The 72,089-nt window shown below is 38.3% G+C and overlaps 1 long non-coding RNA gene and 1 pseudogene across 1 annotated transcript; one reads left to right on the top strand and one right to left on the bottom strand.

The window, feature by feature from the left end:
- Positions 1-33,359: 33,359 nt before the first annotated feature.
- LOC122902681 lies at positions 33,360-56,378 on the top strand. The gene is made up of 4 exons (XR_006383845.1): positions 33,360-33,410; positions 35,004-35,076; positions 55,878-56,033; positions 56,339-56,378. It is a non-coding gene; the product is annotated as an uncharacterized LOC122902681 (long non-coding RNA).
- LOC122902679 lies at positions 35,281-35,520 on the bottom strand (annotated as a pseudogene).
- Positions 56,379-72,089: the final 15,711 nt, after the last annotated feature.

The raw sequence follows: 72,089 nt of genomic DNA, 5'->3' as shown, positions 1-72,089 counted from the left end.
TGGAAAGAATGGATATTAATAAGGCATTATCATTAGGAGAAGAGTTTTAATCAGCAAAATCTTAGAGGAGCTGGATATTAAACTAGGGTTTGAAACTGATGAAAAGTGAAAAACATGCCAGCAATCTAGAATAATGTGATTCAAATAGGACACTAGAACATAAGGAAAGCTGATAAAAGTCCATTTTTCATGTGTCCAAGGACTACTGAGGGACAAATTTGGTTAAGTGAGTCTCTACCTTTCACACCTACAAGAAAGGGACTAATATTCCTCCCAAACATTTCCATTTGTTATGACTTACCATCTACTCATCCGTTCAAGTGAAAAAAAAAAAAAAAGGCAGTTATTTTTTTTAAATCCCTTTTCTTGTTTTTACTCTCAAATATATCTTGAATCTGCCCTTCTTGGATCCTTCCTTAGCCTTTGCGAGGTTTGGAAGTCTCAGTCTGAGTCACTTGCTTGTCTGATATCCTCCAAAGGCTATCTGTTGCATTTAGAACACATTCCAAGCTCCAAGTCCTTCAGATTTCCAGGATTACTTTATTTTGCTTTTCATTATACTTCAGGCTTCTTGCTTCCTTTCTGTTCCTTGGAATCACCAAGCTCGTTCTCACTCTAGGGCATTTTACTCTTTTTTTCTGTTTTTCTTTTTCTTTTTGTTTTTTGACCAGCTCTTCTAACAGAATATCAGCTCAAATATCTTAGTCTTTGAGAGCCCTTCTCTGGACAACCAACCTGAAATGTTATAACCATGACTATTTTCTTCCCTCACTTGTTATGAAGGTCACTATTTTCAAATTAGTCTGTGTGTCTCCATCCAATTTTATTTTCTTTGTAGTTCTTATAACTTCCCAAAGTTATTTAAGACAATCTCTATCTTTGTCTGTTTCTCTCCAGGAGAATTTTGGCTTCAGAGAACGGGACTGGCTTTGTCTTCTCCAGTGCTACAAACTCAGTGCCTAGCAAAGTGCTTTGAATGTAGTAGGTGCTCAATAAATACTTGTTAAATAGATGAAGAATGAATGAAAAGAATGGGAATGAGGATGGCTTGAGTAATAGGGAGAAGTTTAGGTTTTATCCAGTAAGTGAGGTAGATTGTGGACTAAATTATGCGGCTGTATTTTCTAATTATGTTCCATTTCAACAATTGACCAAATTGCTTTCTTCTTTGCATACCAGCTAACCGAGGGTGGTTAGGTAGACGAAAAGCACTTTGTGTTGTGCGGTGGGGGAGTGAGGGGGACAAACCTGAGATTTAAAAGGAGAAGAAAGTGGTGTTAGTTAATCCACAGGGTGGGTGAGAGCTCATCTGGAATGCTCTTTGGAATCCAGGCAATTCAGTGACAGTAACGCTCTCATACAAGTGTTAGGGAGGTCAGAAGAGATGAGTTTGTGACATGTGCAATCACTCTTGATGGGTTTGATTTTTCAACAGTATTTCATGGTGACATTTAAATTGGAATGGGAAATGATCTCCTTGTTCCCAATTCCTTTTCTAGTCAGTTTGGGATTGCTCCTACAACAAATATTGGTATGTTTTGTCCAGTAGAGTTCTCCAGTATCTTAACAGATGGGGTTTACAGGTTTATTTTCTAGTAGAAATAGTGACTTCAAGACAAGAAGGAGGTTGTAGGAACTATTTATTTTTACTTTTTAAAAGGAATACCTTCCTGGCAAATAAGCGAGTATGTAAGCAAGCAGACTCAACAGCTTTCTTGGAAGGAGTCAGCCGCTGCAGGTATGGGAGAATTCCTTTGGCCAGCCTTTGCCTCCCTGTGCATTTCTCACACTTGTGTTGGCCCCTTTGGTGGAGTTTATTATTAGCGGTGTGTCCTACAAGCTATTCATTCATGGAATATGGCCCCAGGAGAGGAATCTTTGTGTGAAATAAAAGCGTCATCATTTTTTTTTTTTTTCCATTGGCTTAGGGGGCATCTCGCATAATGGAAGAACATCCTTAAATAGAAAGATCTCGATTCAGGAAAATTAAAAAAAAAAAAAAGAAAGAAAGAAAAGAAAAGAAAGAAAGAAAAGGTGAGAGGCGAGAGATGTTCTCAGTGGAGTCAGCTTGGAACTGAAAAATTAAGATTTTGTTTTGTGCAATGCTGGTTGCCTTGCCAGTCTCAAGCTGGCACTGTGGGCTTGCGGTAGCTGCGGAGTCTGAGCTGAGCAGAAGAGACAGTCTGCTTCGGTTTCGTTGCTCAGCCTCACCATGCGTCTCAATAGGTTTTTGATTTCGTATTTTAAAAATAAGGTGAATGATCTCAAAAGGAAATCATAGCAGGCGATTTTATTCTTTGCTTTTTCTAATGGACAATTAAAAAGCAATCCTGGTCCTATTCCAGGGATTTTCTCATTTCTTAGTACAACTGTAATTTAGGCACGTATAATAGCGCAATGGTATTATTAGATATTATCATGTTTATTTTATTCATGAAAATGTGTGACACACCTTATTTGTATTCTTTTTGAGGAAATGTCCTGGAATGGGTTTTTGTCCCAGCTCCTTTTTGTGCCTGTAAGAAGGTGTGTGTTGGAATTTCTGTTCCTAGGAATAAGAATAGTATTTCTTTTGGTGGGGGGGAAGCATAATGATTTTGAGCTTTGAGGAGTTTCAATGGGTTATTGTTGCTTGTTTTTTTCTTTTCTTTTCTTTTCTTTTTTTTAACAAGACTCCAGACCACCAAGTCCTACCATGACACACACTTCCTATCTGCAATGGCAGATATTTATATTTCAAATGAAATAAAAATTATAATTAATTTTCTTCTGAAAGTTTTTTTTGAATTTGGTTTTTTTTAAGATCTATGAGACAATTGGAGATACTCCAGGCTATCACAAAACTAGGGCTGGGAATCACTGCTTTAGTGATTAGCACTTTGTAAGCCTTCAAAAAATATTAAAACCAGGATAGATTGTCTAATTTCTTGTGGGTGGATTCACTTTAGTATAAAGTAATGTGTTAACAAATGCTCAGAGAGGAGGTTGTGGATCCAGAAAGATGGCTTTTGTAGAAGGCTTTTATCCAAATTAATTCAAAGAATAACAGGAACAGTTGTGTATTGGGGCAGAAGGAATAAGGTGACTCAATTAAATGATAGAGAAATCTCCAGGAAAAAAATTGTCTTATGTCAACCCAATACTAACAATAAAATTCTCATTACTGAAATCGATAATCCTGTAATAAATGCATAATAACTTCAAAAAGGATTCTTTTATTAAGTATTTTTTGTATGATTGGCTATGCACCAAATATTGAAATCAAATACTGCTTTGCTTTACTTTAAGAATGATAAAATTCCCTACCATGTCTCTAAAGAGAATCTTAAATGAGAAGCTTCAAAAGCGTAATTTGCAAATAAATTCACCTGCTGAATTTGCGCCCGAAACTCCTATATTTACCTAATTCATTTTTGGCTTTTGCTTAGCTCTAGCCATGGTGACACTGTGAGAAATGAATGTCAAGTTCTCCTGGGTTGTTGGAATGTTTGTACAAGGCAGTAGTGAAGAAGTAAGGGCAGTGCAAGCCCCAAGGTTTGGGTCCCACTTGGCTGGGGGTCTTGGGGGTGTTGGTCTTCTGCAAAGCTTGAAGAACCAGTGTGTGGTCTGGCTAATGGGTACTGCTAGCCTGTTTCCACTTTGTGGATCAGTTCTTCTCCACATTCGGAGCTGGGCATAGAGCACTCAGTAGCTCTGGATTGGCAGAGCTCAGGATCTGTGTACTTGATACCAAAACCGAGCTCAGCTGTGTAGTCTTCTGAGCTAGATTAAGGACATTTTCATAGTGTTCACCGATACACAACTGTATCTGCAGTTTGAGAAGAAATTTGAGTAACTTAGGAAACATTCTGGGAGAGAATATGCTGCCCTGAGAACACTTCTGTTTTTTTGGCAGTGGCGTCTGTTTTGAGCTTCCTGAACTTTTTTTTGCCTGGTGCTCTGCAGGGAATTTTGTATTCCAGAAGATAGGCCAGGCTGCCTTCTGGGGTCTGAAACCTCTAGAAGGTGCTCGGATAGAATAGAGACTTCCCCAGCCTGTTTTCAGGAGATAATTTCCCCTCACCTGGTGGTGGGTGTGTGTCTGGTTGACATTACAGTTGTTCTGCATATATTTTCCCTAGAACGTCTCCTGTGCAATCAGGGTCGTTACTTCCTTTAAAAGAGGATATCCATCCTATCTCAATAAACCTAAAAAGAGTGAGAGTGCAGGAGAGGGGTGACTGATATTATTTGGAAAAGGATCGCTCTCATTTTTACCTTTCTTTATGTCTACCGGCTTGACCTATAACACTAAGACAAGGGGGGAGACTCCGCATGCCCATGAGATGCTGTGGTCCTGAAGGTGCCGGCCTTGGTACGCTTTCCCTTCGCTCATTTTTTTCTTACTGTGGATAAATTTTTATTCATGTAGTTTACCTCTCAGCTCCCTTACTTTTGCCTTTATACTGCATATGTTACGGTTTGCTTGGAATGTAAAATATGCTTCAAACTTGAGAGAGAGCGATGCTAGGTAAGTTCATGAACTATAATGCCTTCTTTCCTCTTCCAGAATTATGTAGAAGGGAGTGATGGGGCTTTTTGGATTGGGCCCGTTCTGCTTTGGGCTACTGTGGCTTTCAGTGTGCAGTTCAGTTCATTGGCACCAGATGCGGAAGAAACTAAGGTCAAGGGTGTGAGCCTCACTTGGGCCAGGAGGCTGCGTACTTTTCCAACAGGTTGTGTGGCGATTCAGTCTGATCACGGTAGAAATGCTGGCCTGAAAGGGGGCTGGTGAACATGTGAGTGATTGGGTGAAAAGCCAGCCCCATTCCCGGAAAAGCAAAGCCGGAGCCCTACTGTCATTTTTCCAACTGGAGAGAATGTACCACTTAAAATGTGAGCTTGTTACTCAACCTCCCTGTGTCTCTGTGTCCTCATCTGGAGAATGGAGATAAGATTTGCTCCCTTTCTACCTCACCAGGATCTGAGAAGATTAGATAATGGCTGTAAAGTCCTTCTACAAAGGTATGAGCATTATCATAAACAAGGAGATTAGTCAACAAATAAAGAAAAAATTTTCTTAAAGGACCTCCCAAAGTGTATTGCCTAATCATTTTTGATTCAGTATCAGTAGTTTGCAGTCTCCCCACCCCCCTTTCGAGTTTGGTTTAGCTGCAAAAAGTTAGGTGTGAATGTTTGACCTTTCTAGTTGTTTAGAAGGTGAAAACATTGTTTGAGAGCAAAAATTTCTATTAATCAAAACAAAGTGGGCTTTGAATCCGACACAGGTTTTATTTGAAAAAGGAGGTGAGGGCAAACGTCTCTAGGAACATATGTGCCACTGAGGAATATTTGCATGCATTTGATCTGCAAGTGCGCTTCAGTGATTTTCACAGTCTACCTTGGAGTTTAAGTTGTAGCCATCGCTCAGCGGCACGGTGCTCTCTCTCCAGCTTTATTATGGCACACAACGACAACTTCATTTTTAGCATTAAAAAAAAATCCTCTTCACTTAATTCAGACAGTGACCTGCAGGCCTCATTCTGACTGAAGGAGCCATTCAGAATACTTGCAGACAAAAGCAGGGCTTTTTCCTAGCAACCAGATCAAAGCCAAATCTCCCAGAATAGCTCCCTCCCAGGTTTTCTTTGGCGCATAGGTTCACAAGGCTCGTGGTATCCAGTTCAAACTACTCTTTCAAACTGAAATGGAAAGGAAAACTCCTGAGGAATTTTCGCAGACTCTGAAAACTGGCGAGCGTTGCGAGGGCACTTAATCTTGGGAGAACACGGTGGTCATTTGGAGCATCCCTAACTTTGTTATCGCCGCATCTGCATGAACATTCTGTCGGACTTCCACAGAATGAGGTCTCTGTTTCCTTTCTGCCAGTACCTAATATCAGCTATGCCCAGGAGCCGGCTGATGAAGACTTCCTGTTTGTTTTGAGTCACTGTTAGAGTGATAAATATACTTTAGCTTTCTGCTTCGGGAGGAAAGAAACCAGCTGCCCTGAACTACAGAGAAAAATGCAGAAATTCCACTGAATGGCCCTGTTATCATGGAGCTTCAAGGGCAGCATCAAAATGAAAACTATAAGCCAGGGCAAAGTAAATAATTTCCATATTAAAGCATCGTGCTGCATGCTTGGACCTAAGTTGTTTGTCTTTAATCATTTAGGCGAGCGTTGCATTTTTCACTCTTCTAAGGCCAACTCAGCGATGTTTAGAGATTTTTGAAAATGTAAACTTACGCTACAGAATAATGGCGAGCTATATAAATAAACAATTATAGTTGTGGTTTTTTGATCTGACCACAAGCTTTTAATGCCATTTTTGCATGAGCATATAATGCTTCTGGATAAATGATAATGTTTATATTGTCAGTGGCATCCACTGTTGTACTGAGTCATTTACATATGTGATTATTTGGATATAGAGTAATGCAAGAACAAAAGAACACTATAAAATGATTGAAAACAAGACCAACAGGAAATCCTTTATAGCTTAAATAGCACTTCTTAAATAAAGCCATGGAGTTTTTGTGTTTTGATTTTGTTTTTGTCCTTTTATTTTGAACAGGTTTTGGATTTAATGACTCGAATGTCCTTTGAGTGGAGTTTCTTAACTCTGGTCTGAAGGGTGGTGAATTTAGGAAGCCTTATTGATCTGAGTGTCTTAACTGCTGCTTTCTGGCTTTTGTCTGTCTGTCTGTTTTTTAAGCTCAGTATAGACTTGACTTCCAGAAGGCATTAACTGGAAAAGACGGCAACAACTTGATGTGCTTAGAGTGAGAATGAATTGCTTATTTCCTCCCAATAGCTATGGTCTCTCCCAACAATTTCTAATGGTAGAGGAAGAATACACAGTCATGTACAAGAAGTCTTTTTGTCCAGGATAAAGGAAATGGTTAATAAGCAAGATGAAGTTAGGCTGACAATGGCCTTTTAGGCCGTCGGATTTGTCATGTGGATGTGGAGGCAGCGTGGTGTGCACTGGCCTTAGGACAATGTTTCTGATCATATATGTAAACTGAGACTTGAAAGTGCACATGAATTGTTGATTATAAAGAAGGTGCCCAACACACTGAAAGTCAGTGATCGGAACATCAATCCAGTGGCTTCCTGGGTGAGAGAATTATGGTGCTAACGGCTTTATGGAGATTGGGTCCTTATCTCATAAAAACTCATGTTAAAGAAATTCATGTGTCATTTGGCAAATCATAAAGGAGGACATGCGTTTAGGAAAATTCAGCACATTGGTTAAAACAAAGCCAAATACTCTAAATATTGTTTTTGCTTTACAAATATGTGGTGCATAGTATACGTCTCTTTTATATTCTCATCTTACTGCCACAGAAAGAAAAGAAGAAAGTGTCTTTAAATATGATCAAGGAGAGGATGGAAAGATTAAAGTACTAAATAATATATTTTCTCTTCCACTGGAGACCTGCATGCACATAAACCTAGAATAGCATCAGAAAATGGCTGGTATTAGGAGGAGAGGGAACAAATAGTGGAGCCAGCAATTTCTGTGGGTAAGAAAGAAGGGTATAAAACAAATTTATGAGATAAAATGTACTTGCAAAGGTAAGTATGCCAGGGGATAATTTTCATGGGTATATCAGCCTCTGTACTTTAAAGAAGAGGTTAAAATTAAATAGAAATATAGACCTCGGTGAGGTTTTCGGTAAAATCTATTATTTAAAATAAATTGGAACCCTAGCTGGGTGGAACCTATCACTTACCAAATATAAAAAGGCGTGAAAAAACCACCCATTACCTTTTTCAGGCTTTAAATGCCAAGTATCTGGTGCTGAAGTGAAACTATTATGGTCAGATTGATGCTGTACATGTCAAGCCACCATTCTCAGCAATGGCAATTGCTTAGATTGTTAAAACTAGCTTTGGTTGTGATAGCACACTTATGATCCAGCCTTAAGGAATTCCACCCACTGACAGCCAACATCCACTTCTTCATGATTCAACAACAACACAAAAGTCACATCTTCTATTGCACATTACATTGCTGTTTATAAAATGCTTTCGTTTGCAACATCTTCCATGATCCTTGGTTGTATCTGGTTCTGGTTGTAAACGGGAACAGTTACAGTTTGTCATCTGTCCTGGGCCATGGTGGTAGCTTCAGCAACCTGGTCTCTTTCAAGGGGGCAGAAATATTCCTCATGCTTCCTCATAACATTTCAGGAGCATCTTCTTTATGAAACAGATGCTGCAAATCAGTATTTTTTAGTCCCTTGAAGTAACGTGAAATGAAAGTGCGTTCCAGAGCAATTAACCCTCTTTCTCCCTGAACTTATCATGATGCCACATTTTGGATCTTAGGAGCTTTAGACATTCTGTTGGAGATGGGGAAGCGTAGGCCTGGGGAATAAGGACGGTGGGATATTTACAATCATTTTGTCCTGGTAAAGGTTTGTAAAAAAAATAAAGCGTTTATTAGAAGAAATGGTGGTGGGGAAGGGGCAATGTTTTTCACACCTGTTTTCACACTTCTGAAGTGATAAGTCCAGCCCTCACAAAATAAAATGCAGGTTTCACACTGAACCCACCCAGGCATATTCCTATAGTGTCCTAGGCCATTTATTCTTTAAGAAGAAAGAGGCAGGGCGCCTGGCTGGCTCAGTCAGAAGAGCATGCAACTTTTGATTTTGGGGTCATGAGATCAAGCTCCACGTTGGGTGGTTGGGTATAGAGATGATTTAAATAAATAGAAACTTAAAAAAAAGAAAGAGGAAACAAGGTCTCTTGTACAAATCAGCAGCTGGAAAGGTCTCCACCATCTTTGCTTTGTACTCTTGTCTTCCAGATGTGTGAACCATCTACTATATGTCATGTATGGATCTCCAAGGCAATCTTCTAGGTTTCCAAAGACTTTGGCTCTAGATAAACAATCTTTTTCTTTGTCTTTTTTTGATCTAAATACTCAGTGAATCAGGCACCCGAGTTCATGATTTTACCAACGAGATTCCCACGTCTTTTATATGTCTTAGCTTCTCTTGGCCACCGTTTCTATCCTTCCCCAGTCACTCAGTGACATGGATATAACTTATTTCTCACCATCTTTCATCTCTCAAAAGGGCTTATTTGATCATAACCTAAAGTCACAGATGTTGTAAGAGGAATTAACCTCAGAAATCATGTAGGGCAGTATCTAACAACCAACTCACAGAACTCTTGATTTACCAATGCTTCAAACTCGATCTTTACCATTTTTCTCCAGCTCAGTAATTGCCAACCTCATCTGTGCTGGTGCTGGAAAGAAAAACTAGGACTCATCTTCGATTCGTGTTGTCTTTACCACCCTGGGTCCAATCTGTCAGTAAATCTTATCTGTTTGCTATCCTGAACATGTCTAGTACTATTCCAAGAGCCACTGTGATCTCTTGCCTTGATAGAGTAAGAGCGTAGAATTCGTCTCCTTGCAGCTTAATGTCTCACCTCTCCCTGTGTTATTTTCTGTAGACTACTTTTTGAGACTTTGTCTATTGATTTTCTCCCTTTACAATTTTCTGGCTCTGCTCCCCTTACTAGGATGTAAGTTCCAGGAGACTGGTAGTGTTGGGTATAGAGTACACTATTTAACACATGTAATTTTGCCTGGGACATTGTTGGCTTTCAAGGAATAGTTGTTGGATAAATTAATCTCCTCCTTCACAGACTGGAAATATGGGTCACAAAGAAGTTACATAAATTTCCTAGGCTCACCAGATTAGTTTGAAAGTTTACAACTAGAGCATGGGTCTCTTGACCTAAAGAAAAGTGAGAAGTAAGCAGTCTTCTCAGCCCTGCCAGGAAACCTTGTCATAGATTGGGTAGATCTGCCTAAGGAAAGAGACCTCATCCAAGCACCAGGAGGAACTCTGATTAGCTGATTCAGGGAAACAATAAGTAAAAATAACATTAGGTTTTCTTTCTTTTTTTCCTTCTTCCTTTCTCCCTCCTTTCCTTCCTTCCTTTCTCTCTCTCTCTTTCTTTCTTCCTTTCTTTCTCTCTCTCTCTCTTTTTCTTTCTCTTCCTTTCTTCCTTTCTCTCTTTCCCTCCCTCCCTCCCTCCCTCTTTTTCTTCAAGGAGCAAAGTTACCAGAGTTCTTGCAAGTGTAGAGTCCAAGCACCTGCTGTGAGTCTCAAAATCAGAGGTATAAAAAGTTTCTAGAAATTCACCTGGATACTCAGTACCATGAATGTCTCTAGAAGAAGGGAGGCTACTCAGTAATGGAACTCAAGCAGATCCTAGGCTGTGCTCCAACCTACTGCCTTACCACCAGATGTTCACTGCTGTACCTACTCAAGCACAAACCTCCAGCTCCATGTTAACTCAACTCATACTTAGTGAATAACATACCTATAATGGCTTTCTCCTTACAACTACGAATATTTTTGAAAAAAGAGTTTCAATGTTTTATATTAATCAGAATGCTACCAACAGCTAGTTATTGAAAATTAAATTGGATCAATCTTAGCCTAGATTATATATGAAGGTCTTATATGACCTTATATGGTCTTATATGAAGTACCATTGACGTTTTGAGGCCTCTGAGGTAACTTGGTATGTGGTCCCTCAGGGTTTCACTTGCAACTAGAATGAGTTTGCTTGAATAGAGACTCTATCTCCTTTCATTGTTTTGTATTGTATTTATCATCTTATCTTCACTATGTGCCAAACAGTTTTCCATGGAATGATTTATCCTAATAATTAAAAGAAGGCAATATTCTTTTGGTGGATGACTGTTTTGTTAGAGTTATAAAATATAATTTGCTTTTTTCTTTGTACCATTGTTCCAGAAGAGATTCATCTTTAATTAGTTTGAGGTGTACTGTGGCTTACCTTTGTCTCCAAGTAAAAGGTTTTTCTTTTTCAAAATCAGATGAATTCTGAGTTGACAAGGTAAAAAATCTGCAGTAAGATTAAAAATGCTAGGATTTTCCATTAAGAAGCTGCTTCTAGAAGTTGTTATAATTTAGCACTTCAGGTACTGAACACCTATTAAAGAAATGCTTGTTTGCATTATGCTAGATATAAATTAGGTGACTCACTTTCTCCATCTCTTTCTCTATATTTATTTTTAATCCTGTTCTAAAGCAGGAACTAGGACCAAATGAAATTAAAGCATTCTTTTGGTTTGATTGGTCTAATATTCTTCAACAAGCTGAGTATGACTCACAGCCTATCCCCCTTTTATTAGTAATTAAACTGAGACACTGAAACATTATGTAAACTCATAATAGCAGATTAAATATCAAGGCTGTAGCCCACTGAACAGCACAGCTATGTTTAAACTGATACCTTCAATCCTCAGAAAATTTTAATATTTCACCTTATAGGATTGCTACAGAAAAATAGAGTGATTAAAAACAATTATTGTATTTTATTTTCATTTTTGTTGGACAGGGGTTTTCACTTTGAATGGTAAAGAATGTGAGATAAATAATGTGTCTCTAACATTTTGTTCTGTTTTGTTTTTGCTGTACTGACAAATGCTTCTGTAGTGTGGTGGTGGCCATTTCTTCTTATTAAAAAAAAAGTCTTTTTCTCTTAACCAAAATAATTACTATCCAGTACAGGAAATTTAGCAAGTATAAGCATATAAAAGTAAGAAAGTAAGGAACAACTCATAATCCCACAATGAAAAAGTAACCATTGCTAGTATTTTGGTTTACATGCTTCTAAACATTTCATCTATGCATGTTAGATTATGCACACTTTAAAGATGTAACTCCACTGTAAATTAAAAAAAAATCCCTTTTCATGTAAGAACATATATTGAATATATTTCAGTATCATTAAGTAGGCTTTCTATTCTGCTGTTTATCTTGCTGTACCATTTTTTATTTAATCAGTCCCCTGTTGTTGAGTATTAGGTTGTTTCCAGTCTTTTTCAAGATTATAAATACCATTGGCATAAATGTTCCATGTAGCCAAATATTTGCCCATATTCTTGACTGCTCTTTTAGAATAGATTTCTAGAAGTGGATTGTTGAGTCAGTATGTATGGCCTGTAGGCTTTTAGTTCATATTAGCATCCTTTTCCTCAGAAATGTTACACTAATTCATATGCTAATTTGATTATGGCTTATTATTTTGGTATTTTCATGCAGCTATTCCTTTTATGGCAACCAAACATACTGGCTGTGAGGTGCTCTAAACTGCTCATGTAAGAGGGTTGAAAAATAATTGACAAAATTCTACAATGCCTTGATTATTTCAGTTATATTAATTTGGCATAGTTCTTCTTTTGGTCTGCTTTTGGCTAGTTGTATCTGGATCCATCATATGTTTTACTATCCTTCTGTAAGAGGCCTCCAATAAATTGAAAAAGGGAGCCTGTCAGTTGCAGTCTAATATGGTATATTAACACGCAATCCAAATTCAGGCAAATGTCATCTGTTAATCGTAGGCCAATATAAGAAGCAAGAGTTGTGAGGATATTAACCAGGAAAATGTTCCAGGATAACTCTGAAGCAGAACCTGTAACCTATTCACCCAAGAGGATATCATACAAATTAATGTGCTCACCGTTAAAACAGGCGAAGCTTCCAAAGCTCAGCTAGATTACCTGCTCAGATGGCATCTGTAGGAAGAAGGCTCAGACATAATTTCATCTCTTAATTTTATTTCTTGTCTCTCCTAAGCTTACTTCCCTTTTTTTTTTTTTAAATCTTAAGTGGGCTATGATAGAGATTAGGCATCACTGACACTTTTTAGATTCCAAATTATGAAAACAAACAAACAAACATTGATACTGGTATTTTCATGAGTATCTCTTAACCTCTGTATAAGTTATAAAGTCTGTTCATGAGTCATGCACCAGCAGATACAAACAATTAAAATATCAAATCTTTCCCCGCTTCCAGCCCTAAAAATGTTTCTAGGCTCAAAAAGGAACTAGGTTCTCGGCAATTTTAACCTAAAATGCTTCTTCAGCTTTTCTTAGACTCTGGCCATCTCAAAATGCAACTGAAGACAAAATTGTCCCATAAGTTTAATTTTTGGTGATTGAACTTACATCTTAAAAACTAAGCTGTTTCACTTCCTTAGGAAAAGCAGATTTCTTGAAGATCGGTTTCCATTCCATGTTTGTGATTCCTAAAGCACCTAATCTTTGGTGTCTATTTGTGTGGAATAAATGAGAATGTTCTGTGGCCTCACAGAAGCAGGATAGAACAATTACCAGCAGCATGCGTGGTGGGGAGCACACCTAGGTATATGCAGGGGTCCGAATACCCAGCTTCTCGTTCCTGTTGTGCCAGCTGACTCGCAGGGTCACTTTTGACAGTTAATCAATCTCTTTGCACTTAAGTTTTCGTAGTTATAAAGTGATGACACAAGTTTTCTTCCTTGAGAACAGATTGTTTTGAACATCAAGGGAAATGAAATAGAATATTGTGTAAGGTGATTAGTACATTTCAAATGAAAATTATTATTATTTTGCAAACATGTGTTTTCTTTATTGGAGTTCTTTATTCTTATTTTCCAGTGTTGGGGGTGGAATGATAACTTAAGTCAACAGTCTCTGTATATAGTCTTATTTTATCTTAAATTTTGTAAGTAGAGGTTTTTACTAAATATATATATATATGAATATAGTGATTTAATTATCTTTCTCTTCCTTTCCTTCCTTTTTTAATTGAAAGATAACACACTTCTATAAAAATACCCAATTCATAGATGAAGAAGCCCATGTAAACAGCATTGTAATCTAGGGATAGCACTCTGGAAGGTCGCCTCACACTTTTTCCAACCTGCTACCTAATTCTCCTCACCTCCAGGGGGCCAGGATCCAACTCTATTAACTTATTTCCCTGTGATGTCATGCTAAAATGGAGTGGAATCAGGGTGCCCACTAAGCTGTGTGACAAAGCAAGTTGCTCATGGTTTCTTGGCACCAATTCTCATCTTTAAAAATAAGGAGGTTGAACTTTTAAGGCACCCACCCCCATCTCAACATTTAAAGATTCTTCCGAAGGGCACAGTTTATGTAAGTTCAACACGTTCTGTGATTTTGTTAACTTAGGTGGAGCTTCTCAGAATCCACGTTTTAAATGAGAGGTAGTAAATTAACTTTATCCTCTCCCATAAATTCAAACAAACCATGAACCCTACGGACTGTGTGATAAACGTGGTCCCAGGAGGAGTGGGTGAGTGAGGACTAATGCGTGGAGGAGCTGTCCCCTACAGCACTGGAGGATTGCCTCAGAGGATTCTCCTCTGTGTGATGAACTGGTCAACATCACAGCAGCAGCAGAAAATCCTTTGTATTTTGACTGTCTTCGATCCCTCATTCAGGTTTGGGATGGATATGGACTCCTGCCATTTAGCAACTAAAATACTGTCTGACAAGCAAAATGGAATACTTAAGTAATAAGATTAAGATTTCCCTTTGCCTCAGTGATACACTATCAAGAAGGAACCTATAGTTCTATGATTTCTGTCCTCAGAATCTGAATGAGATGAGGAAGAACAAATGAGGATAACTTCCTCCAAGAGTCAAAACAGTAAGCATTGCCACCTTCCTCCACAGTCTTGTGACACGTGCTCTGAGTCGAGTTTCCTATGGTTTTAAGAGCCTCTTCGCATGAGGGATTTATTTAGATACTTTTATTTTGTTATCTCTCTTGAATGGTTTCTTCAAAGAGAAAGATTTGTATTTAATACCAAGCAAACAGATGAGTGAATGACAACCTACTTTTCAATAGGACTAGAAACTGGATACTATACCCCTGAGGGAAAGTGTACAAATCTCCAGGATGCAGGGGGCAGGTTACCCACGTACTTCCTGTTCTAGGCTTGAAGGAAGACATACACCTTTCTCTGTGACCCGAAGTGAGGTTTTCCCCAAGAAGCTCATGTAAGTGAGGTAAGAAGTCAACTCTCTATTCCTTGAGAAACACTGGATAGAACCACATGGCCCCAAAAGAGAATAAGAAAATGATTGTTCCCAATCGTGGTGGCTCCAAGTACATTTTTCAGATCATGGTTTTGGCTGCCCAGGATAAGGGCATGGTGAGCCGCAAGTTCACAATATGGTATTGTCACATCTTGATCCAACTTTAGCAGAGATAGGAGACACAGTTTCTTCTCTGGACTCTTGTGGAATGTGACTTTCAGCTCCTCCTACATGGAAAACCCATATTCAACTGGCTATGGGCGTTGTCTCTCTGAAGCCTTGTTGCATGAGGAGAACACTTTCTGCTTACCTTTGAGAAAATTGCTTAAATACAATTGCACTCCCAACCAGCATTTCCCCCAGCTCCTCTGATGTCAAACAAAAAACCCAAACCCCAAATCTAAACACCAGACAAGTAGCTTGAAAAATGAAAAATAAATTTTCAAATCCAAAAGCCGTGTGCTTCTGTGATTGAAAATCTTTTTCTTAGCGAGTGGGAGTTGCTTTCATCATTGCTGGTCATATGTTTTTGTTTTTCATTTCTGGTGGAGAAGTTTTCTAGGGTATTTTTCAAACTTTCCAGCTTAGCAAAGCATTGGCTAAAATTGAAAAGAGAACTAGGCGTTGGGTCGGAGGCAGCATTAGGTTTGTTCTGGTGGGGGGTGGGGGGGCAGGTTGCTGACACAGCGAAAATAAGACAAAACATTTGAAACTTCTGGCTTTGTACTTCTCAAATGCCTCTTTTAGAAATCGCTTAAGTCGTTATTAACATCCACCACCCACCTTCCCTTTTTGGTCCTGACATTGGGTAATAATAGATAATGTTGACATATGTTCCCTGCTGGTCAGAAATACTATACTTCTGTGAAAGGTAACATTTTCAAGCTATGACAAAATGTATTTTACTTGGACAGAACATTCGTTATTGGACTAATCTCAGAATGTGGGCTGTGGGGTAAAAGTTTTAACATTTTAGTTGTGGGAGAAAGTTTGTTGGAAGAATAAAAGCATCAGTATGGGGTGTGTTTAGCTTTCACCATTTCTAGAGGTATTGGCTCGATGTCAAACTCTTATGTCCTTAGGAATGTAAAGGAAACATTCCCAGTATGTATGAAGAACAGCTGTCCATGGACACAGCAACTTTTAAAAATGATTATACCCAACTTTACTGCAGTATGGATTATGGAATCAAAAAATATTTTTCACTGTGTACCAAAGAATTCTGTTTTACGGGCCAGTTTTAAAGCTTTTAACTGCATGAGACATATGCTGCAGTTCTGTTGTTTGTTCTCCATGTGATGTACTCTGAAATATGTAAAAGAGAGAGAAAGAGAGAGAGAGAGGAGAAAAGCATGCAAATTCTTCTGATCAAATGTGGTCCTCAAAACTACTTTTGAAACTAATTTAGGGGATGAGTAAGGAAATGCCCCAGCTGGCTTCCATGCTACTGAAGTCTGAACAGCACTTTGCAAAACTGGAAAAATTGATTTTGTTTTGAAGGCTCACACAGACTTTTGTGTTGTGGAAATTGGACAGAGTTTTTATTGAATCTGGTCCTTTGTGTTTTATGACAGTCTGAATGGGTGTTAAGATTCCACGAATAAATCTCTTGCCGTTTCTGAGATTTCTGATATAAACATGGGCTCTGTCAATTTGTTCTCTGCACAAATGTCTTTTTGAATGTTAACAAACATGGCGCATTGACGGGTGGGCTGGCCAATGGGAGAGCAGTCTGCTGTACTTGGTAGGACATATTGTTGATTTTTCTTTTGTTTCTTGAAGTTGTGGCCATTGAGAAGTAGTGGTTGCTGGGGGGGTATGGTGGTGGTAGAAGAGAATGAGGACTCCATGACAAAAAAGAGGTTAGGCTGTTGGGGAAGTGGTGTTAATGGCCTTTAATTGAAAGTCTGGCCAAGATACCACAATAAGGGGATTGTGGGCTGGCCTTCAGGAAATGAATTAGTTATCTTCCTCAGGGCCTCAGGTGAGTCACCGAGAGGAACATAGATGGGGACGGCGAGAATGCGTTTTAAAAATATAGTCTTCCTACATTCTGCATCAGTTTGTAATTTTTGAGTGTCCTTTAAACTCGAATGTCAAATGGATAATACCCTAAAATTAGTTTCCAAGTAAATACTGTAATTTAAAGCAGGCAAGAAAGCCAAAAAAAAAAAAAAAAAGGTCTCCATTTTTATAATAAAAATTAGGTCATGCTCTATGTAAACACTTTTGAAAAAGAATCACGATTGAGTTTCAGGACATGTTGTGTTCCACAATTAATGGTAGTGAAAAATTACATATTGTATAATTTTGAAGTTTTCTAATGTATAACTATCATTATAGTTATCTCTCTGAAGCTAGTATTGGGTTTTCATTTTGAAACACAAGTCCAAGTCTCAGTGGCCTAAATCTTATTCTTCAGATATTTAATGCCCAGACTAGAGATGTGATGGCTCCTTTTTCTTGCATCAATAAGAATTTATTATGTGGTTAAACTGCCAAACAACATCCAACTCTTTACTTAACTTGTACATAATTGCCCTCCTAGCGTGGTTAGCGGGTATATGGAGCCATTGCCTCACCATATTCTGCCCTACACGTTGCCCTTCATGGAGACTTGGTAAAGGATCTGAGTAGTCATTTTGGTGGAATTTACATTCATGATAAAATCAAGGAGCTAATGGGGATGCTTCATGGGAGATTTTAATGCACTCTGTTATTGGCATTATAAATTGGGCCAGTTACTTGATGTGCTTCTCTTTGTGGGCCAAATTTTGCCCTCTGTTTCTTACTTGAGATTCCCACTGAAGTAGTAATTACCAAGTGGAAGAATACTAAAAATGTTCAGCCAAATTCTGTTCTAAGTTGCTATCATGTAACTCCCAATGAAGTTAATTATGACTTAGTAAGAACTAGTGCTACAGCATCTTAAGGGCTTTGGAATTCTGTGATCTGCCATCCAAGACACCAGGCCAACAGTCTGCCTTTAAATATCTCATTTTAAGAGGCAGATTGACTCTGTAGAAGGTAGACATGGTTATTCTGTAACTACATAGGAAATGGGACTTAAGTAGTAGAATTTAACATATTTGAACTCGAGAAGTTTGATCTTGTTGCAGTTTCCGTCTTTGGGGGAGAGTTTGTTTTATAGAAACTTTAATTCTCTCTTGCATGAGAATCCATTGGTATGAGTTACCTCCTGTCCCATTTTCCCAACATCCCTTAACTGTAATAATATGTAATTTTTATTTCCATTAATTGTAAAACATTTGCTTAAGTCATCACTGCGTAGCTATTATTTCCTGGAGCTAAACCATTATCTTCCTTAAATACAGATGTTTATATTGTGCATAATATAATTCCTGTTATAAGAATTCATTATAACTTTTCAAAATAGTTTGGTCCTCATTTAGCATATGTCTCAGTTTAGCCTTTTATTATTTTTTAAATGGGAAAAAAAGGGCCCCATGACCTATTGAATTTGTAGCCTTTTATCATTGTGCACATGGGGTAAAAGGGGCAGGCCATATTGCCCATAGATTTGGTGTGAGCAGAACATACTGCAGTTAGAACCATTTATTGGATTATCTCAGATTAAGAGTCTTCTGAAAGTTGGTATGTAGAGCTGCCCAGCCTTTGGGATCTGCTGGTTCGTACCTGAGACTGGTGGTCTAGGGAGTTTCTTGAGGTATACATTAGGAAGCAGACAGGTCAGGGAAGGTGGTACATAATGACCAGTTATAGATCCTGTAGGAACTCCAAATTGTGACTGGATTCACATTAAAAGCCATTCTATGTTAGGCTGCAGAACAATCAACTCATCCTTAGAGAAGACTGGGTGTGACAAGAACGAATTTTACTTGACTTCAGGGTTGCCGAAGTTCAAAGCTGCCTTTCTATATGTTGCTAACAAAGCTATCACAGTAAAAGGGGCATTGAGAATTCAATGTCAAAGTTACAAGTACTAGATATAAGGCTAGAAGAAACATCCATCTTTCCTCCCTCTTTGTTCTTTCCCTCCCTTCTTCCCATCCATCCTCCCTTGCTCCCTCCTTTTTCCTTCTGTATATAAGCATTTATTGAGCTCCTAGTATTTGGCCAGTGTCACGGTGACCATCGCGTTATAAACAAGAAGGGCCACAGTTCCTGTTCAGGAGAACTCATATTCCAGTTGGGGTGATATTCAAGAAAAACAATTATAGATTTTATCTTACATACGGGTGCACTAAGGAGGGATACCCAGGGTGTGCCACTGAAAAGATTATGTTGTAAATCCTTTGTAATTAAATAAAAATAATGTTGAACTATAGCCAATGCAATGAAGGCCAGCAAAGTTTTGATTTTGCTTGGGATAAATATTTATTTTCAAAAAAGCGTTCAAAGGGGATGCCCGGGTGGCTCAGCTCGTTGAGGGCTGCCTTCCACTCAGGTCATGACCCAGCGTCCTGGGATCAAGTCCCACATCGGGCTTCTTGTTCTGTAGGGAGCCTGCTTCTCCCTCTGCCACTCTGTCTGCCTGTGCTCGCTCGCTCTCTCTCTCTCTCTCTGACAAATAAATAAATGAAATCTTAAAAAAAAAAAAGCGTTTCAGAAACGCTGGTTTCTGGAAAAAAAAAAAAAGAATTTCAGACTTTTTCTTAGTTTTTTGGTGCCCTCCCCCTCCCTCCCCAGTTGGTGCCATTAGCATGTGATCTCCTGACCCAGGTTAGATTTTCAAAGACTCCAAGAGTGGATGAGACTTGAATTGAATCTTGAAGAAGTTGGAGTTATGTAAGTTATAATGAATTTGGTGAGGTGCCCTGGCTGGAGGCAGGAGAGAAAACAGGATTTTGTGGGTGGTGTGCGTTATAGGTAGGCAAATTCTCTGTGAAAATGCACTAAGAAAAAAATGGTACCCATGGTTTGGTGTGGGTAGAGCCCAGAATGGAGATTTGTGGGAATTAGGGCTCATTGTGACATATTGAAGAATTTGAATGCCATCGAAAAGAAATGAGGAAACACTGAAAATTTTGAGTAATTGAATAATAGATTCATATTTTAGAATGAATAGCTCATTTGACAGTGTTGAAAAGAGATTGGGAGATGGGGTTAAGGCAATTGGGAGGCTATTGTAATACTCCTGGCAAATAACAGGAGACCTATAAAGATATTTTGATGGTTGACTCACTAGGACATAGACAAATTTGAAAAATAGAGATGAGAGAGAAGCCGCCTCTCAGAATGACACTTATTTTTCTGGCTTTTTGACTGGGTTGACAGTGATTTTAAAATAAGAATTAGAAACATACCCAGAAGGGGAAATGGTGTATTCTGTTTTATGCACCTTGTACCTGCGGTCCTTCTGAGACATCAATAGGAGAGCTCTGTTGGTTTAGCCTAAGAGAAGACCCCATACCTCAGAGCCAGAAAGTTGGGGTTGAAAGGAGTTGTGAGGGCTGTTTCTGTTCCATATTAAGGGGTTTGGATTTCTTTTGTCCTATTTCATTTATTCACTACCACGTTGACCTGATTTAGTCAGAGTTTGCAAATGTCTACTAATATATGTGGTTTGCGTGTTAGCTAGCCTGAATCTCTATTGATTATAGAATATTCTTTATCAGCCACCAACCCTGCGCCTCACGTTGAGCTGAACCAGCCTTTATTTCCGTGGCAATGATCCACATCCTCTGGTCTCAGGTAAACACAGAGAAACATTGCTGTTGTCCATCATCTATGGCCTGGTAAGTGGCAGGATAAGTGGGGGTGAGGCTAATTGTGGAAGTTGGATCAGCAGGAAATAATTACCTTCTATTCCAATGGAGGTCCAGCTCTGTATAATCTACATATGCTGGCCTAGGTAGCTATTTTACTGACGGAAGAATAGGAGCTTGGAAACAGGCAAATAGACCCATTAGATGAGGGCTTCTTAGCTGGGGTCCATGATCTGCAAGAGCCAGACTTGCTTGTAGGGAATGGTTAGAAACAAGCCCTTGCGGTCAGTCCAGGTATGGAGTCCCAGCTCGACCACTCAGCAGGTGTTAAGAAACGTTCTTCAATTAAACTCTCTTATAAGAAAGTAGGATTGGTCAGATCTACCTCATAAGGTTGTTGCCAGGGCAAAATGTGATACAGCGCGACACAGTGCTTAACAAAGTGTCTGGTACTTAGTATAAGTATATAAAATTAGCGAGTATTAGTTTTATGGATGAGTTTCAGAGAATTTGTGAACACCTGCCATTGTCTGCATTGTGTTGTTAGAATGTGTGGAAGTGCTTTTATTTTTGCTGGGAAGAGAATAAATGGCTGTCATTGGAGTCTCAAGGGAGCCCTTTTAAAAACAACAATAACAAAGATTGAAAGCAGACAAATGAAAAACAAAGTAAAGATTAAGAAAGACTGTCCTGGAAGAGGTGTTAAACAGTGGCTTTAAAAAATAGAATTTATTTTTTAAGGGCAAGTTTAGATTTACAGCAAAATCGAGTGAAAAGTAGAGAGAGGTCCCATAAAGTTCTTTCCCCTGCACCATCATGGCCTTGTCCACTTCAACATCCTGTACTCGAGGGGACATTTGTTACAACCAGTTAACCTACAGTGACACATTATTATCATCTCAAATCCATAGTTTACACTAGGGTTCACTCTTGGTGTGGTACATTCTGTGGTTTTGGACAGTTGTATAATGACATGTATCCAGCAGGATAGTGTACAGAGTAGTTTCGCTACATTTAAAGTCCTCTGTGCTCTGCCAATTCATCTTTCCCTCTCCTCTGACCACCGATCTTCTTACTGTTCCCATAGTTTTTCCTTTTCCCGAATGTCATATACTTGGAATATTACAGTATGTAGCCTTTCAGATTGGCTTCTTTCCCCTAGTATTATGCATTTTAGTTTTCTCCATGTCTTTTATGGCTTAGTAGCTCATTTCTTTCTGGCATCACATGACAGTCTATTATTTGGATATATCACGGTTTATCTCTCTACCTACCGAAGGCCCTCTTGGTTGCTTCCAAGTTTGGCATTTCAGATTAAAGATGCTGTAAAGATCCTTGTGCAGTTTTTTGTGTGGATATAAGTTTTCAGCTCTGTCAGGTAAGTAGCAAAGAGTGCACTTGCTGGAACATCTCTTTCCCCTTGTGTTTTGTTACTCTTTGCAATCATCCTTTCCCCTGCAAACATTCCTAATACTACTCATCCTATCAGAGGAGTTCTTTCATTTTCTCCTTCCTCATCAGGTACCAGGGCCATACTCACTGTTCACAGCAGCCCAAGGTCTCCAGTAGTATCCAAAATTCCTTAGGAGGATTCTACACTGAACACTTTTCATCTTTTATTCTCCACTGAACTCACCTTCTGTTCTGGATCCCATTTTCTATAGTCCAGATCTTAGTTGGGAAACTGAGAAATAAATTCTTCCTAATGACTTGATGGTTGGTATTGTTATTCCCACAAAATATATTTACATTTTAATAGGTTAGAATTTTCAAGGCAACACTTTCCATAGGGTAGGAAGGTCCCAGTGGAGATTTAGGCCACCTGGTCTACCAGTAATGGAGATATTTTTGGGTTTGGAGGCCTTTATGGACTGCAGAAATCTTCCTCTATGATTGATTGTTTCCTCTGTCTTGAATAAGAACCACACCTGTGAATTTTCATCCTTCTGCAGCTACTTTGTTAAGCCTCAGGAAAGCAACAAATTTACTTTGCCTTAGTTAGTCTTTCAGCAAAATGGGAATGGCTTTCCACTTGCTAAGAACTGTATGTAGTTCGATTCCTTTATCTTCCCTTTGTTTAAGGCAACTGGAAGATGGACGTACTAAATGTTCTGAATTTAAGTATGAGATATAAAGTACAAAATATCACTGCATAATAATAGATCAGATTTTTCAAGAAATCCCTATGGGGAAGTTAAACTTCCATTTATACAACAAAAGTAATATTTATCTTGCCTCTTAATGTTATTTTGTAAAATCTACCTTAAAATAACACAAATCAGCAAAACTTTCTTCCTTAAAGAGACCTTTTTAAAGGGAGTGAAAACATAGTTGTAACATTGCTTTTTGTGAGGCATGTGAAAAGAAAATCCTGGAAACACATGTTTATTTTTTTCAGTTCCTGACCACTGTGTTTGGAAAAACTGCCAAGTGTGACTTAAAACTTGCAAATACAGTAACTTGCTTTGAAATTTGGACCCATAATGTCTTTGGCTGTTTTTTTGTAGAAGACGAATTGTTATGTTAACTTTGACTTCTTCTGATCACTCTGTTTCCTTGAAATCAGTTGCATGCGGATTAATAGGACAGATTCCAATGAATGAATACCATAAATGTAACTGACAGTCCTTAATATACAAATACTGAACATGGGACATTATCAATTCTTGAAAGAAGTACTCTTTATGCTTTTAGACAAGCGCTTAAGAACAGGTTTAAAAAAGGACATTGAAAACTTGCCAGACCTTCTTTGTATTTTGAAAGCCCACATCAAGAAGTGGTAGTAAATAGTTGTTTGACTATAAGAAAAAGGAAACTATTATCATTGTTTTTTTTTTTTTAAGATAAAAAGACAGTCCCAAGGAAAAGCTTCATAATCTTTGAAATATGAATATGTTGTTTAATCAGTTTGAAACAAATGACAAGTTAAAATGTATGCATCTGTATAAATAGACAAAATAGTTTCATTACCTGCTAATTAAATAAAGGTAACTGGTTGTTTTATTGAGGGCATATTTCAAGACAACAATTTCTACTTTACATCATTTGATAAGTTGCAAGCAGTGTGAGATGGACATTGGTTTTGAATTTCCAAAGTTAAGAAAACATATATGTATACATATTTTCTTAGCTTTGAAAAAAATATGTTCTAAATACATCTAATTACATTGTGCTTGCTTTTCAAAATATAGTAACCAATCTTTAAACTTTTCTTTCTCCGCTTCTCATTTTTATCTCACAGAAACTGGACAGTTAAGTATTAACATATTATTATTTTTTATTTGATTTGCAGGCAAACATCATTGCTGCACATTTTTGATCAGCACAGAAATAGAAAAATATTTGTAAAATTGTCTGGGATCCAACAATGATTTGTCAGTTTCTTTATGTAATAAGAATAACTTAAAAAATAACATTTTGTATTTATTAAAGACTTTGATATGTATTATTCAAGTTTAACAATGGCCCATATAGCAGGTGTTATTATTCCTTTTGTACAGATGAGGAAAGAAGATAGAGAAATTAAGAGTGGAGGCAGAGATTCATTTTCTCTCTTTCCCCACATTCCCACTGACTTTAATTAGTAACAAACAAACCCATATTTTCAGAATGAGGAAGCTGTCCTGTTTCATCATATTATTGGCAACTAATTGGAAGGAAGAGGGATTTATATGTCAGATTGCTAAATGACAAGTCTGATAGCCATTGGCCTGGGTTTCTGTGGTGGGGTTAATATTCTAAGGTTTATTTCATAAGTTTTTAGTGAAATTTCTAATGGTATATGGCTCACCTGGATGTCTTATGAAAAATACTGATTTCATTTCAGTAGGTCAAGAGTGGGGACCTAACTTTGTATTTCTAAGAATCTTCCATGGGTTGATGATGCTGGTCCAAGGATCACACTGGGAGTAGTGAGGTCCTAAAGTGTCTTACTTCCATTTCGTAGCACTATCCCTGTGGGTATACCATGTTCTCACCTTTTCCTCTATGTGGGAAAGCTCTACAGTTTTCTAGGTCTTCTGTTGTCATCAGTGGGTGAGTTTCATGCAGGGTTGATAAGGGAAGAGGTAGAGTTTCCATTTTGCCTTGGATAGGAGTGTTCTCCATTTTTCAGTTGGTTCAGAGTGAGGAGGGAAGAGGATGATGACCAGACCAGCAGTCTATTTTCCAAGAATCTGTTTTTATGCCATTGGGAGTTTACATTTTAGAGAGAAACAAATAGAAAGCATATATATGGTATATTATTCAGAGGTTTCATTTTTTTTTTTTTGATAGGTGGTCAAGCAAGCTCTCACTGAACAAGGAACTATGGAAGATTAAAATGATGAGGTTAAAAGGAACTCATTTAGTGCCTGATGAATGACACGTGCTGAAAAATACTTATTTCCCTTTCTTCTGTACACTTGAAGGGGTGGCCTGTATTTGTCCCTTGTGTTCAGGGCTGGAAAGAGTGTTTCCCTGTTGGTGGGAACCCATGAATTTTGTGTCTTCTGTGTGATATTTGGAAAGTCCAATGGCATTTGGAACATCATCACAGGGACTTTAGCAGGTATCCTGGCCATTTAGGTCCTGTATGACATGGGCACTTTCATTAGGAGTCTGTCACCAGTGACAGACGACAATCCTTCTGGGGACATTCACTCTTTTCACCAAATAATTAAAGGGAAAATGCATGAAGGTTTACCCTGAAGTTAGGAAAAGGCTTCCAGTTCTTGTATTGATCAACATTCTCCTGGGCTCCCTAGGTTCTCCAAGTTGAGAGAATGAGTTTTAGAGATTCATGTATGAGTAATTTGATGAAGTGAACAGCACAGAGCCTGGCACATGGGATAATTATTTTTTGAATAAGTAAGAGTGGATAATGGCCTGTTAAATAGGCATTAGCTAATGAGTGAGGCATGTAAGTGTCCTCTTTTATGCTGGGCCAGTCTAGCTAAGGATGCTGTTTTGGGAAACACAGTAGCGGTGATGCTGGGAAGTATGTTTCCAGTTTTAAGTGTGTGACATAAAGTTGTTGTTTGGATCATCACTTATCAGCTTTGGTTTATCAGTATGTATAACTTGGTCTTAAGTGAAGACTCTATTCTGGTTTTCTGTAATTGCACAGTAAATTAGACTTGCCACACTTACATGTGAGTTTCACAGAAGTCATCAACTAGTCACCAAAGAACTTATTCGGAAAACCACTGTAATAGCTATTTGTTTTAGGATTGACTCTTAGCTGTTTGAATATGTCTTTCACTTTGTTTTCATTATAAATGTATTACACATATTTCTAGGTCAACATTAAAATAATCTACAGCTAACTGAGCTAATTTGACACTCTGACACACAGTGTTCTAAAATGGATGTGCTCTGAATTTCTTGTTTCAGATTTGAGATGGTCAACTGAAATACAGTTGACTCCCTCTTTAGCTTCTTCATCTGCAAACAGGATGTAGTGTTTTATTCCTACAGAGCAGGCTGTGACCATCAATTAGGTATTTGTTTGCAAAGAGCTTTGATAGCTTGCAAGAATGACCTTTTATAAAAACAGGATACATTGTACTTATCCTTACAGTATTTTCTTGATTTTAATTATAACTCATCTTTTTTCCAACCGCAGAAAAAGAACGGAAAAGGGAAAATTTGAGTACAGATGGTAGCACTGATTTCCATCACAAAAAGAGATTCTACAAAACTCTGGAGGGAAGTCACACACAGTATAGACTGATCCTGGGTGGGTCTGGTGTTAAATTTAAATGCCGCCTTCAAGGAAGACAGCAGAGACTCCTTCAGTGTACCTACTCAGGACTGGAAAACAAAACCCACAGTTGGTGTATATTATTATATATTTGTAAACTTAAAAATTCATAGGTTGTCATGATTAGAAGAGGTTTTTAGATCTTCTACTTTAACTTTGTCCTTTTACCGATATGAGGAAATGGAGATTCAAAAAATTTCTATGACGTGCCCCAAACTACACAGAGAATTGCTTTCCTGATCTCAGACCTGTGGTCTTCTATTGGTATATGACTGGGTCTTAGGATACTATACACATTATTATCAAAAGATGTAATACTATTGAGATGTATCCTAGTACACCAAGCTAAGAATTTGGGATCTGTTTTACAGTGGCATGTAAGCATGACTTGTTTGATCTAAGCTTCTTTAAGTTAATTTCTGTCTGAGTTATCAGTGCTTAGAAGACTTATCTCCCTTAGTGTTCTTGGGTTTCAGAACTGGACTCTGGTTAACTTAAATACAAATACAAATGAATCCCTATACAACTAAAGTAAGGATGTATTGGAGAGACATGATGCAGAAGAAAAGAAGAGGTCAAACCATCAGACTCAGAATGTTTTATTTTTTATTTATTATTAATTTTTTAAAAGATTTTCTTATTTGTTAGAGAAAGAGAGAGTGGGTGAGCACACGAGCAGGAAGCAGGGGAGCTGCAGGCAGAGGGAGAAACAGGCTCCCCTGCTGAGCAAGGAGCCCGATGTAGGACTCTATTACAGGACCCTGGGATCATGACCTGAGCCAAAAGCAGACAATTAAACGACAGAATCACTCAGGCATTCCCAGGGCTCAGAATGTTTTACACCAGAGTAGTTGCAGAGATTCAAGTAAGAGAACCTAATACAGCTCCATAGTGGACAGTGCAGCTCCATTCACTGCCCCTGTATCTTCTCATCCAGGAAAGATACGTATTTCAGGGTCAGAGGATCTGATGAGTCTATGTTGGTTTATGTGCCCACAACTTGGCTGGGTGTGCGGTGAGTGGGTAGGGAGTACATGAAACATTCTGATGGACAAATTTCTACATCTGGATGTATAAGGAAGGAATAGTTCCCAAAGGGGATAAAAATTAAGCAGTTGTTATCAAAAGAGGGAGGCATGGATTCAGGGCAACAGAAACATACATATGTCCCAGAATCCAGCTCACTACCTTAGATGGGAAAGAACATCGTGTGTACAAATTTTTACTTTATAACATAAATTTAAAAAAATTTCAGATTTGGCATTCAGTCTTAGTTGATACTTTTCACTTTGTTCATTTATCTAATTCCAATTACATTTAGATTTTCTTATTCCATTCAAGTCTAGTAGAGCAAATATCATAACAACAGCAAGGATTTTGTTCAGTTTGGTTATAAATATTCATTCACTTGGTCAGTTCATTTATTCAACATATATTTATAATAGAATTTGAAAACACAGGATTCAATTTCTGACACTAAATTGGCAGGGGAGAGAAGCAGAGATTTTTTTTTGACTAAAATATTTTACACAACAGACTAAACTACTGGCTTTGAAGCAGTATTGGGAGGTGGCTCTAAATTCCCAGTGGTCTCTATAGATAGTGGGGAGACAGCCAACTGGTTGGGCTTCAGTTCCTCTCTGCCTCTACCTCTCCTTACCTGCTATTCCATTTTTTCCACCTAGCTCTCACCATTTACTTTAACCAGAAGAATTTCAGTGTTGTTTGTTTGGTATCTGAGCAAGATTTCCTTTCATGGAAAACAAAAAGTTTTTTAAATTACTAAACAATATGTTATCGTTAAGTGTTACTGTATTGACTGTTCACATACTTACTAGATTTATCGAATAAGTATCGTTCTAGTCCTAACCCTGGGTAATAGGGAACATGTCTATGTAGGCGTGGAAAGCTCATCTTCTTAATTAAAACAAACAAACAAACAAACATGTAGAACCTATCTGGAATTAAATAAATAGAGAGTGTTCACTGTGGATGAAGGTCTAGACTATTCCTGTTGGGGGAATATTGAGACAGATAAAAGACAGCCCTGTAGTTTAACTTAGTTGGAAAGACAAACCAAACATATAAAATAAGAAAAGCTCAAGTGAAGAACTGACTTTAGCAGGCAGTACCCAATACTCATAGACTGGGCCACCTCGTCTCCATCTGGAGGGAGTTACAGGACAGAGTTTGTGTATCATCAGCCCAGGCAGGGGGCCCTCCTTGATGATGGCATATTCTGTTTGGGTTTAAAGTTCTAGGAGTCTAAAGATATTTAAAAGTATGTCAGAAAGTCCTTGTCTGTTATAGATTATTTCTGCATCTCCAAATTATGCAAATTCTTAAGTGCCTTTTGGATTTGGGGGCAAATATGAAAACAGTATTTAAAATAATCTCATCTTCTCTTTCTGCATTTAATCTGACCATTTCCAGATCTGAAATGAAAAGCAAAGTTACATAATTATATTCTTATATATGGAGGGTGAAACATTTTTATTTGGGCTGTCAAGAAGAAACAATGTTAAATTCATAAAAATCAAAATTGCACAGAAAATTGGAATTTTTGTAGCTATAGTTTTACTCTGAGTTTGATCTCTATCATTGTCTGCAGAGTGATGTCTGACTGTATGATTTTCCATTATGTCTGTGTTTGAAAGCTTGGTTCTGTCCTCCCTTCATTTAAAACATTCCTAAAGCCATTTTCCAATGAAATCCCACCCAGTGAATTGACTCACATCAGAAGAATTCCAGAAATAAGAACAATTGTGCTCTTTTTGTCATTGATGTAATGGTGTTTTTCAGCATACTTTACTAGTCATGAGCGATATTTTGGCAGGCTGCTGAAACAACCCTAGATATCTGATTGCGTTACTGACTGCTACCTTCCAAAGGGTACCTCTGGGGAAGAGACATTATTTTAGGAACATTCTTTATTTCTTAACTTGAGGATATTATCTATTAACAAAATAGTAGATTAAAAAACATGAGTTTTTTTTTTTAAAGTGTATCTGAAAAATATAACTGCATATATTCAGAACACCAAATTCTAAACATACAGATTCCTTAAAAACAGAGTAGTATAAGACATTTGATAACTCCTGGACTTGTCCTTTTATGATTTTGGTGTTTTATTATAGCAGCCTTAATGGATGAAGACAGAAATACTCATTATTAATATATTTGCAGATTTCATTCTCATTTTTTCTCTGGATATGTTTTTGTCATTTGAAAAGTGGCCCTTATCATGAATATCTAGCTTTTTTTTTTTTTTAAATATTTTATTTATTTGTCAGAGAGAGAGAGAGAGAGAGCACAAGCAGGGAGAGCGGCAGACAGAGCAGGCAGAGGGAGAAGCAAGATCCCTGCTGAGCAAGGATCCTGATCCGGACTTGATCCCAAGACCCTGGGATCATGACCTGAGCCGAAGGCAGACACTTAATCGACTGAGCCACCCAGGCATCCCTATATGTAGCTTTTAGATTTTAGTGTTGCCTTGTGAGAACAGTTTCTTAGATCATCTTTAAAAATCACAACTTTAAGTGATTAAATAATATTCTATTATACAGAATAATAAAAATGTAACTTATTGAAATATTCCCTATTATTGAATGTTTAAGTTGCTTGAATTTTTTATTCATTATAAATAACATTTCCATGAACATCCTTCTACATATATATTTAAAAGTATAGTGAATACATTCAAATATATAAATATTTTAAAAGAATTTGAAGTATTCCAAATGCTTTTTTGAAAAATTGTAGCAATCTACCTGCCCATCAGTATTGCTTCATAGATTGTGAAACCCAAATCAAGACTTTCTTTTGTATTTTGATCTGTTACTCCTACATAATAAATGGGCAAATTCTTGCTAATTTCCCCCATGGTTAACACACAGACAAAATCTGTCCTTGCTCATTATGACATTTAACTGCATATCTCGAATTACATTAAAGTTTCAATAGTTATAATTCATTTCTGAAGGAATTTTAAGTGGCAACAGAAAAAGAAAGGGATTAAAATAGTTATATTGTTGGCTATAAGAACTGTATGGACTTAAAAATGGCTAATCATTACAAAGAACAAAAGGGGCAGGCTTAAAGGTTTTTGTATTTTCTGTCCTCATTTCAAAGGGCAAAGACAACCAGAAGAAGAGACTGGATCATCATTATTTATTCAACTACTTGGTCCTTCCTGTGGGGCATATCTTCTTTGTATCACTATTCACAACTAACTTTTCAGCCAAAATCTAACTGGATGTTAGTTGAGTGGAAATATGGCCAATGGAATTTATGTGAGAAGAGTGTATTACATGTGTGGCCTGCTTCTAGGATTCAGTCATTCATTCTTTAAATATTTATTGAGGACCAACTAGGTGCTGGGCCCCGTTCTAAGCATATCAGTGAGCTAAAGAGATTAAAAACTCTTACCCTCTTGGAACTTACATTCCTATAGGAGAAGACAATAATAACACAAGAAATCCATCTTATAATACATTTGGAAGTAATTAGTGAAATAAGGGAGGGAAGGGGATAGCTTGAGGGGGAGTAGATGTTAACATTTTTAAATGGGTAGTTAGGAAAGGTCTCCCTAACCAGATGACCCTTGAGCCAAACTTGAAGAAGGTGAAGAAATGAGCCACGCTGATGGACCCCCCCACGGGGGTTCAGACATGTATGGTCCATTGGAAAATTGGCTCCACAAAAGTATTTGTAAAGAGGGTCCAAGATACGTGAGACAGACAAAATCCTGTGAGAGAACAGAAGGCTGTATGAATGATGAGCTTGACCCAAAAGCCTCTGAAGATGAGAAGAAAGATCTTACATTGTGGTTCCTATTTAAACCCAGTCTTGAATATGTCTAGAAAGACTTCTCCTGCCCAAGTGACACTGAGTTAGCACTGAGCATACCACAGAAGGGGAAGACCATTCTCCCTTACAGACCTCACAGCACAAAGGACTATGCCACTTAGGGTACAGGATAAGAAGCAGCCATGGTCACTGTGGTATGAGATCATCCTAGGGAACTTGGCCCCTAGCAACTGGCTCTTGAATTGTGGATACTGGTGGGGATTATTGTGTCTTGTGGAAGGGTAACTCTAGCGAAAACTACTGTCTTGAATCAGGAGAGAGCTGGGGGAGCTAAACAGTCAGTGTGGCAAGAATCATAAGTCAGAGACAGTATAAGGCAGAGCCTGGTAGACATCAAAGTAATGGAGTACAAAAAAAGAGATCCCTTGGGAGCTTCTAGAAATTTGTGTGTGTGTGTGCGCGTGCATGTGCTTTATAGGAGATCAAGGTCTGTCAGACTAACTTACATATGAAATTTATTTTTTCCAAGTTTTTATTTAAATTATAGCTAGTTAACATACAGTGTAATATGAGATTCAGGTGTAGAATTTAGTGATTCATCACTTACATACAACACCTGGTGCTCATCAGGACAAGTGTTCTCCATCATCTATTTAACCCATTCCCCCTCCCACCTCCCATCCAGCAAACCTCAGTTTGTTCTCTATAGTTAAGAGTCTGTTTCTTGGTTTGACTCTTTTTGCCCCTATGTTCATGTTTTGTTTCTTAAATTCCATATATGAGTGAGATCATATGGTATTTTCTTTCTCTGACTGACTTATTTCACTTAGTAGTATACTCATAAGCTCCATCCACATGGTTGCAAATGGTATGATTTCATTCTTTTTTCATGGCTGAATAATATTCCATTGTCTTTATCTTCTTTATCCATTCATCAGTTGATGGACATTTGGGCCCTTTCTGTAATTTGGCTATTGTAAATCGAAATTTATTTTAACCTGATTTGTCCTCGCAGGCAAACATGTAAATTATTTCTTAGTATTTTTTATTTTTTAGTATTGAATAAAAGTTTTGCCATAAATACTTTCTCTTTAATTTTTTTCCTTTTTTAGGCCAAGAATACCAAAGACCAACAGTAAAAGACAGTACTAATTTATGTAGCAGGGAAGTGTGACTAACACCACAAACCTGTAATTTAGCAAACTCACCTAAGACAAACTGAATATAAAGGACCATAACTCTTATATCCATTATTTTTACCTGGACATTTTAAGGCCAAGTCAGCAAGAGAGATTTCGATCAGAGACAAAGGACTTTATTACTTACAACTCAGCAAACAGCATAAACATCAGCATATTTGGTCACCTATACCTCCCTTCTTACTGAGTGATACTAAGGGAGGTGACCCCCACAGGTACAGTTAAGTTGTGTTATAGCGGGGGAATCCTGCACTTGGAGAATCTGTAAGTTTTATAATGGGAAATAAGCTTGCTGGTCCATTACCTGGGCTGGGGATAATATCTCTATCTTCCATGAGTACCCACTACACAAATATCCTTGCACAGATAATATGGGATAAAAGAAGTCAGTGTTTCTGTTTGCAAGATATACGGAAAATGAGAGACCTACAGAAAACTGTCTCCCAACACTAGCAACTGGTTTCCTGGAAAAAAGCCAAAAAGTGAAGCACAAACCTAACACCTTTCTGCCTTTTAAGACTATGCCTTTTCTGGAACAAACCCTGCCACAACTAATAAATTCCTAAATTACCATGACCTTCACGTTGCTAGCCATATTTTCTGGGGCAGTGTGGCCCTTTCTTTTGTGCTGGGGGGGACGCCCCTTGTAGGCATGCACTCCAGTGCTCTCCAGGCGTGGGTACTTGAGGTGAATACCTTGTAGGGACTGGTCTCTCTTCATCATTTCTTTGATACGCTGTGTTTCAGGTTCCGCAGAACCAATGGCATTTGGTGTAAATGGGTAGACCCAGCTATCTGGTTGCCTCGTGTTGTGGGTTAGAGTCTGAGATGGGGAGGGGATTGTTGGAAGAGAAGCACGACACAATGGCCAAATCATAAACCATAACTCCATTAAGTCCAATGTTCATACTGAACAGGCAATGAAATTGTATTACCTGTCTCTTAAAATGGCAAGAAAAATCAATATGTGCCATTTCTTCCTGTGATGAATGTTTCTCTTTCCTCCCCGCTGCGGCTACCCACAACATTTTACATTAGCATGATAAGAAACACTGCTAAGTGTGGAATGGGCCTGGGTCTTCAGAAGGTGAGTTCTCATATCAGTCACTGAATATACTGTCTAAAACAACATTTGTCATTATGGCTTAAAAAAAAAAAAAAAAAGCCCATAACCAGGATAGAGTAAAGCAACATTAAATTACTGAACAAAGATTTCTTCTACCACCCTGTAGGATATCTGGGGATAGCAGTCAAGTTTGTGTTACATAAAAGAAAAAGTGCTAGATCTGGTATTCACTTCAGCTCCATGTGGCTTAGTTATGTGGTCTTGATTAAATTTAACATCTCTGACTCACATGTTGATATTTTGAACAGGGAGAATAATCTTTGTTCTGTTCTCCTCATAAGTTCATAATAATTATTAAAATTAACAATGTACTATAAGCATATGAAGGCCTCAGTAATCATGTCTGATGTAATTGTGAAATAGTATTACAATGATGACAATATTTAAATCGAAGTAGAATTTTTTCATAATATTGATATTGAGGAATAAGATCAATATTTCTGTGAGTTTCTTTTTTTTTTTGTAATATAAGGAGTCTTGTCTGATTGGTCAGATGACAAAATTCCTATAAGAATGAATGACATTCTAGAATATGTTAGGGTAATCTAAGTAACACCTTTCCAACATTGTTTTAATTTTTCACTAAATTTTTCTTTTTTCTTTTTTTTAAGATTTATTTACTCACCTTAGCAAGCAGGGTGGGGAGTGGGGAGAAGGGTGGATGGAGAGAAAGCAGTCAGGGGAGGAGAGAAGGAAAGGGGGAGAGAGACTCTCAAGCAGATTCCCTGTTGAATATGGAACCCCACACAGGGTGGATGCCATGACCCCGGGATCATGGCCTGAGCTGAAATCAAGAGTCTCATGCTTAATTGACTGAGCCACCCAGGTTATATATGGGTGCACAATCCCCATATATAACCAAGTGATGACTAAGTTTTTTTTTTTAATATATATTTCTTGGAGTGCCTTCTATATTCTTCATCTCAGTCTTCCGTGATAATATCACCCTTAATTTATGATTCTAGTCATAATACTACTGTTTTTTCTTTTTGACAACTGGGAAATTTAATAGGAATCAACAAATATACAGGAGGTGGGTAGTAGAGAAAAGGTCTTTGTCTCCACATGTGACTAGAGCAATTCATGCAAACCATGACCTACAAAATGATCTACAATATCTACTTTTGTTTTAATAAAATATGGATCCACAGTGATTCCATGGATTTTAGCCACCAACACTGGGAATCAGTTCACCCAAGTACTAGCCCCCCCCACCCTTTTTCTAAGCAAATTCCCTCACCACTAACTTATGTAAGTTCTCATCTTGAAACTGGTGATGGCTGACACAGAAATATTTCTAGGATCAAAACTGAAAGCAGGTAGATGTTGTGGTTGTGAAGCTAAGAATATCACATCTGCCTGAATTGAATACATGTCGAGGTTGCTGAGATTTGGTTCATTGAGCAACTGGGTGACTGACATATAGTTCAGCTATGACTGCACACTTGGAATTTCTTTTAGCAACTGAATAGGTGCTGTGTGTGTGTGTTTGTGTGTATTTATAAGACAGTTGCCCAGCAGAGTTAAAGAATCAGGTGTCATTTCTTTCCTCAGATACCAAGAACCAGCTGTCTCACTGGAGTGCTGTTAGCTACATTGGAGGGAACAACAGAGAATGATAAAGAAGGTAAAAAGAAGTTGAATGAAGGAGGTTTGGTTGAGTCCGGTTTCTTGGATAAACTACAGTTAGTCAAACATTCCAGAATATCTGCTTGCTAAGACTCAGTTTGTGCAGGTCTGAGTCACTCTTTGGGATATTGTTTAATGCCTAGATTAAGTATTTTTTATGAATTTTTAAAATTTTAATACAATTGAAATCAGAGTGCCAGGTTCATTTCAGCTCCTTCCCACCAAACTGAGGGGGCAGGGGCTGCTTCAGTTATTTTGCCTTCTCTTTGTCTGTGATGACAAGATATAAAGGGTATCTGCTGCACTGAACTTTAGACTTCACCTTATTCTTATATATATATATATATGTATATATATATATATATTTGATCTCAGCATATTTGGCATCCTTTCACGTAGCTGTGAGCAGAGAGTGCTTGATTTTATCAATTCTATGAGGCATGGCTCAGAGAGGCACAGGATAGCATGAGTCTGGCACCATAAGCTTCAAGAAACAAAGAATAGACTAAGTATTCTTGAGTGTTTCCTGAGCAATGAAAAGTCATGGTGGTATGTGCGAATGGTTTGAGTCGGTAGCTCTCAAATTGTAGCAGGCATCAGAATCATCTGGAGAACCTTGAAAGCAGAGATTACTTGGGCCCATCCCCAGCATTTCTGTTCAGAAGGCCGGGGGCAGGGCCTGGGAATTTGCATTTTTAACAAGCTCCCAGGTGACGTAGATAGCACCAGTTGGCGGACTACACTTTGTAATCCATTAGAATCTCCTTGTTTCCATGTGTATATTTTATAATAATCCTATCAAACTACATATTCAAATCTCTATGAGTAAGCTCCACCCCAACCCTCAATCCCCAACCCTTCAAATAATAGATGGGTGGGAAGTTAAAGTTCTTGGGTGAAAGTGACCAGTGGAGAGTCATGGAAATGAAGTCCATGCTCAGAGGGACTGCTCTCTTTAAGAACCTGGCTGGCTTGTTTTGAAATAGGCTGAATTCTAATACTTGTGGCAGAGACGATGAAACACAAGGTTTTCTGATGACAAAAATGATGACAACCGACCCCCCAGATGATCTTGTAAATATACCACGTGGAATTGGATGGACTCAGATAAGAACTTAAGAAGGATCCTGTAGGACAAGGTGGAAGGTCTGTATGCCAGGCACTTGCATGTCCTCTCTCACTCTGCAGTAGCCTCTAGAACTTTTCCTTCAATCATTTACTCATGTCATCATACATCAAGTGGTGGTTGAGTACCTACCACATTCTAGGAATTGACCTAGATGCAGGGCTCTCGACGAGATCGGGCATAGTTTCTACTCTCGTGGTGCTTCCCTCTCAGTGTGGGTGGGAAGAGATGGAGAGAAGAAGACTGAAGGGGAGAATGAGTGATGTTTGAGAGTGAGGTAGGGAGGGAGGAAGAGAGACAGAACATGAGCAAATAAACAATCCAGAAAAATATCACGTAGCATAAGTACAGAGAAATAAAACAGTGATTTGATACCAAAAGACAGGTTACGGAGTGGCTATTTCGTATTGGGTGCTCAGGTAGGTCATTCTGGATGACATTTAAGCTGTGATTTGAATGACAAGAAGGAGCCAGCCATGTGAAAGATCAAGGGCAGAGGGAGCAGCTGGTGTAAATGCCTCAAGGTGAGACTGAGGGGCAAATTTAAGGAATGAAAGATTGGTGTGGCTTGATCATCCTGGGACGGAGCATGAATGATACCAGATGAGGCTGAAGGACAGGCAGGGGCCACTCTAAAGTCATTAATGGGATTTAAGTGTAGGTGTGAAAGACAAAACTTTTGGCTAGTAGTGATCTGTTGTGATTGGTATCTTGCTGCTGCAGTGGACAAAAGACCCCACAGAGTGGGGGACAAAGTAGGAACAGATGACTAGATGGGCATCTATGTCAATCATACGGGGAAAGGTGATGGTGGTACTGACTAGGTGTTGTGAGTTGGAAAATATATTCTGGAAAAATGTGGTTGATTAGGCCTTACCAATTGTTTGAATATGTGTAGAGGATGTGCATTAGGGAAACAGAGGCACCAAGAATTATCTCCAAGGTCCTTGCTATTCAATAATGTGATTTGAGGACCAGCAGCATCACATCATTTGAAACTTGTTATAAATGCAGAATTATCTGCTATAACCCAGACCTACTGAATTAGAAGACCACCAGGTGATTCATATATTCATTCATTAGAGTTTGGGAAGCCCTGTGCTTGAATATTGTTTCATTCTCTAGGGAGATGAGTGCTACTTACAGAGATGGAGATTCCTGGGGCAGAAGTCAGTTGGGATTGGGAAGAGGGACTCATACTTTCTCTTTCATGTGTGTGAATTTTGAAAGTTTTATTTGGCATACAAATGAGGATCTCAAGTAATGATTGGTTATGCAAATTTGGATTTCTGGGGGATGATCATGGCTAGGGATCAAGATGTTGGATTCGTTAGCTCATGATCCAGCGAATGAATGGATGAGCTCACTAATGAGAGTGTGTAGACAGAAGAGAGGGTCAGGAAGGAGCTGAGACCTACAAAGTTGAGAAGCCTACACTTAGCTCAATTCAGATAAAAGTCGGTAAGTTGGTATTTTTATTAACTAAGCCCCCCCGCTTTTTAAAAAAGATTTTACTTATTTATTTGACAGACAGAGATCACAATTTGTCAGAGAGGCAGGCAGAGAGAGAGGAGGAAGCAGGCTCCCTGCTGAGCAGAGAGCCTGATGCGGGGCTCGATTCCAGGACCCTGGGATCACGACCTGAGCTGAAGGCAGAGGCTTAACCCACTGAGCCACCCAGGTGCCCCAACTAAGTCCCCTTTTAAAGATTATGTACATCTTTTGTCCTTCCAGTCCTCTGCAATGGCTCTCTGGATTGTGCCCCATTTCTGTAGTTAGCCAATGGGTATTTGTACCGGTGTCTACTTGGATAATGTAAACTTGAATTTTAAGGTTTTACCTAAGAGCTTTTTACCCAGCCCTCTCTGACTCTGGCCTGGTTTTGGATGCCAATTCTCTGTTTCTAGAAAATGCTCTGAGCATTGAGAGTGACGATCGTCTCTCATCTTTCTTTCTTGATGGAAAAAAAGCAGCCAGTGATGTGACTTGATTCACATCTTTCAAGATCAAAGTACAAAAGATGAGGGAATCAAAAGCGAAGAAGGAAACTGGAGTTTGCTGGACTGTCCAGAATGATTCTTAAACCTTTGTTTGTAAGCTAGAAGGAAGCCGAGATGACAGTTACATGTAGGAGTCCACCTAGGGAGATTTGGCTTGGAAATTAATTCTGACACATTGTTTTAGACCAGATAGGCTAGGTAATATTGTAGCAACAAGCAACACTACAATCTCAATGGTTAACCAAAATTTTAGTGTTATTTTCAGTGATGCAGATCTTCTGCTGGCCCAGGCATCTCTCTAGGGGTCCTCCAGTTGGAAACCAAACATTCTGGGCTGTTTCTACCTCATGACAATTTTCTCTCGACATGGGGCTTTAGGGTTTGTCTAAGCAGTGAAAGAGAACATTAGGGATTATGCATTGGCTCTTAAGTACTTCCTCCCCGAAGTGGCCTCCTTGTCCCAGTCCACTGGCCAGCATTAGTCATAGTCCCACTCAACTGCAAAAGGAGCTAAGGAACTTAGTTTTCTGTGTATCTAGGAATGGTTGGAAAACCAAAGAGGCCACTAGCAATGTCTGTTACAGACACCTTTGGAAACATCCCTCTAAGCCTCATATTCTTTGACATTCAGATGCTTAGGCACATGGAGTATGGCCTAAGTGGGAGGTGTGTAGGCAGAGGGGTGAGAATTTGTCCTATTTTGAAGACATGCACTGATGTCTTTATCCCTAAGCCTGTGTGACAAACTTCCAAAAATTTTTCTTATATGCCGTCTTGGCCCAGAGACCATTAAAGAAAAACAGACTAATCTCCTTATAGCCATGAGTAAATAAATATACTTTTACGAGATATTTTATAAGGTAGTCAAGGACTTTGAATTAAGGGCCTAGATCTGGATCCTCCTAGGTACAAAATAGGCAAGCATGGATTTATGTATTTTTTAATTCTATTTCTTCCAAGGTTTGTCACAGGATTAAACATTAAAATAGAGTCCACACAGCAGTGATGAATCAGAAGGGGGAATGTTGAAAACTTAGGCGCATACACGAAGGATAAACTGTGAGCCTTCTCTGAAGGGCAGGAATGGGATCTTTCATTTAACACATCTTAGTTTGTTATCCTGGGAGCAAGTTTGATACCAGCTTCTCATTATGGGAATAGCCATCAGGCTCCACTGCCTTACGAATGTTATATACATGTGTATACAGTCTCACCTCTAAAATTTCAAGGTAATAGAAAGTAATCTAATTATGTGGATAATTAAAAACAACCAAGTGGAAGTTTAAAACTTGTACTTTTATGACTGCAGAGGAGACTATCAAAATGACAGGGTGTCTGGATGTGATCGTTGCACGCACTCAGATTAAATGAGTGCATTAGTTGATTGTTTCTGGTATGAAGATAAGCAGAGAAAAGTATAATAATGTTGGCATTTAAGTGGACCTAATTAGGCTTCAAGTTTAACACTCCATTAAGATGAATGGGAAAGGGTCACCCCTGTTCAAGCTGTGGCATTGTCTTAGTGTGTCTGGATTTTGCCTCTGAAGACAACAGTCTGTCAGCATACGTTCTCACAGTTACCCCTGGAAAGCAGACTGGAAATTTAATTCTTTTAAAATTAAATCTCAGATTCTGGAGGCCACAGTGAAATCCATGGGGAGACCTTAAATCTTCAAGTTCTGCAGCTGTATTGGTCAAACAACAACAGTACTGATAATACTTTTCCTTGTCTATAGGAACTTTCCTGTGCAGATTTTAGTTTGACCTGAATATGATCTGGTGAAACTAACAACCTCCGGTTTACCACTGAAGGACCCTGTCCGTAGAAGGAGTGAATGACTTGGGTAAAGTTACAGAGCAGGTCACTGGTAAAGCCAGAAATAACATGGAGGGACTGCTCAGTTTTTATTGCAATAGTTTGTCATCCATCAGGAAAAGGGAAAAAGGAATAATGATCTCATCTACTAAACCTAGTGCACATGCATTCGAAAGAAAACCCAGGAATCAAAGGGCAGCATAGCACAGTAGACCTGTTTATAGGGAGATGACCAGGTGAGTCCTAGCATCCTGCCATATGGAAATTTGGCTCAGTGATAGGCGAGTAGGAAAAACCTTGAGTTACAACAATGGCCAAGGTGCACAGTTATGGCCTGAAAGTTGGGAGACTCTGGAGCACATTCATAGTCATCACCTAAAGAGCCACAGTGTTACCCCATGCCTTTCACTGACTGGATTTGGAAACTAGATGTTTGGATATTGCTTAAGAAGAAGTCACATATGGTTTGAGTTGAATGGTTGGGTAACGGTTGTCATGATTTTCTGATTCTTTGGAAGGTGGTATGGCTGTATCTCCATTATAATCACAGAGCTGGCAATTTATAATTCTGGTTATGCTATATAGATTTCATTCATGTCATTGGATGATTTTTTTCTTGCTAAAATTTAGTTGCTTCTTTTTTGAAATTGGTGAGATGATATACAGCCTGCTTATCCAAATTCTTTATTTTGTGGTTGTGTTCTGTAGTACATTTGTAGGAAGGAAGTTTTGGTACACAACTGGTGCCTAGACAGACCTTTTCCTATGTCTAGCTCTTTTCTAATTGTGAAATTATTATAAATTTTGGAATTGTTTAAATGGGTCCAATTGTAATAAAAACAATGGCAGTATGTTTTTATTAATCATTGATTGTAGGCTTTTGGAGTTGGATGGAAGGAAATTTGGTTCCTAGAGCCAAATAATTACTAATACTGAGATTCATTATTTCAGATCCCTGACTGATGATGTACTTTAGCTCAAACATTTCTAATAATGGAGAGTTGAGAATGGCACGATCATTTCTAATGTTGATCATCTTGAATTAGTAGTTCTTCTCACTCTGTTTTGTAATATCTATACTTACTGATACTAATCTGACTCTGAACATACAATGCTTCTTCTATCTGCTATTGATAGCTTTCAGATACCTGAAGCAAGTGATCATGTTAGTCTCTTTGTTTTCTTTTTCATTCATTATAGGGCATACAGAAGTTTTCAGAAACTTTTCTTCAAAGTTTTCCCCCTAGTGTTAGTATTACGTGAGGATTCAACCTAGCTTATAAATGTCCTATGATGTTATCATTGATACTTGGTTATTCTTACTCATTGAGAACAGATAAGTTAGTATTTGGAATGCATTCATTTTCACAGTGTATTTTGGCTTTTAAATTGTTTTTGTTTTAGGGAAAATGAAATTCATTTGGGTCTATCCTATTAAATATTTTCTTTGTAGTAAGTTATTTATAATAAATTTGCTCCAAAATGAATCATTTTAATATCATTTCCAAAATGCATGGACAAGATAAAAACCTGTAAGTGGGGGTGCCTGGGTGGCTCAGTGGGTTAAAGCCTCTGCCTTTGGCTTGGGGCATGATCTCAGAGTCCTGGGATTGAGCCCTGGATTGGGCTCCCTGCTTACTGGGGAGATTGCTTTCCTTCCTCTCTCTCTGCCTACTTGTGATCACTGTCAAATAAATAAATAAAATCTTTTTAAAAAAAGATAAAAGCCTGTAGGTGACAAAAAGAAATAAGTAGAAAAATAAGATAGAGATAAGATAAAATAAAATAAGACAGAAAAATATAAAATACAATTATGAGGGCGCCTGGGTGGCTCAGTGGGTTAAAGCCTCTGCCTTTGGCTTGGGGCATGATCTCAGGGTCCTGGGATGGAGTCCCACATCAGGCTCTCTGCTCAGCAGGGGGCCTGCTTCCCTTCCCCTCTATCTGCCTGCTTCTCTGCCTACTTGTGATCTATGTCTGTCAAATAAATAAATAAAATCTTAAAAAAAATAAAATAAAATACAATTATGAGGTTATTATGTACTTATTTGTGGTGGGTCCAAATTGGATTCTTAACTTGTTAGCAGCCAACTTAAAGAAAGTAATAAGATCAGTTATGAGACTAATAGCATCTAAAATGATTCAGAGACAACTGGAAGAACCTTGATTCTTCATACTGAGTCTGAGAACAGTTTTTCCCGAGTTTGCAAAGAGATGACTCTCTATGATGAAGTAAGAATATCTTCAACAACATTTTGCTAATGAATTCCACAACAGATTTCACAGGATTCTTTCGGGATAAAGTGATAAAAATCCCCCAGTGCAATTGCCTGGTACTTAGTAAATGCTTGTAATGGGTTAAATTCCCCCCCTGCCCCAAGAAGTTGAAGTCTTAATGCCCTGTACCTGGGAGGGTTACTTTATTTGGAAATAGGGTCTTTGTAGATGTAATCCGGATAGAATGAGATCATACTGACCTAGGGTGGGCCTCATCCAGTATGACCGGTGTCTATAGAAAGAGAAGCGTTACAGACAGAGACATCAAGGGAATATGGCCATGTGAAGATAGAAGCCGAGATTGAAGTCATGTTGCCACTTGCCAAGGAGCACCAGGGGCTCTGAGGAGCTGGAAGAGACAAAGAAGCATCCTCCCTTCCAGCTTTCAGAGGGAGTGTGGTCCTGCCAACACATTGATCTCGGATTTCTAGCCTCCAGAACCGTGAGAGAAGACATTTCTGTTATTTTAAGCCACTCGATTTCTGATACTTTGTTATCCAGGCAGCCCTAGGAAACTATAATGTGCTCAATACATATTTATTAATGTTTGGATGAATTTTATGGACCACTTGACTGATAGGAAAGGGCTGCTCAGAAATTTAGAGACTGCTATGATCGACTAAGAATTAAATGGATATACTCTCACTGGATATATTTATAGTCATTTCTATTTTTACTAAAGTCAGCACTTCTGCATAGAAGATTTATTTATTGTGGGGTTATAATTAATAAGCTATGATCAGGAGGTTTAATGTGTAGATTTGGCCACTACAAGGCACCATTTTGTTTCCTGTGACTTACAGCTCTTCGTAGAGCTTTGTGCAGTATCCAGCACAATAATAAATAAATAAATAAAAATAAATAAATAATAATAAATACCAATAAATGCTTATTGGAATTATATGGTAAATTCTATTATTACATGATTAATAATGAGGGTAGAGGAAGGGCTCATCCCCAAATGCCATTATTATTATTATCTTTAAAGATTTTGTTTATTTACTTGAGAGAGAGAGAGCATGAAAGAGGAGAAGGTCAGAGGGAGAAGCACACTCCCTGCCAAGCAGGGAACCCAATGCAGGGCTTGACCCCAGGACTCCAGGGTCATGACCTAAGCTGAAGGCAGTGGTTTAACCCACTGAGCCACCCAGGTGCCCCCTCCCCCAAATGTCATTATTATAAAGGAGACATATTACACCTATATATTTTAATTATCAGTGTCACAGGAATCCTGTTACTTAGCCTTGTGAATTTTACTAAGTATGGGTGTTCATGCTTCTTTTTCATTAGTCCTTTTCTCAAAACACATACTCATGACTATAATCCTTATCATTTCCTACTATCTTCAAGAAATCAAATAAATCAATGACTCCCTAAACATCGAGAAGAAGAGAACATGAAAAATGAGCCAACAGGAAAAGCAAGGTCTTGATTCTGGTTGGAACACAGTCTACCAAAGTTTTTGCGAGGCCAGTTTCAGTGTCTCGAGTACTGGCTTCCCTCCTACTCCTCTGTCCTCCAGGCAGTCAAACGTTATGATAAGATAAAGGCAGCCAGGAATGGGTCATCTGCCCACTACAAATTATGAAAGCTCACCAAGCACAGATGAATATCATGCATGATGAGCTCATTTGGAGAAAAAAGATTTCATGTTCTTTTCAATAACCTAATATTTTATTCGGAATGATAAAGCTTTTGAGAATTACTAAACTCCTATGCATGGTGGTACTTTGAACTTGAAAAGGAGAGATGAGGTCTCTCAGGTTTTCAGTGCTGGAGTTAATCATTCTGGACCTGGAAGGAAGGCATGAAAAAGCCGAAAGAAAGAAAACAACAACAACAACAAAAAACAAAACCAAAAATGTCGTGGGCAATCTCTAGGGGAACCCATGGAAATACGGAGTGCTTGAATACTCCTGTGTTTGCAAAAAGTTCTGTTCTATTCATCCGTCCTAGGCTCATCCCACCGGCAGTCCCACCCCTGTCAGAAATATAATGGAGCACAATCTCGAAACTGCCCTGCCCTTGCAACATTCACAGGTTCTCTCTCCCCCTAAATTTGAGCGGAGGCACTTTTCCTTTCTAAAGAGCAGCATCTGGCCTCTTCGTGCACTCATTTGCATGCCAATACTGGATTGCTCTCCCAGCGCACAGCTATTTAATAGTGGTGCTGGTGTCCGAGCTCTGGGAACAAACCAAATGGTTTGGGTGTGCTTTTGTGTGCAGTGCGGGTCGCTGCTACAGTGTGCTTATTAAGAATAGTACACATTCATTATAACAAGATTGCTCTTTTGCTCAGGGGCCATCACGGCGCATTCTGTAAATGAATTAACAGTAGCATGCATTTGTGTATTATGGGCCCAGAAGATGCATTTGTTTATTAAATAAATCTGCAACACAGAAAGTATAGTTGGAAGAAAAAAACTAGAAAATAGAGTGCGCATGTACAGTAGCTATTTGTTTTTTTTTTTGAAACCTCAACGTCTTGGCGAGTTTTCCTCCTTTGTTTCTTTTAAATTACCAGACATCATAGGCCACACTATAGACTACCAGCCTGCAAAAATTGATGTTAAAAAAAAAAAAATTTAAGTTGCAGAAGCACAAAACATTTCCAGAAGTGGTTCTGTAAATAATCACATACCTTTAAAATGATTTAGTATTATGATTCTTTTGTTTCCCTTTAAGTTCTCTTATTTTTCTTAAAGTCATTTGTTATTATTTTTTAACTTAATTTTTATTTTTGGCTAAAATGTAGCTTGCATCGCATATATAATTTCCCACATTAAACTCTGTTCTCTGTTGAAATACAAACTCTGCTTTTGGGACATTCAGCTAATATTGATCCATCTATTTCCCACCTTTTGGCCCAGGTATAGCTAGTATAAGTATATTAATAAACATGAGTCAGTCTGTTGGATTTTATTCCTGTTCACTAATGATTTTTTAAAGCCCAGTGGCTGTTCACAATTGCACTGAGAACTCAGAGTATGGTCTTAGCTGTGGCTATTCGGTATTTCTTTCCATTTATATTTTGTATCTTGCTGTTTTTAATATGTAATCTGGTATGTTGTTCACTGAAAGTATAACAGAAAGAAAATGGGAAGATTTTAAAATAGGAAATGTTAAGAGTCTAAAGCCACAGCTGGGATAGTAGAAAATCTATTAAAATGAACTGAGGAAGAAAAAGGAAAGAAGAAACACTCATAGTCCCAAATTTTTGAAATTCTTATGTTGTTTAAAGGATGAATGCGTTTTACAAAGGTAAACTAATTTCATATTTGATTTCTTGAAATAAGTAATAAAATCCAGGGATAGTAAGTAAAATTTGCCAAAATATTTTAAAAGTGAAAGCCTGGTAGAATGAGGGGATGAGGATTTCATAGATTTTTTAGCTTAGCAAAAGATCTATGACACTATTAAAAAACACCCAGCTAATTAGTACATCTGCAATCTAAAAAAGAAACGTGTTTTATAAGAGAAATGGCAGGACTTATATAAAAGATATCCCACATGTAGCAAAAATACATAGCTGACTGAGGCAGGATTATACTTTTCTTTCCCATGGAATCTTCAATACTTCCCATTTTGTCCTTAAAAAATAATATTCAGCTCTGCTATTTTTTGGGGGGGATCCCCAGCAAATCAACAACCTACCGTTGTAGCAATTGATTTGAGAATTACGTAAGGGAGAAGAAAAATACTAGAAACTTGGTTCCTTTGCTTTCATCCTTTTTTCTTGGGGAGGGGAGGGCAAAAAGCTCTATTTTCCAGAGCATTTTATTTATTCCACAGCAGCTTTTAGAGAGGCCAGCCAATCAGAAAGTCTGTGAGGGCCCGGGCCCAGACTCAGTGCTGAGCTCCAAATGTGATTCCAGTCCTGACAGGGGGATTATAGGAAACAGATGACTTACGCTTCTAATTTGTGGCCTTAAATTGCAAACAGAATTTCAGGAGTCGAGCAGAGTAATAAATGGCAATAGAAAAAGCCACACACAGCCAAATCAGTATGTGGTGGTTGTAGGTTAAACTAAATGGGAAGAGACAGGTTATGATGGTTCAGTGTATTACAGAGAAGAAAGTCTTAAATTACCAGTGCTGAGAGGTATTGCTCCGCGGCAGACAGGGTGGACTGCGCAGTCTACAGATATCCCAAGCAGAACAATAAAAAAACAGGTTTAACATAGAACCTGTTGCTGGAGGAATCATTTTTCCCTCTCTTTTAGAAATGGAAGCGGTGTTTTATGTTTGTTTTGACCTCTGCTGTATACTTAGCCCCTTCACATCTGTTTTCGACCGTTGCCGTTTTTCACACCAAATTAAATGTCGAGGAGTCAGATAAAATAAGTTCAAAATATGTCCGAATTATTTTTGTTGACTTCCAACAAATGTCTTAGTAACTCTTTTCACATGGAACGATACCATTTAAATGCCAGCGTAGAAAATTATTTTCCTTTCAACATTTTAGGAGCTAAAGGAAGGAATTTTGAGGTGTACTTAAACTCGGGAAATATTGCATTGGCCTTTTTGGTAACTTGCATGACGGTTTCAGGCTTGCTTGAAGGCCATTCCACCATATAAAGTTATGTGCGTTTGTTGGATAGAAATTCCAGAGAATTGTTTAACAACAGCATATAAAAAAGCCATTATTCAGACCAGCTTCCAACCATAATACCAGTTAGAATCAAAAGAGATCTCCTGTTGACCGTGGAGAAACCAATGTGCAGATAATCTCTAAATGTGTCTGTTAATCTGTACACATGTGTTGGAGAAACAGTTAAGACCATCATGACACAGATTTTCATTGTTATAAGAAGTCTGGCTGTCATAAGTCTGTGTTACGAAAATTTAAAAAGTGGCATCACATTTTTAACTTTTAATCTAATAAATACTGTGATAAAGGTAAACTTTCTTTGGAAAGAATATCATCTTTTAAGATCTAATAGGTCTGTATATCGGAGACTGTCAACTAATTCATGATAAAGATTGATTTGGAAATAATTACCCCATCCTATATTATTTATTGCCAATATATCAAAATAACATGTTCCTCGTGAATGGTAGAAACAGAGCTCATGGTAGTTCACGATGCTGGTTTGAAGTGGAGCCAGGTAGAAACTAGTTTTTCTCCCACTTTCCTTACGAACAACCTATCTATTACACTAAATTTCACATCTTTTAACTGCTGTATTAACTTTGAATTTGAGTCTTTTGTTTAATATGCTGAAAAAAAGATGTTGTTTGATGGGTAACCTGGGGAAAATGAACTATTTTCATTGTGCTCTTAACCAAGTCTGTTGATAATCATTGAAGATGACTGGCTGAATAGGTTTTGATTAATCACTTGCAAAAATTATGCTTGTTAGAACCACTTTCTATTCTGTGTCATGGTGATAGCAATGTAGGTTATAGCTATTTCTTTGTAGATGGTGTGGTTTTTTTTTTTTTTGGTTTTGTTTTGTTTTTAAATCACCTGGCAAAAAGAGAAAACAAACCTTAGTTGAAAGCTTTTGTCTCTAACAGAAAACTCTTTCCATGCCTGCCTTTTTTTTTTTTTTTTTTTTAGAAGTGCTCAATTATTATTTGTGTCATAGTGGGAAGACTGGGTCTCTATAGGGCCTGAACCTTTTCAAACAGGAGATAGCTTTTGTTTTTATACCCCATCAACACCGATCACCTAATTAAATCTGATATCTCTGGCTGAAGCGAAATGATTTGTAATAGTTCTTTGGAGTTTACTTAATTAGTTTCGATGTCTTTTGTGTGGTAAATGTGGTGATATTTTATAAAATGGAATTGAGAAAAGAGGAGGCAGAATGCACTCTTGTGAGGGATGGGGGAGAGGGAGGTGAGAGGGACAGCAGACCCGTGTGGCCAAACCATGAAAGCAAGGTGGAGCCCCAATGCAAGGCCTTGCAGACTGGAGTCATTCATTAGTTGAGATCATCAAAGAAGATCTGACCTGGAAAAAGGCTTCCTGTCAAACGTAGGCCTGGGCATCTGTCAGGGCCTCAGATTCTACACCTTGATCAGCCCAAGACACTGACACCATTTTCTTTAACAAACACCAACAGTCTTTTTTTCTCCTTCATTTTAACATTTCTCAGGGGCTGGATTCCCTTTCTTCTTCCGCTCTGTAGAGAGTAAAGGGAGCTTGTTAACTTGCTTAGATATTTTGACTGTGGATGCTCTTTGGCCACTTGCCTGTGGTAACAGTGTCAAAGCATAACTTGGTATAATTGCTGTATTTGCAGTCAGAAGAGTGTTCTGTCTTTATGGTCAAGCTGCTGCATAAAAAGGAAGTGTCATTTTGGAAAATCCTGTAAATTATCCTCAAAGGTCTGGCAAAATACAATGAGTGACATACCTGGTACGTCTTTGTTCATTGCCAAGCTACAGAAGAGTAAAATAATAAGGTTTTAACTAGGTGAATTGAAAAGCTATACATTCCGGTGTTCATCCGGCTGAGACTGGTGCACAAGAACATAAAATCAAACTGAAAACGAAGGCAGTAGAACTGGGATTTTTATTATTTAAAAAGTAACTGAAAAGTATTACAATTTTTTTTTTATGCCTCGTGTCACAGTTTATATGTGTGGTATGGGTTAGAAATGACCATTTTTGATGGATCTTCATTTAATAGGGATGTCCCTAATTTACAGATATTAGCAATACCCATTCTGCAAGTGGAAATTAGGATTGTGGCGGAATCATCTTATTGATGAGTAATCATAGATGGCGACCTAGAACCGAATGCATTCTAAGATGCACTTCTAAAGTGAGAGAGTTGTATTCACTCTGTATTTTGTATGTTTTCAGAGTCATTTTGGTTAGGAACACTGCAAGATGGTATTTGTGTTGTTCCCCCCCCCCTTAGTACAGAACGATGTGAAATTTGAAGCAAATGATGACTACGGCTATTCCTCTGGTCTTTTCTGAGTGAGATGCCTGTGTGCATCCTCTTCAAGGATAATCCTCGCAGAGTGAGTGCCAGCTGATCGTTATGTAACACTGATAGGCATGAGGCTGCCAATGCTGGCATTCTTCAGTCTGAGAAAAATGATCCTTCCAGTTAAGTAAACCCTTCCTGTGTCTCACAACCGTACCAAACCGTGTGCTGCTGGAAGGTAATGGCTAGTAATTAGCGTGGCAGGCAGGTAATAAACTGAAATCACCTGCCAATTGTTTCTGAGTGCTTGCTCTCTTTCAAAGTCCGGATGAGTGGGACAGTCATGGGGGTTGGGGGGGGCTCTATATGGATGCAGGTGGAGAAAAGGGAAGGCACACAACCAGGGAATCTCTTTCCGAATAGAGCATCTCCCCATTTGTTGCTTATTTTAGCCCCACATCCTCCCTGAGGGGTCCACAGAGGCATTGAGAATTGGCAGGTTACTTTACCTGCCTGCTGCTCCTACTGGGAGAGATGGTGCCTGTTGAGAAATTCTTTGCTGTTCTGGAATCAAACCAACCTTCTCAGTTTCAGCTTCTGCACTAGAAAATTGGGATTCAGAGAGTAATGGCAGCTCAGCTTGTTTGTAAAGAAGCATGAATTACTCAAAGCCAGATTTTGCTTCCTGGTTATAGCCTACTTCTTTCTCTTTTATGAGATTTCCCCCACATCATGGAAAGCCCGTGGTGTTGACACGAGAGAGGCTGGGTAAAGAGACTATGAGAAACTGAGACGGGATCACTTCTCTAAGGATCTTATAGAGGCCTCAGACCAGCACTCACACACAAAAGTCCGTATGGGGTACAAATGAGTAACATAATTGAACATATTGAGAGATTGGGATGGGAGGGAGGAAGTAATAGTGAGCCGGATAGCTTGTGGTTTCTCTAAACTTGAATGAATTCCATTCTGCTCCAGCCAATTGCTAGATTATGGATATAGAGAAGACAGAATTTCTAATACTTCTCTAAAGAAAATTTATTTGAGTATAGTTGATGTATAATGTTATATTAATTTCAGGTGAGCACATAGTAATTCAGCTTTTCTATAAGTTATGCTGTGCTCACTGATGTGGGAAACAAAGGCAAAAGAAAGAAAAAAATATATATATACTTACTACTTACAGGCCATTGACAATTCCTTGAAATAGGCAGAGTGACATCCCTCTAGGAACTCAGCTGCCTCAATGTTAATACTTTGGTAAGGGCAGGAGGCAGTCATGGCCTGACCCCCCAGGATCCTGTAAGTCTACTTTAACATATAAAAATTCCTTTGGAAACTTCCTTTATCTCTACTTCCCAAGATACATGTTGGCAATCATCCTTCAGGCATATGGCCCACCAATACATATCTGAAGGGTCTCATGACTAGGGTTTTACTAGACAGTAATAAATGACCTTTTCCTAACAATAGCTAGCCCCCCTCAAGGTCCTGGAAACTTTCCAAAATTCTTTAGAGACTTATACTATCCCTAACGCCCTCTCAACTTGAAAGTATATAATTGACTGTTCTTTCTGCCCATGGGTCCTGTCTCTGAGCTTTAATAAAACCAGCATTTTGCACCAAAGATATCTCGAGAACTCTTTCTTGGCTGTTGGCTCTGAACCCCAACATTTCCTATATCACTCACTGCAAGTGTAGCTACCATCGGTCACCACACATCACTCTTGCAATGTTATTGACTATATTCCCTATGCTGTGCCTTTTATTCTCATGAATTATCCATTTCATAACTGGAAGCCTGTGTCTCCCCCTGCCCTTCCCCCATTTTGCACACCCACCTTACCCCCTTCCCTCTGGCAATCATCAGTTTGTTCTCTGTATTTGCAATTTTGATTCTTTTTGTTTGTGTGGCTCTTCATTTGTTTTGTTTTTTGAATTCCACATATGACTGAAATCATATGGTATTTATACTTCTTGATCTGACTTATTTCGCTTAGTGTAATACTTCTAGTTTCATTCCTGTTGTTGTAACTGGCAGAACTTAATCTTTTTTTATGACTGCATAATATTCCACCACAGCTACATGCGCCTGTGTGTGTGTGAGTGTGTGTGTATTCCGCATCTTCTTTGCCCATTCACCTATTGATGGAGACTTAGGTTGCTCCCATATCTTGGCTATTATAAATAATGCTTCAGTGACCTTAGGGCTGTATATATCTTTTTGAATTAGTGTTTGTATTTTCTTTAGGTAAATACCCAGTGGTGGAATTATTGGACCATATAGCATTTCTATTTTTAATTTTTTGAGGAAACTTCACACTATTTTCCATAGTAGTTATACCACTATATTCCGATCGACAGTGTACAAGGGTTCCTTTTTTCCTATATCCTCACCAGCACTTGGTATTTCTTGTCTTCTTGATTTCAGCCATTCTGACAGGTGTAAAGTGACATCTCATGGTGGTTTTGATTAGCATTTCCCTGATGATGCATGATGTTGAGCATCTTTTCGTGTGTCTGTTGGCCATCTGCATGTCTTCTTTGGGAAAATGTCTATTCATGTCCTCTGCCCATTTTTTAATTGGGTTGTTTGTTTTGGGGTACTGAGTTATATAAGTTCTTTATATATTTTGGATATTAACTCCTGTTGGAGAGATCCTTTGCAAATATCTTCTCCCAATCAGTAGATTGCTTTTTCATTTCATTGATTGCTTCCTTCGCTGTGCAAAAGCTTTTTGTTTTGGTGTAGTCCTAATAGTTTGTTTTTGCTTTTGTTTCCCTTGCCTCAGGAGACGTATCTAAAAACACAAAGCTATGGCCAATGTCAGAAAAATTGCTGCCTCTGTTCTTTTCTAGGATTTTTATGGTTTCAGGTTTCACATTTAAGTCTTTAATTCATTTTGAGTTTATTTTTTGTGTATGGTGTTAGAAAGTGGGCCAGCTTCATTCTTTTGCATGTAGTTGTCCAGTTTTCCCAGCACCATTTATTAAAATGACTGTCTTTTCTCCATTGTATATTCTTGCATCCAAATTTCCTAAATTCTTAAGAGGAGCCAGAAATCTGGAATCTTATGGGAAGATATCCTGTTTTGGAGCTTTGAAACTAATTGGAAAAAATAAAATCTTTATGTAGGGGAAAACAAAAACAAAAACAAAACAAAAACCAGTGGTCTGGTTTTAGGTCACAGGTGTTGCTAGTTGATGAACTCTGTTTTAAATTATTATTATTATTTTTTTTACTTGGTACCTTTTCTTTTTGTAATCTTCTTAGATTAGTAAAGAGAGGGGGAAAAGAAAAGCAAAGGTGCACTTAACCATGCAACAAATGTTATTTGGCTTTGAAAATTTTCTTGGGATTCTTGTGTCCAAAGAGTTAAAGGATGATGTCTTTGGAAATTGCCCCACACAATGCCTGCCTGGTTTTGAGCTTTTCCTAAACGGTGAAGGTCTCCTTGGGCCAACCCTCTGGGGCTCTTTCAAACTTAGTTTTAGTGGAGAACTTCTCTGAACACTGACTCACTGGTTCTAATAAGTCATTGTTAAGGAGAATTGACTGACTCTCTCTCATGCCAGCAGTCCACTAGGCTCCAAAGAACATATTTTAGGAGCTGGAAAGGCCTGGATTTTATTCAATTTGGGCTCTGCCTACCTACTACTACTGCAACCTCAGGCATCCAACTCAACCTCCATACCCTTGCTGGCAAATTAAGAGTAATGTACTTAGCTTGCAGAACTGTGGTCAGGATTAGAGAAAAATGCTTAAATTATCGCTCTTATTAATCTCTCATATAGCACAGATGAATTGATTGTGGTCATAAGATTTAATAGCCAAAAACATACTTTATACTGGTAAAAATCCAAATCATAAATACATTTTATATTTGTTTGAATTCAAAACCTTCTGTGTTTTTCCAGAGTACTTAAAGAAAATTAACATGATTTCCTGGTAAAGTTTATTTTCAGTTTAAACAGTATCAAATAAAATTGCGTTCTGACAACTACAATACTAATACAATTAAATGATGAGTTTTAAGAAAGTTTGAAAGCTAATCAGAGTAAAATAGATTTAGCTGTTCAATGGAAAATCTGAAGGGAGAACTTGCTTTAGTTTGGGGACTTGACCTACTGGACTGAATGATGAGAATGACTTCATTTTTTTAAACCAGGCTGTCATGATTTTTACATACAAGTAAGAAATCTAGTAGGTCAAGGTCAATAGAGATTAGTCATACATAGAATTTACTAGGTTGGTAATGCAGTGGTAGGAAAAAGTGGGGCTGGTCACTGAATGTGCCGAGGACTGGAAGAGAAAGAACTTGTATAGGTGTCTTATAATAAGAGAACCAGATTTTGGAGGTGGCCCCAACACGGTCTAAAAAGTCATCATGTCTGTACCTCAGATTTTCTTTCTATACAGTTACTATAATTTTAGAACAGTGGGTTCTAGCTATATTACATCAAACGGAAAAATTACTTGCTTATTTGTTGGGTGCTCTGTTTTTTTTCGGGGCAGGGGATAGTATAATATTAAAACTGTGTTTTCAAACTGAAAGAGAAAATTGAATTTATATGGAAATAAAGGTGTAATTGGCTTAATTTGCCCTTTTTCCAAATGCTTTTAATGTATAGGTGACTAAGCAGCTTGTAGACACTTTTGTCCTCTTTCTACCTGCCATCAGTTTTGTCTTAGGTTTCCCTAAAAATAAAGTATTAAAGTCAGTCACCCACCCAGTCACTAGCTTCCAGTTTTTAGATTTTGATTGTTCAGCTACATAGTAATTAAGAAAAATGTCTAGCCCTAAAGGTCTTTAAAGATTTTTTCCTTCAGGGTAAAAAAAATAAAATTGGTACCTTTATTGTTAATTTAGAAAGGGCAAAACCAAAATGTAAGAATAGAGAACTATAAATTTTGTCTGAATGTATAAGATGGGTTACATGAGCTATTTAAAGAAAAAAAAAAGTTGTGTTTTTTAACATGTTGTTGTCACTTTCCCTGAAATATCTGACTATAACAAAAAGGACTTCGTAATATACTATGATTTTTGTATAGCCTGATGGCCACAGATCCTGTGAGATTTCTCATCTTCTTCACCTATTTGCTATCATATGCGTTCATCTCAATATTAACTAGAATATTGTGATAGATTTCATTTTCTATAAAGTAGGATTCTAATAGAATACAATAGAATTTAAGCAGAGAAATCCAAACACACATTATGAGCAGTTACGTATAAAAATTGCAATACTCAGGTAGTTTATCAATATGAAAATGAAAAGATACCTCATTACAACTATGTACAACCATCATTTCTATGTTACATTAGGAAAAAGTCCTCTTAAGGTCAGATTAATTATGTTGCTAAATAATCATAATTTTCTATTATAATTTGTGAAACTTCAAAAATGAGAAAAATTGATACCCTGCTTTCAGAAAAAAACTTAAATCATCGAAAGCCAGGTTTTTATGAGTCATTAACAGAGTTTGTGCATTTTCTCTAAATAAATTATTTTCTTTGAAAAAAAACCAACTTTGGGGGAGGGGCAGAAGTAAGTGGGTGGGGAGAGAGAAGGGAGCTCAAGAGGCACACACTTAAATTGTCTTAATTTCTGAGAAATGTGGGTCTGACAATCACTTAAGACAATATAGTTGATATGGCTGTCAGGATGGACTCTTTTCAAAAGAATGTTTTTATAGAATATTATTGTGACACTTTGCTCAGATGGATGTCTTTAGCGGTATTTGATTAATGTAATGTAATAAAAGAGATGCACACCAAAGTGTCTGTACATGTCTTGTTAAGTATGTTTGATTCATTGTATGTGGTTCTCAGTTCTTTCCTCTTTCCGCAGTTCATTTTTTATCATTTCAATAATATATCTATAAATATGAAAAAGTTGGCACTTTCAAAGTCTTTGACATATATGGCTATTAATTCATAACTCTAAAAAATTGTATCTTTCAACTTGTCATTTTAAAGCTCGTAGAGTTTATTACAGTAAGTAACCTGTGTTAGAAATTAGATTTTGAACTTTAGCAAGAAGATAAATAAGCTCATGAACCTAAAAGTTAAAGATACCTAGACATAGATCTAAGCTAGAATTACATGAAAGGATCAATTATTAAAGATTATAATTTTAAACTCCCTGAAAATATCACTGAGGTTTATATTGGTTAGGCAGTGTCCAACTTATTTTGTTTTCTAACTCCAGATATCAAATATTGAGCAAGCTTATAATTAACAAATCTATCCAAATTCAGTTTCATGGTTTATGTACTAATGACATAGACAGTTTTAAGACAAGGTATTCTGAAGGCAAAACAATAGTATATATATTTATATTTTCTACATGTTACTGTTTTAGTGAGAGTAGCCCTATAAGGTAGATGCTATTTTATTTCTATTTTCCAGATAGAGGAGCTGCGGCAGGGGTAATAACATGCCCACAATCACACATATCACATATCACCTATATCACCACATATCACACATATCACCCTGCTAAGGGGCAGGGTGCAACTGGGCTTAGAAATCAGAAGTGTGGCTCCAGAGTCTTTGATCACCTCTAGGTGAAGCTAAATGTGGAAAGTCTTTCTCATGGTGCCTTTGGTCCTGCTTCATAGCCTTTGTTGCATAAATAACAGCTTGTTTCTCTCACTTTCCATGTTCTTTTCCTCGGTTCAATTGAGAAGATAATAACTAGAGCCTACTGTCCAGGGATCAAGATGGCAGAAGAGGAAGATCCTAAGCTGACCTCCCATGGACACACCAAAACTGCAACTACCTATGGCACATCTGTCTCTGAAAACGACCTGAAGACTAGCAGAACAGGTCTTTCACAACTAAAGGTAAAAAGAAAAAGCCACATCAAGACCGATAGGAGGACCAGAGATGTGGTCTAGTTAGGGTGCATAGCCCCGGCATGGTGACCCACAAGTGGGAGGGATATCACAAATATGAAGGTTCTCCCTGAACAGTGAGGAGTTTAAAGACCACATCAGGCACCCTAGCCATGGAGTTCCCACTAGAAAGATGAATCCCTGTAATACGCAGCCTTGAAAACCAGTGGGGTCAAGTCTAGGAGAGCTGAAGGGCTATAGGAAAGACTCCACTTTTTTTTTTTTTTTAAAGATTTTATTTATTCATTTGACAGAGAGAGATCACAAGTAAGCAGAGAGGCAGGCAGAGAGAGAGGAAGGGAAGCAGGCTCCCCGCTGAGCAGAGAGCCCGACGCGGGACTCGATCCCAGGATCCCGAGATCATGACCTGAGCCGAAGGCAGCGACCTAACCCACTGAGCCACCCAGGCGCCCCGAAAGACTCCACTTTTAAAGGGTTTGTACACAAATTCCCTCACTCTGAGACCCACTCCAGAGATGCCGATTTGAAAAGCACTTGGGTCATATGTGAAGGAGATACATTGACTCATTTTAGGGCATGTGCCAGAAGGGCAAACGTCTGTAAGAACTTTCCTTAGGAACAGAAAACTGTCAGGTACCGCCATTCTTACTCTCCTTCTACCTAGTTGGCCTGGTGCTGGTGGGTGCCATTTTTGACTCTTTCCATATACCATGCCATCACTGCTCACCCCAACCCCATGTTCCCTGGTGAACCCACTGAGGCAGGCACCCTACCCTCCACAACAAAAGCAGCTTCTACCCCTGCCATTTATATGTGGAATCTAAAAAGCAAAGGAACAAAATAAAACAGAACAGAAACAGACTCATAGATACAAAGAACAAACTGGTGGTTGTCAGAAGGTAGAGGGTAGTTGCCAGAGGGGTAATGGATGAAGGAGATCTAGAGGTACAAACTTACATTTCTAAAATAAAGAAGTCATGGGGATATAAAGTACAGCTTAGGGAACATTGTCAATAATATTGTAATAATTCTGTATGATGACAGATGATAACTGGACTTATCATGGGTGTCATGTCATGATATATATAAATGTTGAATCGGTATGCTGTATACCTGAAACTAATATAATATATGTCAACTGTATTAAAAAAAAAAGAAGGAAAAAGAGCAGCTGGAAGCTTGAAAGAGGGAGTCTGTTTAAATGGCACAGCTAAAACAAAAGAAAAATCTTTAGCACATACCCAGTGGTTTATTCTGCTCAATTTTTATCTAGAAATACTACATGATTATTGATTAAAGTGAATCCTTAATTCAATAGAATGCCCAAGAGATCAGTTTGCTCTGGGTAATGAGATGTTCTGAAGAACTGAAAATGACCAAGAAACCCATGTTGTTGTTTATTTCCTCATTTTTCTGTTAAAAATACATGTGAAAATATGCGTGCATCCATTTCCCTCAAAAGTGAAGGTCTAGTGAAATGAATGAAATACTTGATCAGTGAATTCCTTCATAGCCAAAAAGAAAAGAAAGAAAGAAATGGACAAAGGAAGAGAGAGAGAGAGAAAAGAAAAGAGAAGAGAAGAGAAGAAAAGAAAAGAGAAGAAAGAAAGAAAGAAGGAAGGAAGGAAGAAACTAATGGGCCAACATTGGGACAGCGAGTCCGAAGTGTTCCACGTAATGAGCTCTGACTCAGAGAGGATTTGGGGCTCTGGAGTGCCAGGCTAGCACATCATGTGTGAATAAGCTCGTGGCAGCGGCTAAGGGTGAGGCCCGAGGACATGGTTTATGTTGGAGCCTCACCGTGTTCTGGGTGACTCATGTACACTAAACAGCAGAGTCATGAACCATTTACACACACCCAATATCAGGTTCACTCCAAGGCTGTTCTCCCGCAGCCATTTTACGGCTCTCTCTAAAAAGCACAGAAATTGGTTTGGCCTTTCCCAGGGGCAGCATGAAGAGGAATTCAAGAACAGAGGGCCTTGAGGTCCCGCCGGGCCTGCCTGGGGAGACTGTTCACCCTCTGGGCTCCGAAAGGTGCGCACACAGTACTTTTCTCCGTCTGGTGCTGTGTGGAAGAAGTAGGTTTGGGGTCCCTTAGAGGCCTAGCTCTCAGCAATGTCCTCACCACCTCTGAGACCTTGGGCGATTCAGTTGTTATTCTTGGGTATGGCTTTCTTGGAAAACTATATATCTTACAGAATGGGATGGCAGAATTTTATGCCTTTATAGAAAATTAACAGAGAAGAAATTGTAATATTATTTTCAGGAGTCCCTCATCCAGTTGCTTCAGCTCAGGAATGACTGACACCAGAGAACTAATCAACAATGTTAATTTTGTTCAGTTTTATGTCTGTTTAGTGTCAAGTGAGAGGAAGAGAGGGTTTAAAATGTGCACTAGTAATTTTTGATATGTATACAAGGCTTTTTGAAACTATAAATAAAGGAACCTATGCAAGGACTAAGAGAAGGGCAAAAGAAAGATGTGTTCAACATTGCAGGCTAAAAGCACATATGGGCATCTTCTGGGTAAGAAAGCCTGGTCTACGGTGCACTGTTCACGGAGCGCCCCATCCGTGGCCCAGCAACTCCTCCGAGCCTCTGAGTCCCCCTGCCTGAGCCAGGACTGCCTCTGCTCATAATCAGTGCTCTGGAGCTAGCCTGGGGAAAGGAGGGGCCTCGAGGGAGTTAACCATGTTGTTGAAGGTTATACATTTGGGAGACACATTGACTAAAAGGAATCCAGCTCATAGTCGTAGATGATCCTCTGTTCTTGGAGATAGAGAATTGGAGAGGAACACCGTGTTTGTCACCTTAATGTGTCCAGGTCTGGCACTACTCTTTAGTACGTACACTGGGCAAGTCCTCTCACCTGTTGGGGACTAACTTACTGCGTCTGGGAATGGAGGGAGCTGGACCCAAAGGTCTCTAAGGGCTTGAGTTTGCGTGCTAGTGACTGGACTTTTCTATGTAAACACTAAGAATATTTACAGTAACTATGGAGAAGGACTGTGTCCTTGCTGATAATTGTAAATGTCCATTATGTCAAAATGCACGATGGTAAAAAGTGAAGTTGAAAAATGAGGAAGAGGTGTGACAGGGTGTAATCTACATTGTTCTGAGGGGTGTGTACTTTGTAGGCTGCTTAGGGTCAGGGCTGAAAACTATGTCTTGTAGCATATTTCAGCGTCAGCCAAACTACATTTTGGTGAAGAACCGCCTTGTCCAGCAAGGGAGAGGACGGTAATTAAAACAAGGATAGCCCCATGGCTCACATGACCCCTTGTTCTGATGGAGAGAGGAGGCAGAGAGGAGCATGGAAAAGAGAAAAAGACTTGGGTTAAGAAATTATGTCAACTCCATGATTGAAATTTATATGTTTCAAAAATACACATGAATCTCCATGTTCCCATTAAGATTTAACAATCAATCCATGGACAATCTTGTTTCATATATATCTCCACTTAGCCTTGTTTTACTATGATGACTTGGGGGCAAAGCTGTCACATTTATTTTTATCTGTACATATTTTCAAATATACCTCTAAAATTTTAAGAGTTCTTTTTGTTTAAAAGGCAATTGTAATATTACTAACAAAAATTCCTTATTATTATTCAGTAACAAGTTAGAGATCAGATTTCTCCAATTTTCTCATACACACACACACACACACACACACTCACACACAATGATTTGTTTGAATCTGGATCCTAATAAGTTCATAGATAGCTTTGGGAATAAGCCTCTGTTCAGACTTTTAATCTAGAGGCATCCTTCTATTTATTTATTTATTTTTTTCTTAACATCGATTTTGGTGAAGAAACTGAGTCATTTGTCCATGAATTTTCTGATTTTAATGATTAAATTTCAGTGTTATATTTTGACATGTCCCTGTGTTTCCTGTAAATTGATACTTTAAAGGCATGATTAGTTTTTTTTTTTTTTTTTTAGACAAGTCTTCATAGATGTGTAGAGTATTTCTATTAGGAAGCAAATAATGTTTTATTGCCTCCTTTTTTGTGATATTAGTAGCCATTATTGATTATTATCTAGATTTCTTAATTCATTACAGGCTACAGTATATTAATTCTATTAATATCATTCCTTTTTATCTTACTAACTGAAATATTTTTTATTAAAAGAAACTTCCCCTACTTGATTACATGAAGAATTACATATTCATTATAATTTGTATATGAAACTCAGGAAAAAAAAATACTAGATTTAACCCTTATTCACCAGTTTCAACTTATTTTCTAGCATTCTTCAAAAGTGACCAATGAGAGCTCTGTGTGTGTTGAAACTATTTATTTTGATCTTATGAATTTAAAAAATATTGGACTTTGAACTTGTCAGTCACACAGATGTAGGTTTTCAGCCTGACTCCTCCATGTTACACCAGAAAGAGTCTTTTCTTCTTACTTCCCATGAAGTAAGACCTTTACCTCCCACGATAAGACTTTCTCTTGACTCTTGTGACCTAGTTAAAACCTCCCCAGTGCACTGTTTCACATTCATTTGTATGGATGTCTGATGTTTTTACTAGACTGTAATTGCGTATGAGAATGGGCCATGTTTTCTCTTAAGCATCACATCCCCATTATGAGTATGTCAGTAAATCTTTGTTCATCGAATGTTGAAAAACAGGGATAAATTAATCTCTCTGAGTTTCAGTCTTCTCATCTGGAAAATCGGGGTAAAAATACCGATGTCCCAATACTGACGGTATGTGAAGATTAAAGGGGGTGACAGGTGCAAGACACCTGGTCCATTACAGGCTTTCTCAAGTGGTAGCCAGTTTCACTGCCATTTCATATTTAATGACTTTGGATACTACCTGAATTATGAAAAAATAATTATCTGCTTCTGTTTTTGAAATGCTATGTCAGATGCCAAATGAACAGCATGTACAGAGTTTAAAAGGTCCTGAACTGGAGGAGAGAAAGACATAGCCGTCAGGTCTCCTGCCTCCAAAGCTTATGGGGAAGATGAGGTCATAATTGAGAATGATCTCAAAATAATTATAAAGAATTATAGGAACCAATTAAATCTGAGGGGATGGGTGAAGTAGTTTAAGTTAGGGAAAGTGGGGGAAGCATGAACTCTGGAGGAGGCTTTGTGAGTGGAAGAGAAAATCTGGTTAGGACTGGTCTTGGTGTCAAAAAAGGAAGTTGCTGTTTTGGGAACACTGACTACATGTCCTCCCCAATACTCACTTAACTAAGAATATCTCTTCCATTGGCTGGCGATCATTCAAATCAGAGTCTATCCTTATGCAAATGCTACAAATTTAGATATTTTCTCACTCACACCACACTTTGTCCCACTTCCATAATTTTGCTGGGGCTGGTCCTTCCTCTGGAGTGCCCTTCTCGCTTTTCTTTACTTACTGGTTTGGTATCATGTCAGCAGTCACTTCTTCTGGGTGTCGTTCTCAGGCTCTTACCCCAATCCACTAGATGTGTTAGGAATTTTCATTTTGGCAAACTCCCTATGCTAACAGTGAGGAGGCTGTTAACAAGTGTGGAGGACCAGTTAGAAGAACCCAGAGACTAGGGATGTCATAGTCCAGGTAGATGAGGAGGCCTGGGACTGAGGCAGTGGTTTTGGTTGAAAGGGGACAAATGAGGAAACGAATTCAGGAGGTAGAACTCATAGTTTGGTTTAGGTGGCTCTGAAGGGTTCAGCATACAAGTAAATAAAAATGCTGGCCCTTTAGCACAGTCCAGACCTTATGATTCTTGTATTACTTGACGGTTGGACTACTCCTGCTCCTGTTCCTTTCCAGAATGCTGTGTGACCTTGGCTTTCCCCTGTTTTCCCAGGACGTCCTATACATATCCCTATCGCTGCATTTATCGTGCTGTTTCTTTCTTTTTTCCCCCCTCTTTTATTTTTTATTATTATTTTTAATTAACATATGATGTATTATTTTATTAACATATAACGTATTATATTAACATATAAGGTACCATGCTGTTTCTATCTGCTGACTTCACCAAACTGTGAGCCGGGGAGGCGGAGAACTCTGTTATTCATCTCTGTAACCCCCCAGTGCGCTCAACACACACTCAGTGTTTAAGATATAACGGATGGGTGCGTGAGGTCTTATCTAATCATTGTACATTTACATTTAGATAAGATATTTAGTTACCTGGAAGGATAGTTCAGTAATGTGTTCACACGTGAACCTAAGTTAGTTTATCTGATTGACCCCTTTTTCGGCAGCTGGAACCTAGCGGTGGCGATTTGCAGGTGTGCCCAGCAAGCTGATCTGGGGGAAGGTCAGCTGCACCTGCTAGCTCTCAGCCCTGGCTGAGATGCAGGGAAAGAGCAAAAGTGGTTTGTATGTTTGTTGTTGGTTTTTGTTTGTTTGTTTTCTTAGCTTGACCCCTGTGTGAGAAAAAGCAGGAAAAAGCAAGAAGTACTTAGGGAGGGAAGAGTAATCAAATTTTTAGTCTTGGCCAGAATGTAGACACTGAGCTGAGACAAACCGTGCAGAAGTTGGGGGGTGGGCAGCTGTTGGAGAGCCTTACAACATGGACACCACAGGGCGTGTGGAGAAATACCCACCATAGAAATGTGTAATCATCTTTCCAGAAAAAAGACGCCTTATATTTTCAGTGTTTCATGCATTTGCACTGAGAACTTGCTCATTTATCTAGGTTCTTAAAACAGTTATCTGCCTAGGAGATGCTTTTTGACATAAACAATCTACCTGGTGTCAGACTTTCTCAATAGATAAGACACATTTGTACTCAGGAAGGAACTTCTGCACTAAGATAGCACACCAAACTTTTATTGTTCATGTGGGAAGAAAGGCGTGTGTCAGAATAACAGGAAAACCCACTCCGGTGTATCTGAACCTGATGTGGGAGGAGGGGTCGTCATTCATATGAGGCACACAAAGACTCTGGCCAATCTTGTAATGTGGACTAGCCTAGAAGTCATTGCTTTCTGAATGTTTGAGTGCCAGCAGAGATGAAATGAAATCCAGGATTTTTTCAGACAGCGTTAGCAATGAACAAGAGGATGTTTATCATTAAATAGTCAGACTGATCATATTGCATTTCATAGGATTTAGCCCTTGTCTGTGTTTGTCCAGTTACATGTTTCCATCCATAACCTGTGTTTCTTTCCTCAGCGAAGGGATGGGCAGGAGTAGATCTTTTTCTTTGAAAATGTTTGTCTTCTATCATGTTTAAATATATAAAATTTCATAGCTATTTTCCAATAGCTATATATTTGCTTAAAAAACGTGTTAAGTATAAAGAGTTATAGGTGGTATTTTGATTTCTGACTTATATGGAATCTTAAGAAATTATACTAAATACACCTTTAAATTATACTGATTAGGAAGTCTGTGAGAAGAACACTTTACAGAAATGTCAACAGGGTTGAGACCAGAACAGAGATGTTCAAGTATAATGGTTCTGGCCTTCTTTGCATTATTATGAATTTTTATTTGTTTCCTTATTACTGTCAGGTAGGCTTCTCCTGAGAAATTTGGATGGACGATTTAAAGGAGGTATGTTTCCAGGAAGACTTAGTGGCAAGACTGGAAAGAAGTCTTAGTGAAATATGGCAGAAGTCATTATAACGTGACCTTGAGTCTCATAACTCTGGAGGAAGTAGGTACGGGGTAGTGTCAGAAGGGGAAAGATACTGAGGTGTTCCTAACACAGGCACAGGGGTATGTGGCAATGATAGAACATTACTAAAGTTTTCCTTTAGAATGAGTCATTGCCAAATATAATTTGAAGCTTTATGCAGCCTCAAGAAAATATCAATTTCTATGATTTTTATGAACTTGCACTTTAGAAAGGTTGGCAAATTGATAGACAATGAATAAATGCATTCAGTATTCACAGTTGAAGTTTATATTGTGGCTTGAATGTAGCTAGGTCTGATACCAAAGTTAGGGACATATGGATGTCTTTCCGATAGTCTGGTTTGTTAAAAACAATACTGATATAATTTGACTGATAATGAAATATTCTAGGCTTAATTGGGAAGCAACTTTTGTATTATAGTTCAAGACTAGATAGTAGTTTCTCAAATCAAATGTCTAAGCACCCTAAAGAAATGAATTTCATTGCAAATCTGAAATGATGGCATATTAGAGTCCCTAACTTAATTAGAGACAAATGTACCTCTGGTCTAATGAGCTCTATATTTTTAAATGGCAATGGTAGCATCTCCCTTCATCAGTGTTCTCCAAAATATAATCTTATTATTTGGCCGAATCTATGGTGATATCATGTTATTTTTTCCTTTTTGTTTTTGTTTGGGTGATAGACGGGGTGTGTGGTGGAATGAATGTTCAGAGGTTTGGGAGCCAATTTGTGTGTATTTCCAAAAGATAACATTAAAAAATAGTCAGTGGAAGTATAACTAGAGTTCTGTGTTCCTAACTGTTCATATCCAGGAAAATTTCCTACATTAAAGAAAAATCCTGGGTGGCTCAGTGGGTTAAGCCGCTGCCTTCGGCTCGGGTCATGATCTCAGGGTCCTGGGATCGAGTCCCGCGTCGGGCTCTCTGCTCAGCGGGGGGCCTGCTTCCCTTCCTCTCTGTCTGCCTGCTTCGCTGCCTACTTGTGATCTCTGTCTGTCAAATAAATAAATAAAATATTTAAAAAAAAAAAAAAGAAAAATCAGAGCAAAGAGACTGGTCTCTGTTCCCACATGAACTATTTTCCTATCAGCAATAAATTATAATAAAATGTGATAAGAATCAAAATTTGGCATAGTTTTGTAAGAGCTTAATATTATAGGTGTACATATGTCATATATTAAACTTATTTAGTATTAATTTACGCTAGCACTATAAAATGAGAGACAGATAGGATATATCTTCTCTAGAGTGCACACAGTTAAAATAATACCTGGAAATGACAAATGGTCAAATATGTGGATAACTTTTTTTAAAAAAGATTTTATTTGTGTATTTGTGTGTGTGTGTGTGAGAGAGAGAGAGAATAAACGGGGGAAAGGGACAAAGGGAGAAGCAGCCTCCCCACTAAGCAAGGAGCCCCATGTGGGACTTAATCCCAGGATCTTGGGATCATGACATGAGCTGAAGGCAGACACTTAACTAGAAGGCATCCCTGGGTATAACTTTACATTTTAGAGATACATTATTTTGTAGACAAATTTAGTAATAATGTGCATTTTACTTCTAGGAATTTGGTGACCAAAGTATGTTGCCTTCCCCCTAGTGTCCTGATAATAAGATTTCGTATTCTGTGAGCATTTCATATTTCTCCATCCTCTGAGCCCATGAAGAGTCATCAACCCTTAATGTCTCTACTCCCCCACGATAATGCTAACCAGGAGAAGTCAGTTCCTTCCACAGGCACTGTGAGTACCACATGGCAGACTTTGCATCTTCCAGGAATTCTGATCGGCTCAGTTTACAAGAGCCCATAGAGGATTTTACCATTTTCAGTGGCAGTTTTGTCAAACTGAAGCACCACTTGTCTACCACCCAGTTCAACTTTCCCATGATTCTTAAGGCGGCCCTGGCTTCCATTTTGAAAACAGAAAACAAAACCACAGATCTATGAAGGTCAAAGGGGGAAGTTAAGAAAGCTGTAGCAATTGTTAAGACGTGGAAACTTCTTGTTTAAATTTCATTAGCTTCACTTATATTGACTCTCAGGTAGACATTCAAATGAACTGTAATTCTGTTGGATACTTTATGAAGCAGAGGGAAATAGTAGACACATGGGATAGAGTCAAAGCTGCAATATTGGTAATTAGTTCAATAGAATAAACAATGGGAGTTAAGCTATTTGCTAGAAGTTTGAGAGCAAATTTGACAAGGCAAGGAAAATAGATTGTACTCCAGTGAGAACTAGTTAACACTTAAATTCAGAAAGCTCTGGATTCCTTCCTAGTTGAGTCCTGTAAATAGAGAAGAGGGTAAGAAAGAGAAGTAATTCAAAAGTGGGGGAAGGCTAGGAGAGAAAACTGAATTTTTCCATGGAAATAAGATGGTGTTTTTTTTTTAATAATTTTTTTCACCTCTTTTAAGTTATTGCTTTCAGTTTACTTCAATGCAGTCACTGAAGTAGCTTAGAAAGAAATCTTTGATATGCCAGATCAACCAAAAGTTTTAAAATATCCTTTTGTGCCTCCATTTATAATGCAAATAGTAAGTTGGCATTTTGGGTTCATTTCACCATCGTCTCTGAAGTGGGTTAACATACACAGAATGAGGAAGTGAAGGGAGTCCCACAAGAGAGCACATCTTTGATAGTTCAATAATAATAAAAAATGTATTTAGGTCTTTTCTAAATACCTTTCACCTCCTAAGAATATAAAAAATGAGAGGAAGAGATCTAAGAAGAATAAATTGTGGTTGTCTTTTACGTTAGCTGAATGACTAAAGATATTGTTCTATGAATTACCCAATACTTAAATATTCCTAAGTCTAGCCTTTATGAGCTCATAAAAGACTTTGCTTATGTGTCTGGGAAAGCCAGTATCTTTATATACTGTCAGAACAGAACTAACATACTGTTTCAATATAGGTTTAAAAACCAGCAGATATTTTGTTATATAAAGCAACTGGGCAATCACCTTAAACCCACGTTTACATTTTAGTTTTATCCTACATAAACATTCCCTAGCTGAAATAGTTTTAAAAACCGGTAAACTATGTTTGAGGATGATGGAAAGAGACTGAATCCTGGTTGAAAGATTATTGCCACTGTAGTGTTTTATTCATGGGAATCTCCAATTTTTTTCCCAGATATACTAAAAAAGCCAAAATTCATTAATGTCAGAAACACAAATGAGGGTTGGCACGGATCACGCATCCATGCTAGGAGGAGGGAAGGCTGGAAGCCCCGTCCAGTGGATAAACCCCAGATTCCACTTTCTCATTTGAGTTCATTTGGAAAGCCTCTCATGCATTCTGAAGCGCAAGAATTTCTTCTAGGCAACTATTGTCAAAATATATTTTCCAACAAATACCCACCAAAATGCAACCAAGAGCAATAATATTTCAGAAAGCTTTAGCTCAAGTGTGAGTAATAACCACTGGATAAACAGAAGTTTTACCATCTTCTGTTTCATGATTGAGCTTTTCAAATGTAAACGATTTATAAGGAAAAAAAGTGGGCCATGTCAGATTGGAGAAATGGAGAAAAGTTTGACTGGAGAGGTAGTTAGGACAAGCCTGTGATTCCAAATGGGTTGAGATATCTTCTCTTTGAAGTATTATTCCTTACCCCGACTCCTCCCCCTCCATCATGGGCATTGGCATGGAATTTATTTTTTTATTTTTTATTTTTTTTGCCTTCACTTCTCTCAGGACTTCAGTTCAAACTCCTTCATATTCTCCCCCCTTCTTCTCTCATTCATCTCCCTGACTCTTCTCCCACTAGGGCTTGTTGAGAAACTGTTACTCCCCAGGTGCTCTCCTCACCTCAGTCTTGCTTAAGTACCCCTTCTGCATATATTTCTTTTCTTCTTTTTGAGATTTTATTTATTTATTTGAGAGAGAGAGCACAAGCAGGAGGAGGGACAGAGGAGAGGGAGAAGCAGTGTTCCTGCTGAGCAGGGACCCTGACATGGGGCTTGACCCCAGGACCCTGAGATCACGACCTGAGCTGAAGGCAGACACCTAACTGACTGAGCCACCCAGGCACCCCTCTTATATATATTTCTTAATGGTCTATAGTTTAGGAGAAAAAAAGATCTCCCAGTGACCCCCTTTTTCTTTTATCTGAGCTGAACTAAGTTTTATAACTCTGATTAGAGACAAAACTTTATTCTTCCACAGTGCTACTCTTTCTTCTGTCTCATTGACCACAGTTGGTATAAAAGCTATCAGTGCTAAATGTTTAGCATATCAAGACTTATTTGCAGAAATGATGATAAAATACCATTAGAAAGCATGTTATATTCCTCTGGAGGAGATGCTGTTGGAACCCTACCTAGGTTCTCTTCAGTGTTTGGTATGTGCTTCCCAGGCTGCTTTGAGTTTGGCTGTTAAACTCAGCCCTGCCACCTTCCTTGGAAGATTGCCCTCTGGCCAATGACTACCTGGGAAGGAGGAAACTTGCAAAGGCCAGCCTCAAGGCCTCAAAGGGGCAAAAGCTGAGGTGCTCTTTGTTCTCTAGAGCTTCTCCATGGCATCAACTGAACTAGTTTTCCAGCCCAGCCCACATTCCTTTCTAGTGTTCTTTCCCTCTCTCTTCCCTCTCCTTCTTCAAACACTCCTCCAAAAGAAGTCATTTGAACAAGTATTCCTATCTCATTCTGTTTCTGGAGAAAGTCACCTAAGACATTCACCTTTGAAATAAAGAAAAATTTTTAGAATTATTTGACTAAATATTCAATATGTAAGAAATGATCAATTTTAAGATGGACATGGGTAGAATAGCCTTAGATTTGGAAAAACTGAAACTTTAAGATATTTTTAGTTGTGCCAAAACTTAAGAACTATAGAGATATTATCTTTTTTCTCATAAAAGAGGAAATACTTTTTAAGGAGTTGTAAATATTTAAGATGTTATTAGCCCCAAAAATCCCATGAGTGGGACTGTAGTTGTTTCCTAAGTACTTACATTATGACTAATTTTATAATTTCCAAAATAGTTTCAATTACATGACCTCAAGTCAATCTCATGACAAGCACGACAAGCAGGGATAATTATTAGCCCCCTTTTCCACATGTCAAGATTGTGCCTCAGAAAGGTTAAATGACTTGGCTGTTATCTCAGAGTTCGTAAGTACCTGACCGATAGTCGGTGCTCAAACTCAGGTATCTGTGTGAAACACAAGTGAGATTTGCTAATTAATTTAAACCATGTTAAGTTTGTCAGAGGCTGGATCTTCAAGTATTGTTATTAAATCTATTTGGGCTGCCTTAGCTGCCAACCTACTAATCTGGAGTTAATCTTGGGCAAAATGGTCAAATTCATATTAAATGTGTATATTGATTATCCACTGATGTGTAATAAATTATCCTAAAAACAACCACATTAGAACAACAAATATTTATTATATCACGGCTTCCATGGGTTGGGAATCTGAGGGTTGCTTAAGTGCCTCTGCCTCAAAGACTTCCCAAAGCTATCATTAAGGTGCTGGCCAGGCTTGCAGTCTCATCTAAAGCCTCAGTTGAGAGAGGATTAGCTTCTAAACTCACTTAGGTAGTTGTTGGCAGGATTCAGTTCCTGGGGAGTTATGAGACTTGGGGCCCCATTTTGTTACTAGCTGTTGGCCAGAAGCCATCTTCAGTCCCATATCACTTGGCCCTTTCCATAGGACAGCTCACAAGATGGCAGCTGACATCCCTCAAAGCGGACAAATGACAAAGTAAGAAAGGACAAATGAAGTGGAAGCCAGAACTTTTTTTTTTTTTTTACTAACTTAATCTTGGAAGTGACACCCTGTCACTATTACTGCATTCTGTTGGTTAGAAGTGAGTCACTAGGTAGAGCCCACTACGAGTGGGAGGGGATTACACAGGATGTGAATATCAGGAGGCAGGAGCCATTTCAGAGGCTGCCCACCATGAGTTTGGTTGTCTTTCTCATGTATGAGGCCCTGCCACTTGATCCAGAGAGAACTCCTTGTTCTCTCTATACAGAGGCACAGGATTATTTTTCCTCTGTTAATTTCATGGGTTTAGGTGTATGTGTCCTGGTTGAATGCTCTTCTCATTTGTTCTTCCTCCCACCCACTCTTCAATTTCTCTTCTCCTTTTGCTCTTCTTTTCTGGCTTCCTCTGCCCTCCTGCTTCTATCTATACTTACTTCTCATTCAGACTCCCTGTGTTTCTCTATCATCTCATTCTTTAAGCAGTCACCTTCCTTTCAGAATTCAAATCCTCTATATCTTTCCTGCTACTGTGTTGCTTACGGTTCCTCTATCTGCTCACAGGGACCAAGGGCAACCAGCAATTTTAGATGCTGGCTTTCAAATTTCTAAATAACATGATTTAATTAAACTATTGGGTCCAGTCTTTCTCCTAAGTTCCTCTAGGAAGATGACACCACGATGAAGTAAGACAACAAGGTAAAATTTTTATAGAATATTGAAAATCCCATTTTGGGGGAAGGTGGATTTTTTCCCCCATTTCTCCATGTATAATGTCAGGTCTCAATTGTATCCAGTGTCCAGTCTCCTTTTATGTTAAATTCTTAAAGAATTTAAACATAAGATGATCATAATGATGATCATAGTAATGATGAGATGATGATATAATGATGACAAGGCAGGCTAAAGGATACTGTTACATCACTTATCCAAAATGACCTGTTTAACTCTTGATCACCAGAACTGACTGTAAACTCTATCTCTATTTCCAGCATCTAGCTCCATTGGAATGAATGAATGAATGTAGCACTTTAGCAGAACTATAGTAGATTGGACAGGTTGGCTATTTTAGCTATTAAAGATACGGTGGGAAAATGGTTTTCCCAAACCTTATGTGGAATTCTGAAAAACTGTTAATGGTATCTCTACTTCAATTTTCCAGAAGAGAAGATGCTCTCAAGAAGGGACATTTGACCCAGCAGAGAGCATTTCTCCCACACTGGGGCAGGGTTGATGTGCAGTAATTAGCCTGTTTTGGTCTAGGATGACTGATAGCGATTCCATGGACTGTTTTGTGATATTAGACGAAGGTTCTTGGGGGCAAAACATGATTAAAATATGTTCAACTTGATGACATATATGTTAAGCCTATTGGCACATAGCAACCAATTTCATTGCATGACTTACTGGTTAGAAACATCAAAAGTAGGAGGTAAATCATTTGGAGAAGGGTTGTTTAGTGAGTTTGAATGAATGGAGTCTTTAGTGAGCACCGGCATTGAATTCTGTCCTAGTTTGTTGCTTGTCATGCCCTATTCTCCATCTGGGATGCCCAAGGCACTCTTTTTCAGGACACTTGACCTACAAGTCATATTTCAGAAACTACTGATTTGGTGCTTGCTGATGGAGTTTAGACTCTGAGGAGTCCAGCTGCTGGATTACATACAGACTAATGACCCATCAGATGCTAAAGGCAAAAGCTTAAAGTGCACTTGTGAATTAAACCAACAGTATTGTCGGAAAGGAAGAACTTATTATGTCATTAAATTTAATTCACTAAGTTTTGCTTCTTTAGATGCACTGCACTGAGGGAAAAGTAAGAAATTAATTTTAAACAAGCATTATTTTTCTTCTGCTTACCCAGGTAAAGGATAGTCATGTGAAAGAGAGTATTTTATTGGGATTAAAAGAAGCCATTAAAAAAAAAAAAAAAAAGAAGAATGATAAATTGTGAAAACTGGGCGTGACTGTCTAGCCAGGCATGAACTTTTAGACCAGAGACTGTTTCAGTTAGAAAACACAGAGGAAAACCAGCCTTGCCTAATTTAATGACACCCTGGGTGAAGTTTTCAGGACTCTGCATAAAATCTTGGAAGCAAACTGATATGAAGATGTCAGCAATAGTCATAGTTGATGCTTAGAGTGTAATCTGAGTGTAAGTGTAAGTGTAAGTCAGAATGGACACAAAATGAAAATCAAGATAGAGTGTTTGTTTGTTTTTTTGCTTCAAATCTAGTAATTATTAGGATATGAGGAAAATTCTCTTAATTTCAATATTACAATAAAACATAAAAGCATAAAATATGCGGTGTTGAATCTTTCTACATATACCTCATGGTTTCCTTATAGCGACAGTTAAATGTTGATAAATAGCAACTGAAAGATAAGCGAGGAAATTGCTGGGTGTTTGCACCTTTTGTCTTATCAATCAAAACAATCTGACCATCCTCACAGGGGGTTCTAAATGAATTTCAGTTGTATAGAGGTAAATACAGAAATAAGGCTTTATTGTATTGATAATGCCAGTTCTAATAATTGAGAGACTTTTAGTATTTGTATTCCAGGAAATGAATTTCCTATTAGTGATTGTTATGTAGTAGAATCAAAGAAAGAGTGCAAATCCTCAAAGAACAGATTCTGGTCAATTTTTTAACTGAGTAAATTCCACAGCAAACAGCTTATGTCAAATAAGAGAAAAAAATTACAGCG

This window comes from Neovison vison, chromosome 3, assembly GCF_020171115.1.
Source record: "Neovison vison isolate M4711 chromosome 3, ASM_NN_V1, whole genome shotgun sequence".
In the NCBI taxonomy this organism is placed as follows: Eukaryota; Metazoa; Chordata; class Mammalia; order Carnivora; family Mustelidae; genus Neogale; species Neogale vison.
The sequence above is the reverse complement of the archived record's forward strand: the minus strand, read 5'-3'. Positions and strand labels throughout refer to the sequence as shown.